The 72,089-nt window shown below is 34.8% G+C and overlaps 1 protein-coding gene across 1 annotated transcript; it reads right to left on the bottom strand.

Annotated features, from left to right (window-relative positions):
- Nucleotides 1-30,157: 30,157 nt before the first annotated feature.
- On the bottom strand, nucleotides 30,158-58,415 carry LOC143910741 (Ig-like and fibronectin type-III domain-containing protein 1). Its single transcript, XM_077429339.1, is given in 28 exon segments — nucleotides 30,158-30,308; nucleotides 30,392-30,642; nucleotides 30,710-30,793; nucleotides 30,902-31,083; nucleotides 31,154-31,326; nucleotides 31,404-31,608; nucleotides 31,689-31,980; nucleotides 32,691-32,869; nucleotides 33,183-33,323; nucleotides 34,538-34,643; nucleotides 34,722-34,914; nucleotides 35,377-35,497; nucleotides 35,576-35,711; nucleotides 35,778-35,953; nucleotides 36,036-36,182; nucleotides 36,806-36,986; nucleotides 37,068-37,193; nucleotides 37,264-37,480; nucleotides 39,621-39,781; nucleotides 42,606-42,759; nucleotides 42,830-43,157; nucleotides 43,232-43,404; nucleotides 45,154-45,290; nucleotides 45,382-45,599; nucleotides 54,526-54,655; nucleotides 56,185-56,306; nucleotides 58,036-58,245; nucleotides 58,400-58,415. Coding segments are annotated over 28 exon segments (4,710 nt in total).
- Between the last annotated feature and the right edge of the window lie 13,674 nt (nucleotides 58,416-72,089).

Below are 72,089 nucleotides of genomic sequence, written 5' to 3'. Positions count from 1 at the left end.
TATCAAAAGTCTTCAGACTGATTCGATCGATAAACGTTCGTTTCTGTATCTCAAAAGACCGGAAAGGGTTCGAGTCAAAATGATTGCTTGGCAGTATACATTGTTAAAAGTATATACATACATATGTTATTTGATATTTATGGAGTGAAACAAGACTTATTCTTTGGATTTCATAAATAAATACAATCACGATTACATACCGTTTGAAGACAATAATATGAAATGATTTTATGTAAGTTCACCCATAATATTCAAAGGATAATTTTAACTCAAAAGTGAAACACCCTTGCATTTCAATATAAACTTGAAAACTGTCAACTTTATACCCATGTTAACTGATTTTTTTACCTTTACATGCTGTATTAGCCAAATCCCCTTCTTACCTTCTTCAATTAAATTATTGGACTTGTGCTATTATGTAAATATATTTTTCGTTTTTTGTGACGCGTACAGTCACGGTTTATTCCAAGAGTTTTATTATATTTTCCAGTAATATAATTTCACTTTATCACATTATATAATAACTAATTAATAACATAATTAATAATATAATTAACTATGAAACCACTGCTTTATATATTTCACTCAACATTTAGATTAAATTTAGTATCGTCCTTGATTGGGTAAAGGTTATTTATATTTTTTTTAACAGTTATAAACTACATATGTGTATTGTAACCATTGGCGACTCGTGGATAAGATATCTGGGGGTGCTGCGGTTGATTAAAAATAAAAAAAATGTTTATTTGGATTATATTTTACTATTAACAATAAAATTATCAAAAGTAAACATTATATGTATTTTATTTCATTAAAAAATTGATTCTCCTGTATTTTTTCCTTGAAAAAAGGTCTATCACCTTTTCATTAAATTTTTCACTGTTCATAATCTTTTTTTTTCAATTGACAGCATAGACAAAGCCGTCAATCTTTCTTGAACCATTGTGTTTCTTATATATGTATGTCTTTATTCTATTTATTTATGAAAAACACCGTTCTGGCTCAGAGGTAGTTTTTAACTTTTTAAGTTTTCTTTAATTGAAAATGAATCGATATTACTAGATTGCAGCTTCTCTTGATTTTGATACCATCTTAAATAGTGACGTGTAGAAGGAAGTGTAGAATCGTAGAAAGTGTAAGAGTTGTAGAAGGAAAGACAAAAGGTGCAGAAGAAATGAGAAAAAATGAGGAGCTTGTCGAGCGCGCGGCGCGCACACGAACGCAAAAAGAAATGTGTACTGTTGGGAGTGCAGTACGGACCAAGCTTCTCGCTGCCCCCGCGCCCCTCCTTCGCCCACTCGGCATATTCCATCGAAAACCGTACTGCACAAAATCATACATGGTGCCTCACTTTCTGATATTAGTACCGCGATGTATGATCATTATTGGATGTATCGGTGTGCGGGCGAGCTTAATACACGCTTAAATAATATTGATATTTTCATATAATATACATACATTTATGTATATAATAATATTAAATTTTTCTCAATTTCCTTGGGGGTGCTGCAGTACCGCAGTGCGTATGGACGAGCCGCTATTGATTGTAACATTAAATCATTTTAAAATAAAAAGTTTCAAATTAATTTCGGTCCATCAACTATGCCGCCTTTCCCAAGTGTTCTTAAATAAATGATCACAAAGTACATATGTACATTTAGCCTTCGAACAACTTTGTAATTTGATAATTTTATATTTTCAGTTAAAATTACAACATTAAAATTTCGAATTCAGTATCTATGTACGTCAGATACGAGCATTGTTTATTTGTAAAAAAATAAATTTACTAAAATATATATACCTATACATCCACATCTTACTATTTACATATACATATGTCATACATACATACATAAGCTGTTATATTTGAAAGTGGCGGAAGTTCAATTTTCAATTCCAAAAACACTATTTCTGTTTGACTTAATTCGCCAAATGTTGTCACTTCCTTTAATTCGATATGTCCAGAATCTCGTAAAAGTAGAATAAACGTACAGGCCACCAGTATTTATAAATATTGTTAAACGCAAAATATTATATTTAATGTTTTGCGAGATATTTCTCGAAATGAATAAATGTGGACTTTTGCCACTTCCAAATATAACGACTTATATATTTTTATATTTTTTAAACTATTAACTAGGGTTAATACACAATCTATGGGTTCTAAATTAACCTGTTTTTTATAAATCTAGTAAATTCGTGGACCTGATGAATCGTGATTTGTTTTCTCCTCCTGTGACTTGCACAAATATGTTGGCAACGTCTCCAATCTCTAGAACGATTAATCTGCTCCACCGGGTTGCTAGTGATATTGACTTGTTTAATGAAGGCTGTGCTGAACTGGTTCAGTGGTTATTGAACAACGCTCGTGGTTGATTTCATCAAATATAAATGTTGTTGAGCTCGGCTTTTTGACATACACATGTATGTATGTATATTGTAATATGCATACTTTGTAGTTATATACAAATCAACCAATCTACAATATATTCGAATTAATGATCTTCGAAACATCATTTCTGGTGGCAGTAAATATTTACATCTTTCTCAATTATTTGTGGCATGAAAATAGGTGGAAGTAGAGAGATGATTATTTTTTTATCCGAGTATATGGATCCTTCTACCTCATCTTTCGACGTGCATACCACAGTATTATGCATTAAATATTAATATTTAAGCGATCGGAAAAACATACGAATTTTAATATATTTTGGGCAAAGTCGTTTTCACGTTTCAAGTAAACATTAAATGTACGAATTTCATATTCTGCGACGACGCTATCCGTGAAAGAGATATCTTTGAAAGCTGCGCTAATGATGAGCTTTTGGAAAAAGCTTGTTAGGAGAGTTTTTCTAACGTTACTCATTAGTGAGCGTTTCAACGTTAATGTATGGCTTTTACCAAAGAGTGTGATACTACTGCATGTTCCCAGCTGAAACTACACACATTTTCAGCCAAATGTTCAAAAAATCCCAGGCAGTCATTCAAACGGCTCTTAATTAATCAGGATAGTTTACAATTCAATCTCTCCTCATTTATTGGCAAATATTTCACAATAATTAGTTCACATTTCATGCGAATATTGTAATACGCCATTCTGTATTAAACACGATTAACCATAATTGCGTTTCAATTCAAGCGTCAGTCGGCACTAATAGCGTTTGCATTATTTCGAATTTGAAAGTTCGAGTGTATTATAAAACTAATAAATCAATTTAAAAGTGGAAACGGTTTATCGTCGCAGTGCTATTGAATTTTATTGGATTTTACGAATTAAACGTTCGCCGGGGCTGTGTGTTCGAATCGTGCCGTGCTTTGCGAAAATTTCGCGTGTAATTTTTCAGCCATTATCCGTAAATCGACGGTCGTTTTGGGTCAGTATAATGACGTTGCTTTTAATTATGCCAAATCGATAACGGTTAATATGCGTATATGTGCTTATGTATATTTTTCATATTTACATGGCGTAAAATTGATAAATAGGTTAAGGGGGTTGAAGTCCGCTTTGCGAATAAAAATTTTAACGTTGAAATTTATTTGAATTTTTGATCCGCTCAAAATGAAATTGAGTCTAGAATAAAATAGCATTAATTTCGTATCTGATTTTTAAAACGTAAAGTTTCCGAAATATATTCAAGAATTATCCCGACGAGTCTGGTAGCGTAGCGGAAAATTGCATTGGCTTAAGTTAATTCGGCAGCCAAATCTTTGCGGAAAACTCTGCCGTATTGGAATATAATAAGCAAGCCATACATTATTTATATAATCGTGTATATATGTATGTGCGTATTATCCATTCGCAATTTAATTTGTAAACGATTTTGGCGAGGCATGAGTGAATTAATTTTTTTTTCTGTTCGTGATTGATCATCTCCGATCGCTCAAATGTTTTGATAATTTCGTCGAGGGATTTCAACGAACGATTTTGATTTATGTATTGTATATATGATATCTATAGGTTTTGATATGAAATTGCCTAATTCAATATGCAGGATTTGCCAAGCTCCTTATGCACAAAGAGAAAGGAACATTTCCATGATGCCATTTTAATTATACCATAAGTTTACAGCTTAAATTATATAATATCGGTTGAGAGCTTTCCGTATACGCAATAATCCCTTCCCTCCTTCTTCATTCATCATTTTTTTATTATAATTATATTTCTCGTTTTTAATATCCTTTGTATATAATATTTATTTTAACTAATCAGGAACAAACTTTGAAAACGAACTGTATTAGAATTTAATACTTGAATGGAAATCATACGGGTTGTCATCATAAATTAACGTTTTGAACAATTCTTGGTAAGTTATTTACATATTAGATAAATATAATTAAATTGGAAGTTTTTTTTTGGTTGGTGTAGATCAGTGGTTCTTAACGGGGGCGCCAGCGCCCCCTTGTGGGCGTTTTAAAGGTCTGGGGGGGCGTTTTTAAATTTTTAACATTTGGGGGGCGTTACACGATACAGAAGTAAGATGGCTATCGAAATGAAATTGTTTAAAAAGATTTTATGCACTATTTGATATATTCGGAAAGATAAATGAAAATCTCCTGAAGCTTCAAGGAAGCAATTAAAGCCAAAGGCGTTATACTGAGCTTTATCAACAAACTCAAATTATTTAAAAATAATCTTCGTCGGTGAGAACTTCATCTATTTTCTTCTTTACAATAATTAAAAGAAGATATGCTCAAAGATTCTGATTTGGAAACATACTGTAGCCACATTGACGCCCTTATCGAAGATATGTATGATAATACGATTCAAAGACTTGTATGAACTTTTAATACCAGATTGGATAATTAATCCATTTTAATCAGATGTAGAAAGTGTTAGTAAAAATTTAAAAGAGCAGTTTATTGAGCTACAAAATTACTGTGCAGCTAAAATAGTATTCTAACAATGTGATTATGTTTTTTGGGTCCGTCTTCGCCATCGATACCCTCTTCTGTGGAAAGAGGTAAAATTACCCATCGTAGCATTTCCTTCATCATATTTAGTAGAAAAGGAGATTTGAGACTGTATTTAACTAAACTTGAACCTAATATTACGAAAATAGCGCAGTCACATGAGGCTCAAGGATCTCATTATTTTTTTTTATTTTTTAATAAAAAATTCACATTTCCATTGAATTATTTACTTTTAAAATTGAAATAACATTACAATGTATGTAATGTTAATATGACATAAATGGCAATTAATACATAATGTTTATAAAAATAATCATGTTTTTTATTTGTTTTTCTTATAATTTTTTATTTGTAAAGAAAATCATTGCATGAAATACATACATAGAAAATAGAGTAATTTTTTGTGGGGGGAAGGGGGGAGGGGGGGGGAGGGGGGTCGCTGGCTAATTTTATTGTGGTAAAGGGGGCGATTCTCTCAATATGGTTAAGAAACACTGGTGTAGATTATGTATGTATAATGTACAAATTTAAAAATGAATAGTAAATAGTTCTTACTATATTTTATCTCAAAATTTTAAATAAAGGATAGAATGCAGATAACTTATATATGTACAATGTCGAAATTAAACTTCAAACTAAAATATAACCAGAAAACAAATTATTTGCTACTTATACGAGCCGTTATATTTGAAAGTGGCGGAAGTCCAATTTTCGGTTCCAAAATCACTATTTCAGTTTGACTTAATTCACAAATTGTTATCAATACTTTTAATTTAATATGTCCAGAATTTCAGAAAAGCAGAATAAACCTATTAGAAGCCACCAATATTTTTAAATATTGTATAATGCAAAACATTATGTTTAATGTTTTGCGATATATTTCTAATTTAAAATCCTTTTAAATGAAAGCATTTGAAAAATGTATTTAAAATAAATTTTAACGTATAATGTATGTATTGTAGGGTACAAAATAAAAATTTGTATATTAATTTTAAATGAAAATCGTTCAATTTTGAATAACATTTAATTTTGAATGAAAATCGTCTGGCTGGTCATTTTCAAATAATATATCTGACTCAATTTAGAAAAGATTCGTCGTCCCTTACCAAAATGTCACGAGTCAATTACAGTTCTCTCAAGAACGTATTTTAAATTTAACAATTATAAAATAATTAATATTAATAGAGCCCTAGTGAAAATAGACACCTAATAAACTTAATTAGTAGTGGCAATTTTTTCTGAATCTTTCGTTTTGATGTTTTTTTGTTTTTTATATTACTAGACAAATTTTAATTAACTCAAAATAATTATCAACGCCATTTGCACAACATATTTTGCAATTTCATCTCAGGTGGAACGTAGTGTGCTATTGGCGAGATCTTTTCCGTCTATAAGAATACGAAAACGTTAATGGTTCCTGGGAACTTTCGTAAAAAAAATTGTCATCGTCCATATCGCGGTTTCAAGTTGTTGTTTGACCTACTTTCGTCCAATTTCGTCCCTATGTGGGAATAAGAGGAAACGGGCGAAAGAGCAAAGGAAGGGAACGACATAAGAAGGGGGGAGGAGGGGGGGGGGTAAAAATGGACTCATTCAGTCGAAGAATAAAATAAACAACGGACGAAACTAGCGGATGTCACCTAATCTCCGGAGAACTATCCGGAACCGAATCTCGGGTCCCGCAGCGATTTATATTAATTTCAGTCCCCGCCCGACCGATTGTTATCCTCACCGAATTGCGACAAAGTTGGTCTTTCGACACACAATGGCGCAATTTGCCCGTCATTAGGGCTGGCCCATGAAAATCTAAGAAGCGGGACAGAGACGTTTAAGGCACAAGGGACCCCTCCCCGAAGGGTCAAATGTGACATCAAACAAATCCAACAACCAGGTATACGTTGTACATATGTATATCGAACGAAATTTCCGATACGATACTGGGTTATATTAGACGTGTGTCGAAGTGCAAAACACTCACTACAACCCTGGCTTAATTTCTATGGATGCGTAACCACACTAGTGGCACACTACAATATCCACTCTAACGTCCATTATCATCTAGAAAGAAAGATACACAAAAGGGGACGTGATTCGATACCAATGAGAGAGCGTTCGCTTCTTTCGGCGTTTCTTTGAGTTTAGCTCGCAAATCAAATAACATATTTTGTACACGTTTCATCAGGTCTGATTTGAATTTTATGCGAAAGAAAGTCGTATGAACGCTGGGCAATAAAAATATATACGGAAATAATACTGTGACGAGTGCTTTTTTCTTACTCATACCTTTTGCTTGATTTCGCTATTCCCTGGGCTTTCAATTCGGGCCTCGCTTCGACCTGGGGATCCGCGTTATAAGATTTAAGAGTGCTTCCAAGCAACATGCAAAATATCAAATAAGCTCTTATTATAAGTTACAGTAAAGTTGCCGGTACACTGTTGTGGAAGCGATTTGAAAAGTTCAAGGCTTGAATTTACCTCAAACTACATACAAACTTCACACATCAGCTTTGACTCCAGATCCAACCTCGATATTACTAGAAATGAAACTTAATTTGTGTAGAAATTTTTATTTATACAAGTATACACCCTTTTTTAATTAACACGACATCTATTGTCAACACTGTACATAATTATTATTCAAAATGAATTACAAATATTGATCGTCAAACATTGCAATCATCATAGAGACATCTATGGACAAATTTTTGCAGTAATTTAAATATCAACAAATTGTGAAATGCTGTAAACGCGAATTTTGCGAGAAATAAGACAGGATTGACAATTTGTTGCAACCGTTTCCTATAAAACCAGATAAATTGGCAAACTTTGAGAGGACACGATCGACCAGGGATAGAACTCGTGACCACACAATCGAAAGCATTACAAACTAACCATCTAATAACAATCTAATATTTAATTTGGAAAGAGACTTTGTATGTATGTAACGTTCGTTCGTTGGTTCGTAGACGACAAATTCAATTTTTTTTCCGATTCATAGGCGTTGATTCGATTTTTTCTATTCAAAGGATTTGAAGTCCCCGGTGGCGCAGACGCCAGTGGCGCAGCTGCCGGGTGCGCAGCCGCCGGGGGCGCAGGGCGAAGCCTCTGGGGGGCAAAACCCTAGGGAGCGCAGCCACCGAGGGTGAAACCCTAGGGGGTGAAGCCTCTGAGGGCGAAGGCCCCGAGGGCGCAGGCACCGGATTCTGGTATACATATAATTTCGAAAGAGACACTATATATGTTTGTTTATTCGTGACAGTCAATTTAATAAAAAAAAACAAATGAGTATTCAAATAAATTTATATAAAATAAAACTATTCAAATAAATTTATATAAAATAAAACTATTCAAATAAATTTAATAAAATCTTTACTATTAGATTAGTCATGTTTAAGTGGTTTATATTACAAATGCCGAGCGAAGCCGGGTAAAACCGCTAGTAAACAATAAAATAACAAAAGAAATAATACCTTTCATAATTTTTTCGAATTACTTTGACGTAATAGTGCAAAGTTCAATAGCCAACAAAAATCATTGTCATTGTATTGTTTTTAACATAGCATCTCAAATGTAGATATGTATATTTGGACTTCGTAGATATGTATAGTTCATTTTTGGACAATATTGTATAGGGATAATTTATTTTTTCTTGCTGTTTTAAATAAGGTTTTTACTTATTAAAAATAACTACAAAAATTCCCTGTCAAGCAATCATGTTTTAAAATAATAATATATTATATAAAGGGCGGCAAAAATGTTTTTTGCCCAGGGCGGCGAAAACGTTGGATCGGGGCCCGATATGCTAGAGTTAATTTTAGATATATTTAAAAGACGATATTTTTTCATCACGCAGATTACTGCAAATATGCATGCATACATAGTGCTACACCAAAAATCCATCAACTAGTTTACTTTTTTTGTCGAATATCCCAACGAACCTCTCCCAAAAGACGTAATATATATTTTTTCCATATTAGAACTGATTAGCGAGTGGTATTACCGGTCTTGGAGTCGAGTGGAATGGAGTGGCTTGGAGTGGAATGGAGGTGAGTGGCCGCGGCTAAAATTGAAGAAGCGGAAAGGAACGCTATTCCCCAGATTACCAAACACAATTTTCGTTACGTGAGTGAGCTGAGGGGCAATTTATTGCCCGTAATAAATCTTCCGCAACAATTGGCACTACCCCCGGCATACAAACAAGGCTTTATTGCATTTTTACCTCCGCGCTCTCTCCCACCCCTCCGGTTATGATTATCCGATGATAATTCGGCGCATCTCCAATTCGACACCGGGAAAATTTACAACCGTGGTAAAATATTCGCGACACGTTGAATATGTACGTATGTGTGTATATACATATATGTACAGCGATGACACGTGCGCAAGGGTGTGTGCTTTGGTTTTGGCAGCGACCACTTTAGCTTTTTGAGCACATCACGCTCGCAAATCTGATGCGTGTTGTGTCCAGTTGAAATTTAAGCGGACAACCTTTTTCAGACATCGTATATATGCAAAAGGGTGTTTCGCCGAGATGGCACACGTGCTCAGCCGCACTCGCATTACGTTTAGAATTATGTCAAATGAGATTCATATGCATGCTTAGTAAAGAGATTGTTTTATATTGATTAAAAGGCTGATGTGGTTTGAGCCCCTATAAAGAAACGTATTTGTATGTCTGCCAAAGTTTTAGCCTCGTTGGCAGTTACATACATATATGGATTGTTTAATTTGAGTCATTTGTATTTTCTTGTAAATTTATATGAGTATTTTGTATCAATAATCTTCAGATTCTTTCCAGCCTAGATTTTGTAGACCATTATCAAAGCCGGCATCATATCATCAGTTGATTTCCTAAATAAGGAAGTTGTCTATCAAAATAGTGGCTAAAAGGTTTGTTATTGTTATCTGCTTATAATTGTTAGCCAGCGGTATATGTAGCTCAGTGGTTGCTAACGTTGCTTAGTGCCAAATACCGAAAGGTTCCCGGGTTCAAGCCCCTGGGTTGATCTCGATTGAAAATAATTTATTCAGAATTATTTCTGCAATGCCACTGGTCAGTAGTGATCCCAAATCCGAATATTCGAATACTTTTTATACGAACTTATTTTTTTATTTTCAATCAATAGCACATTTAGTTCTATTTGATGTACCGGATAATGATTCTCTTAAACTTTTAATAATATCTTGACTTCTTAAAACTACAAATAAATCATTTAAACCTAGTGTTCAATATTTGATATTCGAATATATCAGTCAGGTTTGGATATTTGCGACTCCAATTCGATCGTTTACTATCAAAGTTTGCCAATTTTTCTGATTTCATTGTTGAAACTTCTTCTCATCAAAATTGGCAAAACTATTCTACCCACTATATCGCCATTATTCGAATATGATTTTAAAATTTATATATGCACAAGTTTTAAACCATCGGTATCACTCAGGGGCAACCAGTAATGGCATCATGGGAAAATATAAATTTATTATTTATTTAAAATCTCTATCATCTTATACATGCATATGTATGTATGTACATATGTACATCGGATTATATTAAATTTACTTTAAAAAACCTTCTCTTTTCCTATGAGATATGTAAAACGTTTACATATCTTCTGCTAGTTTTATTTCTAGAATACCCCTCTTAAATATTGGCTATATTATAAATCCCTCATTGTATTCCAGAATCCATTTCTTGGTGACATTAAAATCTTTCACCTTATATCTTCTAATTTGTTTTTCATTTAATAATTAATTTAATTCTTTGATATCAATAACTATAGGTACTATATTAAGATATGTACATATGTTCATACTGGTACAGCACAGACCGACAGGTGAGGGTAAACAGCAGTACAAATTATTCGTTAGCACATTATATATGGACACATTCATATGTTACCTAATATTTTACTTTTTTTACATAGATATATATCTATGTAAAAAAACCAGGAAGGCTCGACAGGAAGACAATGCCCCTTTTTAATTACAAACAATGCAGTATTGTTATTACATAAATCTTTCGAAAGACTGAAGAACACGAAATTAACAATTAATTAATTAATTAATCCATTGAGACATCTATGGATTTTGACTTATAAAACTTGTACATACATTAAATACAGAAAATTTGTGACAACAGGTAGGATAATTGTTTTTTTGCCAATTTTAGGAACCGTTTCAACAATGATCAGATAAAATTGACAAATTCTGATAAAAAACAAGTCTAACCAACAGTTTTAAGATAAGCCCGGGATCAAACCCAATAATCACTTGGTGCTAAACATAAACGCAACCACTGAGCCATACTGCTGTCTAATATATACATATGTACGTGGCGTAGACGCAACAGCGGTAACCGACACAAGCTATTAATATTATGCAGTAGTAGGAACATGTCACCGTAACGTATCAAGCAAACCCGGTTTTCTTTGGACACCGTGGAAATATTCACGCACGACGTGACGTCATAGTAGAAAGTGCACGCATACTAACGAAAGTACGCATGCACTTATCAATATTTTCTAAAACGTCATATTGTGACAATTTTGACTCGACGATACGACGCAAGCAATATTGCGCCATTTTGTCGCGTTCTGTAATATATAAGTAAGGCAATTTTACCTTGTCTTAACGGGCTGAGACGTGCTTTATTATATGTATGAATAGAAACTGTCGTTTACGTGCGCAACTGTGCTTTAGCCTATGTACATATATGTAGGTTATGTGTACGAAGTAATGTATTGAATGATAACTTATAACTAAAAATAAAACTATCACTGTTTGATCTGTGTACATATATTAAGCCTGTATTGGTTAGAAAGTTTGTTTTGATTTGAGATTATGGGTTAAACGTCATTCTGTCAAACTCAATGAATAGTGTTGCCACCCATAAAGGCCGGTGTGACAAAACCCAAGACCGTTGGCTCAGCAAACCTCCACAAAACTATAAATATTTATATATTAGAGATAACGAGAACCTATAAAGCAAATTTTATAAAATATAGAGTGAAAAAAGAAAAAGTTATAGGCGTTTAAATAATTAAAATTTGACAGCGAGATGGCAGGGCGAAAAGTAATGAAACTACCGATGTGAATAATGAATGTGACAGATAAACGTCACCGTGTAATACGATGCAGTGTTTTCAAACGTGTCTAATACGATATTTTTTCACCGTCGTAATTGTGGATGATACCTTAACTTATATTGATGACCAAAATGAGCAATATGGCAAAGTATGAAAACGATCGGATAAGAGATAAGGGATATAAAAAATAACCGCTTACACGAAAACCATGTGAAACGTACAAGAGGTTAGTAAAAATATAGAACATTTCGATGTGTAATAATTGCTTCTCCTCTTTATATGATTACTAGTGAATAGCCCGATGAAATATCATCGCATGGGTATAAAATTATTATATACCATATAAAACTAAAAAAAAAATCCGGAACCGGAACCGTTATTTTCGTAGACTCTCATAGATAGTTTTCAATTCTTTATTTTTAATAATTTTCAATTCTTAAAGTTAACGTTAACAAAATGTTAATTAAAGTTAATAAAATGTAATATTTTCCGATTATACACAAACGGTCATTGGCCTCGTAACGTTGAATGTTATTATTACACATAACAAATTACGTGCGTATACACACATATGATGTGTATTTACAACACGTATTCTGGGCGAGGATATGGCGTGTGGTGCGGGCTTGTGAGGACATTTCGTTTGGATCGGAGGGTCCGAGGTTCGATTCCCGGCGCCCGCGGTGAATGAAATCATTTTGTTTCTCGAATATCGTCAAAATATAAATAATTTAAATTTAATTAAAAATAAATCTATAAAAAAAATGGTTCAAAACCTCGCTAAATGAAATTATTAAAATTACGTATTTTTATATGGCGAGAAGGAATATTTCAATTAATGTTTAAAAAAAAAGGCGAAATGAAGAATTGGATTTGGCGTGATGTACGTGACCATTAGCTCAATTTAGACCTATATTCCGGCTATTTGGGGTGATCGGTTCGAGTCGCGACAAAGTCGTCTCGTCGAAAAATGAATTTATCGATTTTTATCGATTCGTTCATTATGTTCGGCGAGAGTTAGGACACACACACACACACACAGATTACCGTCTTTATATATATGATTTTATTTTCCATTTTTGATTCCGACGTTGTTTTCGCTGATCATAACAAACCATGCATACTACCGAAAGGCCAGGCGTAAAAATATGCTTACGCTTTTTCATCTTGATGATATGCTGATTGAAAAAAATGAAAAATAAATAAATAGATGTAAATTGTGGGTATGAACGTCCGCCGGTCAGCCGGTTGGTGTGTTTCCGGACTATCCGGCTATATTGGGGTGAATATATTTCCATATTGAGGGGGATGGTTGCGTACAACGTATGTATTGTTGGCGAGGGTTGCCGTGGAATTTCAATTAATTTCGTTTGCGAAGAGTCGGGAAGCCCTTATTCAGCGGCAAATAAGAATGGCGGCGAGGTGAGGTGAGGTGAGTGACGATATAAGTTTTTGTGCGCCAAAAACGACCCAAAACTCGTTAATTCCAGAAACGCATATATATATATATATATATATATATATATATATATACATACATATATACACATCCATATTACTATATTGAAGTCTGCACAAAGGGCGATAATAATTCTGATCATATTATATAATATTATGTACAGCGTAATGTAATATCAGAATTATTATTACACAACAATAACAACCCGTACACATGGTAATACTCTGTAGATCGGATTTCACAATAGAATTGTGAAATTCGTTGAACGTGGTTGTGTTATGGAAATATAATTTAATTATTATATGAATTTCGTTAGGTTGTTTTATGTATATTACTAAGTCGGATGCTTTATATTGCTTATTGATTTGTTTTTTTTATTATTAATGACAGTATTCGTTCAATACGAAGAATTGTAGACGATTTTCAATTCATATAGTAAATATAGAATCAATTTTCAATGTTCCAAAATAAGTCACAATTTCCATCACGACTTGTATTTCGGTCGCATCAATTATTCACACTTTAAATTTATAGCGATCGATGAGTGAGGTTTGTCTGAGCTGATTGTGAATTCAACAAAATTTTTATGTGCTTTCTGTGGCGATTTTCACATTGAACATTTTCGAATTTATTTTATTATTAAATATTGAAACGAATGATGTTGATTTTATTTATTACTATTCTACCCACGTATGTAGTTCTACGAGCACTTACAATAAAACCTACACATACTACTTATATTTATAATTTTCATTTCAAGCTTTGCTTTCGAGTGTATATACAATAGTGAAGTGCCTTGGGAGGGGTATATCTACTTCACTTATTTTACCGTTTCCTTCTGTAAATAGCAGAAGGGATGAAAAATAGGGACAATACATATGGTGGGGAAAATATATCACTACTCTCATCTTAAAGAGAATTTTAAGACACATTGTTATTACTCCGATGTTCATGAATTTAATCAATTTAGGTATAATTACATTGTTACTGTTGTATGTACCTATGTATCTAATCTATAATTTGGAAAGAGACTTTGTATGTATGTAAATATCCTTGGTCGTCTTCGTCGTCTTCGTCGTCGTCTTCGTCGTCGTCCGTAGATCGGTGACGTCATCGAACACGTGATTCGATTTTTTTTTTTTTCGATCCATGGGCGCCGATTTGTTTTTTTCGATTCAATGGATTCACCCCCGCGGGGGCGCAAAGCGAGTAGTTTCATGGGGCCCCGCCAGGGGCGCCACAAGGGGCGCAGCCCCGAAGGGGGCCCGGGGGGCGCAGCCCCGTGGGGCCCCAGCCTCATGGGGCGCAGCCCCATGGGGCTCAAAAGGGGGCGCCACAAGGGGCGCAGCCCCGTGGGGCCCCGAAGGGGGCCCGGGAGGCCCAGCCTCATGGGGCGCAGCCCCATGGGGCTCAAAAGGGGGCGCCACAAGGGGCACAGCCCCGTGGGGCCCCAGCCTCATGGGGCGCAGCCCCATGGGGCTCAAAAGGGGGCGCCAACAGGGGCACAGCCCCGTGGGGCCCCGAAGGGGGCCCGGGGGGCCGAGCCTCATGGGGCGCAGCCCCATGGGGCTCAAAAGGGGGCGCCACAAGGGGCGCAGCCCCTTGGGGCCCCGAAGGGGGCCCGGGGGGCCCAGCCTCATGGGGCGCAAGCCCTAATAGGCATTAACTAAGGGGGGCGAAGCCCTAGACGGCAATTAATCATGGGGGCGCGGAGGGGCGAAGCCCTAAAAGGCAACTGATCATGGGGGCGAAGCCTTAGACGGCATTTAATCATGGGGGCGCGGAGGGGCGAAGCCCTTAAAGGCATTAGCTAAGGGGGGCGAAGCCCTAAACGGCAATTAATCTTGGGGGCGCGGGGGGCGAAGCCCTAAAAGGCATTAACTAAGGGGGGCGAAGCCCTAGACGGCATTTAATCATGGGGGCGCGGAGGGGCGAAGCCCTAAAAGGCATTAACTAAGGGGGGCGAAGCCCTAAACGGCAATTAATCTTGGGGGCGCGGGGGGCGAAGCCCTAAAAGGCATTAACTAGGGGGGGCGAAGCCCTAGACGGCATTTAATCATGGGGGTGCGGAGGGGCGAAGCCCTAAAAGGCATTAACTAAGGGGGGCGAAGCCCGAAACGGCAATTAATCTTGGGGGCGCGGGGGGCGAAGCCCTAAAAGGCATTAACTAAGGGGGGCGAAGCCCTAGACGGCTTTGAATCATGGGGGCGCGGAGGGGCGAAGCCCTAAAAGGCAACTGATCATGGGGGCGAAGCCCTAAACGGCAATTGCTCATGGGGCGTGGAGGGGCGAAGCCCTAGAAGGCAAAGGCTCAGGGGGGTGCCGAGGGCGAAGCCCTAGAAGGCAAAAAAAAAAAATTGATTTTTTTTTTTATTTTTTAAAAAATTTTTTTTGATTTTTTTTTTGATTTTTTTTTTGATTTTTTTTTATTTTTTTTTTAATTTTTTTTTAAAATTTTTTTTTAAAATTTTAAAATTTTTTAATTTTTTTTAATTAATTTTTTTTCATGAGGGCGCAGCCTCATGGGGCGCAGCCCCATGGGGCTCAAAAGGGGGCGCAGCTTTATGGGGCACAGCCTTATCGGCCGCAGCCTTATGGGGCGCTGTCTTATGGGGCGCAGCCTTAGGGGCGCAGTCTTATGGGGCGCAGCCTTAGGGGCGCAGTCTTATGGGGCGCCGCCCTAGGGGCGGGGGGGCGAAGCCCTAAAAGGCATTAACTAAGGGGGGCGAAGCCCTAAACGGCAATTAATCTTGGGGGCGCGGGGGGCGAAGCCCTAAAAGGCATTAACTAAGGGGGGCGAAGCCCTAGACGGCATTTAATCATGGGGGTGCGGAGGGGCGAAGCCCTAAAAGGCATTAACTAAGGGGGGCGAAGCCCTAAACGGCAATTAATCTTGGGGGCGCGGGGGGCGAAGCCCTAAAAGGCATTAACTAAGGGGGGCGAAGCCCTAGACGGCTTTGAATCATGGGGGCGCGGAGGGGCGAAGCCCTAAAAGGCAACTGATCATGGGGGCGAAGCCCTAAACGGCAATTGCTCATGGGGCGTGGAGGGGCGAAGCCCTAGAAGGCAAAGGCTCAGGGGGGTGCCGAGGGCGAAGCCCTAGAAGGCAAAAAAAAAAAATGATTTTTTTTTTTGATTTTTTAAAATTTTTTTTTTATTTTTTTTTTGATTTTTTTTTTGATTTTTTTTTAATTTTTTTTTTTATTTTTTTTTTTAATTTTTTAATTTTTTTTTTTTTTTTAATTAAATTAGCTTAGTCATGTTTAAGCGGTTTATATTATAAACACTGAGCGAAGCCGGGTAATACAGCTAGTATATATATAACAGTCGAATGGTATCTTCCAGTCGTAATATACATATATATCGTCTAACCCACGTAAATCGATTCATATAGTCAACCAGCGGCGTGGATTACTTACTGGTTAGCATATTATGCTTTCAAACAGAGTGGTCATGGGTTCGAGTCCCACTAGAGTCGGTGAATGTGAGTTTGTGATTCCAAGTCGATCATTTCTTATCAGAGTTTGCCAATTTTCCTGATTTTCATTGAAACCGTTCCTTTAAAAATTGGCATATCCTTCCCTATCTCTCTTGCTGATCTCAAGTTATTCAACGCCTTGAGGTTCATCAATTTGGTTATAAAATATTGCTAAAATTTCTCCATAGATGTCGCTGTGGATGTTTGTATGAATTCGCATTGTATGAAATGCTTATGTATGTACATACATATATTGATTGTATGTACATACATATCTTTATAGGTGAACTTGTCACTTTAGAGCGATCTGTAAAGGCGAGTGAGTGTTCATGGTCTATGAAATAAAATAAAATATACATATATAATGAACATATATATTCATATATTCCAACTGGTCAAAATATATAATAACAGAAAATACAGTTCAACTATAATTTGGTAGTAGGTTAGATGGAGAGATTACGTTTTCGAGAAAACTAGTAAATTGAGTTGGAAAGTCACATTTTTGTTTTGAACACATTTTTAGAATTTTCAGAATACGAAACTCGTTACCATAATTCGTAATACCCAGTAAATACTAACGTATTGTTGAATTGCTTATTTTTTATATAAGTACTTACAATTTTTCAAATTTGCTAGAAATACATTATGTATGTATATACCTACATACGTTTATAAAATTTGAAAATTTCAACAAATTTGAGATGCTAATAATTCGAATTTGCGAGAAACTGAGTGGGAAGATAAAGATTTATCTTCCTTCTCGTCACAATTTAAGTTTACTCTTAACACTTTTCTATGATTGGATTGGATTTTATGTAACATATTAGCATTCAATGTCCAAGATTTATTTCTACGCGGCTTTATTCACAAAATGCAAGATAAAAACTCTCTTCTTTAGACAGGGTGAAATTTTTATTAAAAAACAGCATTTATTCACACAAATATCTCATCCATATAAATCATCCTATGTAAATTTATTCTTCCATACTTCTTGACTCATCGATAGTTTTTCCTGAATAAATATGAACATTTATTCATCCACTTGGTTATAATATATTGTAAATTTGTCAGAAACTTTGCAACGGTTTGAATATATGTATATTATTATGGCGGTTTCAACCTATCTCCGACTGATTTGTAACCCCGCATTATTATTCGTTAGCATTATATTTAATTTAAATTTGGAGGTAATAAAGTCTAGTTAAATTCAAGCGTGATTCATTTTCATTGTTAAGGCGCCTTCGCTACATCCCGACCTCGACCTTTGAAAGGGTTGTAAATTTTTTTCGAGCATTTAGTTAACGACAACAGTTTGGAATTGAGTGGTCAGCGTTAGGTCGAGCCTTCTAGCACGCTAACGACATTTTTTCCTATCGCAAATTGTCGTGTCGTACTTGGCTGGAAAATACGAGCAAAGGTCGTCTCCGTAATATATTTAGCCCCCGCTTTGAGGGGGTGCGAATGCGCCAGTACTGTCACAATGGCTCGTTTAAAAGGCAACATTCCACTCGTTAAGTCGCCTCATTTGACCCGGTGACCCTTTTCAACACCGGTTGACAATCCCTGTTTATGTACCGCGGATACAATAGCCGAGTGGAGGATTTTCGCATTGACCTTGCATTTTAATTTAGACGCTGCTGTGGCTACTTCACAACCCCGAAACAGCACGTATGCGTGTTTATACAGTATATTTGAGCTAGTTTTTAATATTGTTAATTCGAATTTTAATTGAAATGTTCGCGGAAGCGTTTCGAGGTATTCGCCGGTGGAGGAAAACGCGTGAAAACAAAGTTGTGATTGCTGAGGGTTGGATTAACCCCTTCGCAGTTAATTTTATGTGGCACACACGGGTCGCAGTGAATTCGGTAAATAAACAGAAGGGTCTATCGGCGAACTAAGTTGAGCCCTGAAAATGGGGAGGTGGATAGTTTTTATGGGTGGGGGTGTAGGGGGTTCATCCTCAGGTACGTGCGTTCATCGTCAGCCTTTGATGTATAATTTCAGGACCACGTTCAAAGCGTTAAACATATGTACATATGTGTGTTGTATAGGATGCGGCACAAAAATGAGTGATTATGAAACTAATATTTTGTCATTTCTTTCCTTAGGAATTTTATTGTTTTTATCATTATGTTATTATTCATAAAAAAGCCACTGGGAATATTTCATAAATTGAATTAATTTTACTATACAAATACATATACGGCTTATGTACATTTCCAATTGATAAACTCTACGTAATAAATTTTCCAGACGGCGAGATTTGCGTTTCAAATATAAAGTAAATTGATATTGTAGATATACATAATTGTTTTGAACAATCAAAGGTTTAAATTTATCACAGCGATATACATATACCGAGTCTGAGTCTCATATTATAAGTACTTTTTGATATTGTTGGAAAAATTTACCATTTCTTAATAAAATGATGAAATTTTGCTCTAATATGTGACATAAAATCATTGTTTTATTACACAAATTTTATGTAACCAAATTAATATTCTTACCTAATCTTCCGTTATTCATTTGCCTCCTACCTCCTCTTATATACATAAATCATATCAGTAAATAAAAATGGACCATTTCTAATAAATTTTTACATCATGTATAAATGCCAATATATGCTAACCACCAGCAGCATGGACTAGTGGTTAGCGTATCTTGCTATGAACAGTGTGGTTACGGGTTCGAGTAGCACTGGTTGCTGCTGGTTAGACCTTGGTTTGTGACTCCAGGTCGATCGTTTCCTATTAGAATTTGCCTATTTTTCTGATTTTCATTGAAACGGTTTCTGCAAAATTGGCTTTCTCTCCCATATTTCCCTAGCAAATATTGAGTTATTCAGCGTATCAAGGTTCGCCAGGTTGTATATAAATTGCTGCAAAAATTTCTCTCCATAGATGGATGGTTATCGTATAAAAAATCATAGTGTATAAATGCTTATTGATCGTATTATATACAATGTTTGCAATTTTTGACCATAGATGTCATGCATTATAATGTAAAAATATATAATAATTATATATTAATATATAATTTGTTTTGTTTCTTGATCTATCTAGTACACTCGTCGCATTGGAGCTATCTTTAAGACGAGTGTACATGATTAATTGAATAAATAAAATAAAAAAAATGATGTAGAGATTTCTACATACATATAAACAGCAAATACAATAAAAATCAATCTTATTTTTGTACTCACTTTGATACAATGAGGTGATACTCACCTCCAGCAGTGCCTCGATACCTCGTTAGATATGTATTCCTTTTGCCAACATGAAAATTCCGAATATATATTACGTAATAATATGTTGTGACAAGTATAAATATTAATTGCAAATCATATTTCAAGAAAAGATGGTCCAGACATAAGACGAATATAATGAAACTTCTATTCATATGAACAGAACACAAAAAGCTAGCAGCGTAGCTTGGTGTTTGGGTTAATGCAAACCACCGAGAGGTTGCCGGGTTCGATCGGACTCAAAAAAAAAATATATTCCGAGTATTATTTGTATTGCTGCTGGTTAGACTTGGATTTTTGTGACTCCAAGTCAGTTGTTTCCTATTATAGTTTGCCAATTTATCTGATTTCATTGTTGAAACGGTTTCTCATAAAATTGTTAAAACAATAGATGTCGTTCAGAAGCAAACCGATAACGGCATCTCGGGAAAATATAAAATTGGGTCCATCGGCCATGCCGCCATTTCCAATTATAAATAAATAAATGACCACCAGCATCCCCGTATATCTCTCTATTTCTTCCACAGGAAATATCATTGAAAAATAATGGCTTATGTGAATTTATACTCAAACGTATGGACCAATAAAGCAATTCAAATAAATAAAATTTAAATTATTATACTCGTATTACACTGTTTTTCGTCCCATCCATTACAGCGAACTCGCAAAGTCATAAAAAAGCACGTCAAACATTTGGCACGATAATTGAAAAGCAACCCGTATGAATGTACATATGTACATATGTATGCACACTTTTTACAACGGAATGTTTGAACGAAAGCACGTCTCTTTAACGATCGGTTTAAATATCTGGAGTGAAATTTCATTGAGTGGCGAATTTTGATTAATGGTCGAGAGCGGCCAGTCTGCGATCGTTAGACGCAACTTTTGACCGAACTTGGTCAAGACAGTGTTAAGACTTTGACCGGCCCACAGCCAAACTTCGACGGCCGATTGTTGTCGGTGAATAACAGCGCGTAATTACTCATCAAAACTTTCCTGGCGATTAGTTCCAGCTTGTCATCGCCATTGCTCAAATGTGTCAACCAAAATCGCAACGTGTCATTTGTCCAGAGTAGCTGAGATTCATCATCACCCCCTTTATCATTAACATTTGAATATATCTCTCTTATATCGAGTCTTATTTGTGCTTTCCTAGAATATTTTCTTTCGGATTAAGAACGCAGAATGTTATTGGAATTAAACTACACTCATAATTGAGAAGAAGTCTTTTTAAACCAGTGGATAGAGACCGGCGGCTTTGGAGCCGCATGCGGCTCTTTGCATGACAAAGTGCTGCTCTCAACCTCGTCGTAATGTTGAAAATTTGAAACGATCCTCAAACGTAATTTTGTTTTAGCTTTTAAATGTAAATATATATATGTATGTATATTCGTATTAAGTATGTACATACATATTTGATATAGCTGTCGTAAATTCCTGTTAGAATTTCTAAATTTCATTATTTTTTTCTAGATTTTCAAGTGGTTTTATGAATTATTAGTAGTGATCAGATACATTTTTAAGTTACAAAACTCACGTTAAAGGTATCAGGTTATTTGGAATATATTACAACTAGAAGATACACTTCAGCTGTAACAAATATACAAAACACACATACGAAAATGTTTCAGATTGTGAAATATGTACTTATTTTACGAGATAAACATTAACTATTAAAAATATAGTAAGAATTGATTATTAAACGTTTTCAAATATTGTAAAGGTGTGCTAATAGTTTTAAAATCTATGAATGATCACAATATGTCTCGTATATTAACCATATTTACAGACATGTATACAAAAAAGCATTTTTGTATGCAGTATACAAACTCCTATTCAAGAAGAAACTAGTCAGTTAAATTAGAGCGTACCGGTAAGTACACATACATACATACATATGTATAATATATGTATGTATCGAGTTTCTAGTACTGTTAATCTTATCTAAATTTTAAATATATACGATATATCTACCTTAGTCAATATCAATTTTTAACGTTCATTTATTATTTTATTTTTATTTTTATTTTATTTATAGAAAAATCATAGACAAAGGGATGTACATAGATATGTATAAAAAAACAAATAGTAAATGTATAATATATGTAACATCCGAGTCCAATTACAGATTTTTACAAAAATTATAAAAAAAATGAAAAAGATTAATATAAGGAAAACAAATGAAAAAGAAAAGAATAAAGGCTATAAAATGAAAAAATATGTAGAACATTGCATAATGAAATTATAGTATTAAAATATTGGAAAAAGGTTATAAAATAGAATATAAGAAGAAATTGAAATTTACAAATATAAAACAAATGAAAAAGGTAAATACAAAATAAACAAATGAAAAGGAAAAGAATGAAAGCTATAATATAATTAAATAGCACATTACATAACTAAACTAAAGTATAAAAATATTGGATATATTGGAAAAAGGTTATAAAATAGAATAGGAGAAGAAATGAATCAATCGGTCAAGATTCTTTTGATGTTAGACCTGAATTTATGTAGGGAGATACCAAATAGATCAACCTCATTCAGCTCTCCGTTAAACATACGATAAACGCGCTGCAGATAAGAATATTTTTGGGAATTAGTATTGAAAGGATCAAGTGAAAAGAGTGCAACGCATCTAGAGTACCGAACTGGGGTTCTGAAATTAACCTTATTCAGAACAAACAAGGAAACCATTTATGAGCTTAAAGAAGAATATAGCATCAGTATGTCGTCGCCTGACAGAAAGATTGTTAAAAGAAAGGATTTATAAAATGTCGGAAACAGTAGAATGGATATAGGTAGGAAAAAGGTAGCGTAAGGATTTAATAAATTTAAGTTGAACTTTCTCAATACAATTAATATGGGATAAATAAAAAGGTGACCAGATAATTAATTATATTGCACACTTGCTCTTTAATTAATCATCACTATTGCTGTCTTTTACAATTGTATTAAACTTCCTTTGTTCCATAATTCTATACATTTTTATGAACACATTATATGTACATATTTCAGTTAACTTACTCTGTAATATTTGGCTCCCACGCATGAGCACTTTTTTCACTTTATTTCTCTACTCACAGTGAGGGTAGAAAATTCAATATTTTACAAAAGCTATTACTTTTTATCGCAGTGAAGGCTTGTTGATTAAAGTGTTTTATTATAAAAACACCACATTCCAAATATATTCGTCGTCTGATTTCCTCTTCTTTACATCCATGTTGCTCATTCATAGTGGTGTTATTTATGACCGTAATTACATTATATTATGCAATATGCAAACGTATGACAATAGTTTTCCAGTGTTTCGCTGTGCGTATTTTTGTTTTCCGGATAGTCTTCTTTTTCCGGGAGATGTCTCAATCCGTCTTCCGGTCGGATGCTTCCCGTAGTCTCAGACGTAAAATATTGCGCAGAAGACACGTTCGCCCGCTACTCTAATCCTGCCCTGTGTTACGCTTTTGTCGGGCGTAAACGAGCACCAGTGGCCCCCAAACGTTCTCGCAAAATCCATTTGCATTATATTATTACTTTTGGTATGAAAGAGCCCTCGTGAAAATAGCCTCCTTGATTACACTTGGTTCTGGAATGAGTTGAAAATTTGAATTCATCCTATATGCATTGCTTATATTATAAGAGTAGTAACCTTTCAGAATGTGCAAATACAGACTCTTCGGGGAATAGCGAGCGTGCTTTATAATTACAAAAATAATGACAGAACTACATTTATATGCTATATGTATATTTGTGATCGAGAAATTCTAAAATTGATTCAGAAAATGGGATGCATTGAAAATTTGTGAATAGTAGTGGATATTGACTGAAAATATTTAGGATTTCATGTCAACAGCAATGTTTTGTTGGTAATAATATACACATATGTGAAATTCAAAGCGAAAGTCTTTTTAATAACTGCCAACTCTCGATAGACGGTAGTATTTCAAGAAAAATTTCGAGAATATAAACAATTTATAAAAAGGAGTTTATACAAGATGACAGATTGTCTTTTCCTGTCGTGTCGTGTCTTTTCACTGTGTACCCAACCTTATTCACCTTGAAAATATGTATACTCGTTTACTGAAATAGTAATTTTATAAGACAAAAACTGTTAAATATAGTAATTTTATAAGTCAAAGCCGTTACAAGATCATTTAAGTGAGGCCACACATATTTGCTTCGCCACATTTATCAATAAATTTCGTCCGAAAAACGTTTATTGATAATATTATACTAAGGTAATATAACAAAACTCCAAATAGTCTTTCATTTTGTCGAATTTCGAGCAGCAAAGAATGAACATGTTCAACGGTCTATTTACATATATATTGGCACAACACAGACCAGCAACAGTTGTACGAAAAATATTCTTTAGTACATCCTATATGGATACATTCATATGTTCCGTGATACGTACGTAGACATAACAGCAGTAACCGGCAATATCTATTCATATTATACTGCAGTACGTCACCGTAACGTATCAAGCAAAACAGGTTTTCTTTGGCCACTGTGGAAATATTCACGCATGACATGACGAGCGCACGCGTAACGTCATATTATGACAATATTGACTCGACGATAGGACGCAAGCAATATTGCACCGTATCGTCGCGCTCTATATTGTATATGTAAGCCGATTTTACCATGCGCTCGGCCAAAACACGTCTGAGCGTGCCGAAACATGCACTGCTGTATAGTATGAATAGAACTAGTATTTTCCGTGAAGTTCTGTGCCAGGATGTTTCTGTGCGTGCTGGATAATATGAATAGACCTCAATACTGTAAACGTACATCTTGCCGGAAATGCATTTCCAGTGTGCGTGGATACATTCAGATGTACATATTTATGTCTGGAATCTGTGTATCTTAATTCATTTTTTTTATTAGTTCTCGGTCTAAAGAGCATTTTATTCTATATTCTAAAAATATTTTTACTAAAAATTTTGACCTTTCTTAGTCATTTAAAGCTTACTGTTCGCTATTTTTATTCGAATAATTCCAATATTTGGTAGCCCTAGTCATGAAGCATTTGTTCTAAGGGCGAAAGCACACAGAGAGATACGCGGCACTTGATTTTTTTTCTAGTTTTGCACATATAAAAAAACGCTAACATACATAATCTCTTCTACGGCACCCAGACTTAAATCTTTTTATTCAAATAGGTTTGACGGTGATTAATAACGGTGATTTTCTTATATGAAGAAATGGAAAAATGGAGAAACTTATCGAAAATTCTTAGCGCTATCTTAATTAATACGTGCTCATTTAATTTATTCGTAATACCGAGTAAATAATTATGCATTAGTGAATTCTAAAGCATTCGTAAAAACATCAGAGCTTTCGAAACTCGACTGATACAGTACAACATTGTTGAACTTTTATTTGCGTTTGTAGACATTCATTTTACTAGTTGAATTGTATTCGAATATGAATACACTTAGTTGGAATATATTACAACTGAATACGCTAGTTGGAATATATTACAACTGAAAATACACTTCGACTGTAACATATGTATATATTTATTTACGATCTGTAACATATTAATTAATTCTTAGAATACTTGAGGCGATCCCTGAAAGATTTTCCTCGGCAGGATTCGCAACCGCAGCGTTTTAATATCAACATAAGAGTAGATATCGGTTTGCAAATCAGGAAAGTTTTCAATATTTCCCCCGAAGCTTATATCGCGCAGCGTCAAAACTTTTCTAATAACGGTCTTTAATAATAGCAAACGGATGGTACATACATAAGTACATATTCGCACACGACCAAGGCAATATGATGTAAGTACTCGAGATGTATGTACATATGTACGTCAATTTTAGTCAGACTTTTAGTCAGAAATTAAATAGCACGTCTGGCGGGAATGAGAATCACCACGCAAATTCGATTCGAGAATTTTCCTCCCCCTACAGTCAAAGCTTTTCCGATAAGACGCTTTCTGGCCGGAATCGGGAAGTGTCGTTCTTTTGAGGCTTCGGCGGCTGGCGGCTAATGCGGCGTAAAGTTGACTTCGCTTTCAGCCTCTGGAATGGATTTTCAATCTTCCGGTGCAGCTGCAATTACGGCCTTCGTCAGTTCGGTCTCTCTGCACACCATTATATTTCCATATTTCCATGGCTGAAGTTTGCGGATAAAATTCAGACGGCGCCAAGTTGCCATAACTCGGTTACAGGTTGTCGACAACTACGCGCCGCCACGCTCGCAACTTGCTTCGTTTCGCGAATGTATTTATTAATTGCGAAACTTTGCCTAGACTGTAATTATAAGCAACACGTTCAAAATATTCGACTGAGCCAGTATAAATTTACCCCCCAAAACGCTAACCTTTTCTTAGTTAACACGGTCGCTGTTATTGCGCGACACGTCGAACGACAGCTGGGATGTAAGGTTAAATAAATAATTTACAGTCATTTATATCCTTCACAATAAGCTATGGAACAAAAATAAATGGATAATTTGATATGTAACTGAAAAATTTGGATAACGTGCCTATTAATATAGTCACCATGTGGTTGTTTATCATTTTTTGATTGTAGGTTGATATCTCGGTTGAAATCGAAAATATATTCAACTGTCTTTATAATTACGAGTATATTTATCATAATTTGTCAGTTTTCATCTGATTGCATGGTTGAAACGGTTTCTTACCAAACTGGCCAACTTTTTTCATAATGTGATTATTTGTAAAGGGTGTTTTTTTAGAGGTTTGTTTTCTAAACTGGCAACACTTTTTTCAACGACAGCCAATTTAACAGTAGATCGCTTTAATTTTCCATTTTATTATAAACTAGCTGAAACCGGCATGCGTTGCAATGCCACAATAACGCATTCCCGTTTCCGTTCCCGTTCCCATATGTCCGAAAAACGCTCATGCACTCATTCCCGTTTTTCCCGTTTCCGTTTTTTCCCGTTTTTTTTTCACAGTAATCATATGTACATATGTACATGCATACAACAAATCCTGAAAGTTCCATCGTAATCGGTTCAGTGATTTAGGAGTCTATTCGAAACGTACAGACAGACATTCATTTTTATATATTATATATAGATAATTTTTTGCCAGAAAAACGATCGTAAATTGTGCAAATTTACTTCCAAAATGGTGCTTAAGTTCGCGAAACTTACCGTACGTGCATTTTACGGTCGAAAATTGGCCTCCTAGATCGTGTGATTTAACAAGAAGATTATTTTCTGTGAGGATATGTGAAGTCACTAGTCTACGCTGATAAACCAAAGACGATGGACGAATTGGAAGCCTTCGCAGCATTATTGCCGATATACAGCTGCTCGAAAAAGTGGTTGAAAATTGGAATTCCAGATCGCGTTTTTCCTTACTAGCCGCGGCATCCATATGCCCTATATCATATTATATTTAAACACAAATGGCATAACATTATCTGCCAAAAAATCTCTAAAAAAAAAAAAAAAACAGTCTTGAGTCTTGTTGGTGACTCAAGAATCAACAAATGTTTATTTTTCCGGTTCGTACTACAGTTCGCGGCAGTCGTTTATCTGCCGTAGTACCGTGGTCAACAGCTTCAGTGTATCTGCTACTCTTGCGAGTGGTACTGTGTGTAGAGTGTTAGCATTCAGTCGAGGCAAAGAAAAAAGATTTATTTATATTTTCCGTATTTCCGTATACGAAGGTCGCTTTTAGTTGGCTGCGTAGAGGTCTCTTTGTCTCTTTGTCTTTTTGACACCGTCAACGTTTTTCAACATTTCAACAATATTTTGCAGGCTATGCTTAAATTGTCAATTAGAATATGTAAATTCTTTAGTTTTTATCATTAAATATTGTTTATTAATCACATTTTTGCTTTTTTTGAACACGCAATGAGCGAAGTCGATAATTTGCTAAAAAAAAAGTCATATATCATACGACTTTTATATAAAATATATAAAAAATATTTAACGGGGGGCGATTTAACCTCCTCGTGCCCTACCTGTTTATGTCACGAGCCGCTCCTGTATGTACCTATGTATGTGTGTAATTTGAATGTACCTACATATGTACATCTATACTCACAAAATTAGCTATAGCGACGCTCTGGAGAAAATCGGTTGTCACTATAGCAAAATTGTTATAAATAAATTTATATTATCATTTAATTTATTAAAAATTAAATGATAATATCAAATAATATATTAATTATTATTATTATCCGCTATTATATAGCTTATTATTTTTATGATTGTGTTAAATTTGTTGTTTGTGTATATATGTTTTGTTTTTGTCATGTCTAATTTCTTTAGTTATTATTTTGTTTCTTTTCTGTTATATTTTTGACCATTGTGGCGCATTATGAATTCCTGTAATGCTACAATGGTCCAAACTTTAAATAAATAAATAAAAAGGCGTTAGAATATTAATATTCAGTAAATTTGGATTTGAATAAAAAAAAAATGATGATTGAATCAAACATTAGTGGCTAAAATATTTCATAGATATACGAAATAAAAAGACGATATAGAGAAAATCAGATTTGACTTTTCAAGGTCCTCAATATAAGGCCAACATCTTAACATTTCCCTTTCGATTTCAGAATGAAGTAGTTTGGTGACTTGCGTAATCGAGAAGGAGAAAGGAATACGTAAATCAAAAGTAAATATTTAATTTAGATATACATAGAATATCTGGATGTGTTCAGGTGGACGATTTGTAAGTCTACTCTAAAAGTATAAAAACATGAAAAATACATGATAGGGAGACTTGGATTGCTATATAAAATTGGATTGCAATGATTGAAAAAAGAAGAAGGTATCTCGCGTACGATAGCGAAGGTTCGTAGTTAGTTGTCTTTATTTACTGTAAAATAATACTGTTTGGATATATTTATGTATGTGTACATATATACGTCGCTATGATGTTTTCACATGAACGCTGTAACAAGTGCGGATATTTACGTTTGGCATCAGCGCGTTCACGTATTGGCTTTATGTGTACATTTACGCTATTTTTTTTTCCACTTTGATACCCTTGCTATCGTATGCAGACATTATACTATTTCTGTTAAAAAATATTTATTTTTCAAATTCATATTTACATTTTTAAATGATGAACGCAATTTTCAAAGTATGTACAAATTGCAAAAAAATAGTCAATATTTTTTTTTATTTCAATCTAAACATTCATAAAATCTTTATTGTGAGCTTTCGAAATACTTAGTTTCAACTACGAATATTTACAATGAATATTGTTTTATTTATTTATTAATTCTTAGTGCCTTTAGCGCATGTTTAAACCTATACAAAAGTTTTGATCAACAGTTTGATTGTATTACAGAATCAATTAATTATATATTTACAACTAAACTAACGCTTAAAATTAATTATTCAGACTATATTCAGACTTTTGAACATCGCGCTAATCGAAACGTCCATGCGCTGATCGTTTCGATTCGCACGATTGTGAAATGTAAAAAAATAATGTTAGAGTACAATGAAAATATTACACTTATGTCTACGAGTTTGCAGTAAATCAATACTATTTACAAATAAATTATATACACGTTACAGTTTAGATCTTTGATCTGGTGGAAGCCCAGAAGTGTCAGACGTATGCACGCGGCCCTGATTCATCAAACGGGCACGGTGTGAATACGCCTTTATAATCACATACTCTCGCTAAAATTCTGCTCTCGAATTTTTTCCCCCGTATTTTAAAACGGAAACGATGAAAATTATCTCTCTTGGCAGAAATTGCTTTAAAATTTAATTTGTCGTTTCGTATTTCATATAAATTTCAGGCAGCGACATTAATATTCGGAAAGAACTTAATCACAATTCAGTTTGGGGACGAAAATAAAATGGATTCGAGTTTCGGGGGCGGGTTCACGCCGCGACAATTATATATTTTGATTGGAATTAATTTAATTTCCGCGAAATTCCTCGCAAGTTTCCGGTCTGGATTTATTTTGAATATTAAAACGTAATTGTTTTCGGTGGGGAAAATTGATTCCTCCAACTCTTCAGCTTCTAAACTTCCGTCGAGGTATAAAGCCTACTTCGGCACGCTTTGCAAAGTTATCATATAAAAACCGGCTAACTTCATATCTAAATCCTGAGAACTTCTTCCCAAATATGACATTATATAATATATACCTTATTGAGATAGTCAAACTGGCGAAAAACAATTTGAGTATTAATTGTAATTAACTAATCGATTCAATACGCACTCGAATGAGTAAATATTGATCTAATACGTATCCTTGCGGGAGACTTCCTCCAGGGGTTGTTTCTCCTGGGGCAACTTGGTAAAACTCTCCTCTCCCGTATTCCTGGATAAAAGTTTGAGTCTCTTGAACCCAGCACCATCTTGCCCCAGTTTTAACTCTTCGTACAGCGACGGGTTGACTTCTTGTTGCACTTGCAACAGCTCTTGGCGCAGGATCGTACCTCCAGATACCGACGGCAAATTCTTCATTACACCATTAGCAGTTTCCGCAATAGCACCCTTTATAAAAAAATAAAATAATTTGTAAATGCTCAAACTATTCACAAAAAAAGCCTAAATTACTTACATTTTGCATAACATCCGTGTTGATTTCTTTCAAGTAGCTCGGATTCTCGAAAGCAACTCCACTCAATGATTTGATCCCGAATATCTATATCAAAATTAAATTTTATCAAAGCTGAATAAAAACTACTACTACTGATTTTTTCATGGGTTTGCAATTTCTTTGTGGAACATATAAATTGTAAAAAATCAATACAATTACCTTTCTATTTCTGAGGAACCACGCCAGTCCGATAAGCAACGTGGCCAAAACTACGCAGACCAACACGATACCCACAAGTAGCCCTTTACGTGAGAGGCTGTCGTTGACAGAAGCTGCTGCCACCACGTACTTATCACCCACAGTGAACTGAATAGGTTCAGTTAACGCTGACGTACCTACAATTTCACCACCATTTAGACGCATGCGATCACCTTCACCATCAAATCCATTTATATTTCCAATTACCGAAATGATTCCCTGCTTTGATGACGCACTCATAAGTCACCCCTTCTTTGAGAGCAGCTATGCGCAAGCTCATCTCTTTCGTATCCAACTTTTCGGGTGATCGAACACCGATCGGTCTCCAAAATACTCTATAAATTTCAACCGTGTGTGGATTCTTCATAGGCCTGTCCCACCTTATAACAAAGAAAAGTAATACTCATAAATATACCCTTCGCAGTTTCGTCGCTGTAAGATAAAGGCAGACACTCACTTGATTCTGACTGAGCTCCCTTCGAGGGAAACGACCCTCACGTTTTGCGGTGGACCCGGAAGCTTGTCCCTCCCTTCGTGGAAGCATCCGGCTATTTGTTTAGTATGAGATAGAACGCACAGTCTGGCACTCAATAGAGGTTCTCCTCTGCACCAATCCAGACAACGTTTCGGCACTCCCCAAGCAGCACAACAACTTCTGTGATCTTGAACGCGATGAATCACAATTCACACAAAACGAATCTTTGCGTATTAATAGGAAACAAACTAAAATGGTGATAAATACCTGATCCGTCGGCGGCACACTTCATCAGTTTGTCAAAATCTGCAATGCATTCCGGTTTTTCTATTACTGAATCTATGTCCAAATAAAAGTTACAAGCTTCCATGCAACCAGCTGTTACGTTCTGCTCCAAGCAACACTGGGTGACGTTATGTGAGGATGCCACGTTATGTATCCTAACAGCCACCGGTTGCACAACTGACCCGAATGCATTTTCCGCATGGCAGAAATAATCGCCTTCGTCCACTTCGCTTATTTCATGTATGACCAATTTCATTATGAATTTACTCTTTTCCTTAAAATAAAATTCGTAAGTAATTACAGTGAATCAAACTGTAATGCTACTACATACGAATATATAGGTAAGAGTGTTTCTTATGTATATAAATACGTAAAACAATGTGCTTCATATGAACATGCATCGGACAAAAAATTAACACATTGAAAGAAAAAATCCATTCAAAATATATAGATATGTACATACTATGCTTAAAAAATGACACAAAATTAAAAAAAAAATGTTCTTATTGAAAAACAAAAAAAAAAATGAAATTCCCGGCATAGTGGGACCACTCTGACGTATACCCAAAACCAAAATGAAAATGTACTGTTATATATTTTTTGTTTCAATCGTAATATTTTATAGCTCAAATGTTTGGTTATATAGGATTTGAATATTTTATAGCTTTCAAAGTTGGTTGTAAAGGTGAACGTATACCCGTTTTACGATAATAACATCTCAGGAGACCTAACTTTACTCAGCTTAAGTAACGGTCGATGGGGGTAAAGTTGCAATTGATGGAAGATCACATCAGTGATTTATACAAAAAAAAATAAAGTAAAAAAAAGGAAGAGTAAGCCGAATGTATGAGTTACTCAGAGTTCATCAATATTAAATTTTGAACGCAAACAGAAGTTTAAAAACAATGAAGCGAATACACACAAAGCACACGCTACATATGTATGTACAAGTAGTTCAACGTTAATACATTTTTAAAAGTATACCTCGTTGTCAGCTTGTATACCAATGTCATACTTCGGTCCTTGTATAACCGGAACCCTTCCCAAAGGATCTCTCCAGAAGGCCATCTGAGATTGTGGCACCGAAGTAACGTTGCATTCGAAAACTGCAGCCCCGCCCAAAACAGCCATGGTCATACCGCTAGCTTGGATGATGGGTACATCTGTATATCAAAATTCGCGACTCTTTTTATTCATTATTAAAAGCTCACACCTGGAGTTTCTTCGAGAATTATTATTACAGCATTCAAAGCTGTGTCGTAAATAGGCGCCCGGGGCAAAAGTGTGTGTACGCGCAAATTATGCGCATAATTTGAAACAAGTTAATAGAATCACCGCCAAGGGAATACAAGTGTATGAACTTCCCCTCGGTGTAAAGCGATTCTCGTTATATGCGACATTTAGGAATAATCCAAAGAGCCATCGTTTCAAACGTTTCCTCGCGAGAACGTGCGGTGTATGAGCGAATAAACTTACGCGAAATGGTGATCTTCTTAGATGCCTGCATGGGAGTTCCGTATCCGTTGTCGGCGTAGCAAGATATCTGATCCATATCCCTGGTTACGTTGTGGATCTTCGTCACCATGTGGCGGGTTATCTCTTGTCTGATGAGGCGACCTATGAGTGGTAAATCGAATTTCTTATTCATTCTTGATCATTATTCACATGTATAGGTGCATACCATACCAACAGATGTACATATTAGAGTCGATGGGAAAGTAATTTCAATTTTGGTACAACATTCCACGTGGTTTCTTGGACTGCAAATAGCCAGCAGGATGGCTCGGTAGTTGCGTTTATGTTTAGCACCGAGAGATTACTGGGTTCGATCCCGTGATAATCTTTAATACTGTTGGTTGGACTTGGATATTTGTGACTCCAAGTCGATCGTTTCTTATCAGAGTTTGCCAGGCAAATGTGTGGCCAGCAACAAGTGGGACTCGAACCCTTATCCACTTTATTCGAAAGCATTATATGTCCATGCTGCTGGTTGGAGAAATTAAAAGTATAGAAAAAATAGTGGCAACTTTAAGTCGACGCTTCGGACTTTTGGAAATACCCGGTTGCTGAAATAACCGGTTTCTGAAAATGTTTGTGTCGATAATAATGCTGCATACCAAAGATAAACGCAATTTGCATCAAACCGGTCTATTAAAATCTCAATAGTCTAGTTTGACTGGATATTTTGTCAATAACTGTTATCTTGTATTCTTCCTCCCACATGATCCACCAAACACCAAACAGCGACTATCATAGATCAGCTATACGTTTAATTTGACGGGATATTAATAAAAAAAAAAAATTCATATGTATTATTCAAAATATACATGCTATATATGTACATATGTATAGGTTGCCCTAAGCGACACCTGGTTTTAAACTGGTACATAAATAAATTTAAAATTGTATTCAAATAGTGGGCAAGCTGGTTTGTCAATTTGGTGAGGGATCGTTTCAACAATGAAATCAGATAAATGGGAAGCTTTTATAGGAAACGAATGACTTGGAGTCACAAATATCCAAGTCTGACCAGCAGTACTGCAGAAATACTCAGAATAAATTACTTTCAATCAATGTCAAACCAAGACTCAAACTCAGTACCTCCTGGTACCTCAGTACCTAACCACCGAGCTCTACTGCCGCCAATGTACCTACATATATGATGAAATTCCATATGGGAAAACTCTGAAAGAATCCCCTTTAATATTCCGTTACACGGCAGAAATGTTTAATGACAATTTTATCGTGTGTGTGTGTGTGTGTGTGTATTTTTTAATTCAAAAACCGAAATTACTTTCACATCAACCCAAAATGTACGTGCAAACATTTACCGGAAACGTAGAGTGAAATCGTAGGCATCGGTGTTCCCATAGCGATACAAAGGACAGTCATACTGGAACCCTCCATAATTAGGTTAACAGGGTGAACGGTCGGCGGCTAAAAAGTGCGACAGCTCGTTGAAATCGGATATACGCAGGTACTCACAGATGTAATTTAATTTTCCGGATATTATACCTCTACGAACGCCGGATAAGCGGGATCTGTCCAAGCGATGAGTGTTTCTGAGGGTTGGCTGCTCCCCTGTGGTATATGTGCCGTCACGTATGTCTCGTACTGCTTGTTGGGACTCAACTTATCCATTGTGTGACTAGTGACACTAGTCACTGAGGCAGTGTAGGCTTCTTCGTCAGAAGACTTAAAGTGAAACCTGGCAAGCAAGTGAATAATAACGGAATTAATTTTCCCGTCGATAAGAGAACGTGAAAGTTCAAAGTTGGCATCGATTTGATTTTGCACATTCTGCCCAACCTGAGAGCCGCCTCTCGGCGAACGTGACGATTCTGCGCGATAAGGACCGTTCAATGGATCACTTTGCCATTTTGCACGAGTGGAAAAAAGGAAATGTTTATATTTACTCTGGCTGAGATGTTTGCTCCGTATCCCCGGCGAGGACTTGGAAAAGGTAAGCAAATTGAACCAAAGTGGCTGTGATCTATTTTCAGAAATTATCCCATCGTTGGCTTCCAATGAATAAAGCGAACGAAGGGTTGGACCTGCTACGAGCGGCGGAAAAGGAAAAGGAAACATTTTCGCACTGGTTCGAATCAACATTAATTTTCAAACGCAAATAAAAGTCACATCGTATACAGTATTGAATAATTTAACAAACTTGTAGGATATGATGTCGGACGGATGGCTGAAGATGGGAGGCTGCCAGCTGATTGTGATCCACGTGGCAGAATGACCGGAAACAGCGAGAGAATGAGGCGCTGACGTAACTCCGAAGATATCTTCATTAGGTCCTTAAAAAACCAAATTATTTCAAAACAAATTCAAATAAAAACAGTTCATAAATAATCTGTACCTACTTTCTTTGGAGCAATTGATGATCAAAATGCTAGAAGGCAGAGATGATCCGTGCATATTGTGAGCAGTGACATACATAGAATATATACTGTAATCCTCCAAATTCAGTTCAACAGAAGATGAAGTCGAGTTGATTTCCTGAAATTTTTCCATCATTGGTATTCGTTCAGAATATAAAGTAAAATATTGAAAAATGTTGATTACCTGATTATCGTTAATGGGGAGTTCCTCGAGAGTTTCGTTTGTAATTTTTTTGTAACGTGTCACGTAATACTGGGGATGAGGACCTGCTCTGGAAGTGGCCCACTTCAATCTAAGACTTGTCCTGTTCAGACAAAGAGCGTAAAGCTCCTCGACAGGTGCCGGTAGAAGATCGGTGCCTAGGCAAAGCGCATAATATAAGTCTAGTGGCAATTTGGCGTGAAATTCGACATCGCATTGTGAAAATAATTTCATTATTACCTTCTTCGAAGCATTGCACTATATTGCCAATGTAAGAGACACAATTCTTGGTAAGGTTGAGAGCCGAATCGAGGATTACACCGCTACAAAGGGGCGAGCACGTCTCCGGAACTCCACGTCTTTTGCAGCATTTTGCGTGATTTCTCCCTTTGAGAACAATATTAAAATTAAACTTTCGTTCAAAACGAACGTTCTATGCAATCTGTCTGTACTTCAAAATAAAATAAAATCATTCAACAAACGCAAATTATGACATATAAACAAAAATAATAGGTTATTCTGTATTAACTCCAACCGAATAATTATGTAAGAGAACTATGTACATAGTACATATGTATTAAAAGTAGTAAGTAATAAAATTACTCAATATTGCCAGTCTTCAAATCTGGCAATATTATAAGAAGTATCTCAAATAGCAAAAATCGTGATACCTTATCAATATCAAAGTATTAACAACACTCATCAAAAAGTACATACATAAGCACTTCCGTAACTTATGTACATATATTGGCAAACTACTCTCAGACTCCATAGTTAAACTAAGTATTTATATACATACATATTTACGTGAAAGATAATTGGAAAGGGTTGGCCATTTTTTGAATAGAAGGCATCAGCAAAAAAAATAATTAAAAAGTATGCATGTACATAAACATAATTGTTCTTGATTCTCTGCAATTCCACAAAATTAGTCCGCACTTATTAAGAACAAGTAGAATATACGTACATATACATCCATGGTTAATAATAAATAACAAAAAAAAACTCACCACCAACGCCACAGCGTATCAGCTTGTGGAACTCCTGACTGCAAAGATTGGCCAACGACTTCAGATCAGACATCTTAGCTTCGTAAGTACACAGAGGCATACACACTTCAGATAAAGAAACGACGACACAGCAACCACTCACATTATACGACAAGGACTTCTTTACTTCTTCTTCGAACAGCTAACAATTCAAAACTTTAATTTAATAAAAATACAAAGAAAAATAAAATAATTTTGATAAAATACTATCGCGTGTACGCACCATACTTTGCGTCTTAAAAACGATTCTTGCCGAAGGCTCACCAACACCGTGAGCATTTACAGAATTAATATACACTTCATATTCAGTATTGGAACTCAAATACTCCAAAATATAAGGCGAATGAATCTGTGAAAATAAATTTATATATATTTAAAAGAAAATGTCATAATTTAAATTTGCAGGCGTCGATGCGAACCTTTTTAATGATGGTATACGTGCTATCATCAATGGTGATTTTCCTGTAGTATACGTTGTAATATTGAACGGTATCACCCAAAGTGGTAGGAGACGACCAGTGTAAGATGGCGAAATATGGCGCAATATCAGTTACGTGTACTTTAGAGGGCGGTCCTGGCAGGACACCGTATCCTTGCAGGAGACAGTTTATGTAATCCGACATGAACTCCAAGCACCTACAAAAAACGACCCATATTTCAATTTTTATGTTGACATTCATATGTAGTTGCCCAAATTAGATATTTTTCCGGATGAGCCGCGTTCACTGGGCTAAACAGTCAAATCCGATTTATCCGGAGCGCGTTAGTAGAGTCAATTAAAATTTTAGCCCCGACCGCGTTAAATTGTCAGTTAAAAAGCAATTTCGGGCCGTGTCCGTTGAATTGTCACTTTTGGGGTTTCAGCTTTGCCCCGTCGAGTTCTATTATGACGCGAAAATAACATTTGCAACGTTCATTATTCCGGATATGAACGGGAAAAGCTCCCAGAAGACTCGACGACGACGCACAAAACTGGACCATCACATATGTGTGTATGTTTAGGTACATTCATACATACTGTTTTGGAACACATCCATCTCTCGAACCAAAATTGCACATAATATGACTGAAACACAATTGTCAAATTTTCAAAGGACACATTCATATAATATACACTTGCGAATTCAAAGCAGAGCTGTTTTCTTTATCGCATTGCAAAATGTGTTCATGTCTAGGGGAGACGAACGGAAATGCACTTATTAAATTTGCTTTGAAGTTTTCAAAACAATAGAATGTAGTTTTAACTGTCGTGAATTTATCTCTATAATAATTAAGAACAAATGAATAATTTAAATGCTTCAAATATTCATTTTAAGTGCATTATCGGGTACATTTTACGTACAAATGTATATAGTCTGGAATGGTTTAATTTCATCCCATAGTACATCTTTCGCTTTTACATATTTTGGAACAAATAGTTCAAAAGAATATATGTACATATGTTATTCAATTTAAACGTGTCAATATTTAGTAAGCGACACGTGTTTTTTTTAGATAGTTTTGCACATGTAAAAAAACCGCTAGCACGCCTAATCTATGCCGGACCAAAACGCACTCCCTGGAGTGTTTTCGGTGATATTTTATACTTAGTTTGACAGTGATCGATAACAGTGATTTCTGAAACTAATGACGCTACACATTTTTTTTACCAATGTGTCATCACGGGCGACACCTATGGTCAACTTTGTACGTACATACATACATTACTTTATCTATGTTTTTTCTTCTTTTTTTTATGATTTTATGATTTTAATGATGTTGTGTTAATATTGTTATTATTATAAGTTATTATTACTGTTATCATGTTATTATTACTGAATGACCGGCCACAGCGACGCGTTGGAGATCTTTGTAATGTCACTGTGGCTAATATGTTAAATAAATAAATAAATAAATATATACTGTATATAAATTTATATTATAATTATAAATTTGAAATTAAATTCAAAAAACGGTCACAAATGAGGGTAAGTGGCCGATTTGGTAAGAACCATTTCAGCAATGAAATCAGATAAATTGGCAAAATCTGATTTGGTAGGAAATGATCAATCTGGAGTCTGGCCAGCAACATTGGATCTGGGCTTGGACTCGTTGTTGACGCCTTAGTTGTTAGAATTATACGCAAACCACTCTATAATTTTGGAAAAACACACACATACATATATCACTGCAAATAAATTACAATAAAGAAGTAATTAAAAAGGATGCATTATGTAGCTATGAACTTAATCTGGACCTGTTTGAATCGGTTCGGTGACTATTTCGCACGTGGCGATCTTGCACACCGTATTCGCGATTTTCGTGGCAACGATTTTTATGTGCGAAATAGTCCGTTTACCATTTGAACCAGAGTAATGGTATATGTACGGTGCCAGAAATCTTCCTTATATTCTAAATATATTAAACTATGTTAGTAGAATTGTAGCTACTCAAGAGTATCTTACATATCGATAGACGAAACTTGTAAACCTCATTTTCAATAATCATACATCGATAGACATGACGTTACTGATTCCATTTACGATACACAACTAGTAATTGAAACTATAATACTGATGAAAAAATAAATAAAGTTTAAGTTTCAACACATATCCTTCACTGTAGTGTATAAATACATCCCTCATCCCTTCACACCCACAAGAGCAGATCATTATATTATACATACGTACATCGCCCCACCTGTATCCTCACAACACCCTGTCTGAAAATATCACACGGAAACACAAGATCGCTCTTTGCATATTGTCTAGCGAATTCTACCATTGGTGTCACATACTTCAAGTGCCAGTGGTGAAGAGTGGTAACGTTCCCAGTGCACAGGTCTTGGCACGGTTCTGGTAATCCGCGACTTCTGCAGCACGGTGTGTGGTCGTGCCCATTAGCGAGACAAGAGAATGCATCTGAAGCTTTGGAAGCGCAATGCAGCAGGTCGTTCTCCTGAAATGCAAGCAAACAAGTAAACTCTCTAATTTATAGTATTAAAGTACGTACAGAGTCACTGCTGCGATCATACAATACACGGCCGAATTAGCGCTTCACAAATGCTTCCAAACTAATATTCAATTACACGTCAAATGAATATGTTTAATCCTTAGATTCTAAGCTCAGAGTCTGCAGACTGTTAAATGCAGATTTACGTAAAAAAAATGCTTCAAAATTCAGTGTCAATTACCAGCGAATTTAATTTCGACCGGTCGTTTTAAGTTTAAATAGCCGTCTTTCAAAAGAAAAAGTCTCAAAGTATTCAATTGCATTTCTGTGAAAAGTTTTCCTTTTTTAAACTGACAAGAAAATTTCTTCCTGGAAATTTGATGATGAAAAGTTTATTCATGGCTTCGTTATATTTTATTTTATTAAATAAACATATTTTCCTTAACAAAACGAACTCACTTGGAGCACCATCGAGTTGTGACCCGACCCTATTAGTATAAATCTTATAATACAGGGGATAGTATTATATAAATAAAAAAGTGATTTTCCGATGAGTGCGTCAATTGACATGATTGTTGACCTTTTCTATTTGATACCATTGTCAAAAAAGGTGTGTAAACAATAAATTTAAAAAAAATCAATCCACGAATATGGGGTGCAAATCTAAGATACATTTGGCACGGCGTAAAATACAGAGCATTTTTAGTACTCACCGTAATAATCCCCTTCTACAGACGATAAATTTTGAATAGATAAAAAAATCAATATTTCGAATAAGCTGGTTTCGTTTGATTATTGAAATTCTGATTATGAAAGTTACTTTAAAAATTTTATTGCATGTAAAATAAATTTAGAAAGGTTTCTGTTAGGAAGCCATCTGACAGGTGAAGTCTGGACGGAAAAAAAATTCGAATTAAAATGACGTCCCTGCAAGATGCAAACAATGGTGTTCCAATTATAATTTAATATCCCGGGAGTCCTCTCACCACTCTATGTACTTTGAGAACAATGACAGGATGAGTCTACGCTCCCGGTTAGTCCCCCAACACCCAAAACTATAAAAATAGCAAACACATTTCTTGTATACCTACCTATAGTTATGTGTATTAATCATTAAACATTAAATTTAAGAGGATTCATCATATATCATTATCAAAAGATATTTTATTACATTTTCTGTTTTTAACCATCAACCGAGGAGATCTTCCGCTTTTGATTTTCTACCATTTTATCCTTCAAAACGGCCATTTTTTGTTCATTACACGAAGACATTTTTCCTACTCCTTAAAACTGATCTTTTACTCCAGGTAAATATCTAACCACCTTAAAAGCACGTTTCCTACTTCACCCAGATTTTTTTCATTTTGGTAGGTGCCAACCAATAGAATGAGTAAGTAAGATAAGTCGAAAATAAAAAAAAAATACTATAATGATTTTTAAACCCAAGTACGGATACTACAATTTTCTAACACATACGGATACGTTGGATCCGTTACGTACGCTAAAATTGCGTAATTAAAATAACCAAACTTCATTCCATACTTGTTTTGATAACATATTATTGAAATGGGCATTCAAAAACTCGTTAAGACTCATAATTAAATGAATGGAATGAATTTATGATTGAATCGATAGTAATGTTTGAATATAAAATATTATTTTACATTATCGTTTATTTTATTCTCAATTTATTCTTCATTTACATTTATTATTTTAATCATTAAATGTAATAAAATACAGAACTTTGAAAATGCATAATCCCATAGTAATTATCTCAGTGGGTCCAATGGACCGCACCGTTATATCCAGTTGCATTGCAAAAAATCTCAAAAACATAAGTTTTTTTACACGGTTTTTATAAGTTGACACCGTTATATCATATCATCCTTACGTAATCCAAGGATTTAAATAATACATTTAATTACATTAATTTAAGCCAGGAATCATAATTATGAAATCTTAACCAAATCGTATTTCTTCTTTTCAAACCATGAAATAAGAGATTAAACTCAAAATTACCACCACGGAAGTGAGACAAAGGACTCTAACATGCATTAGAAATCGGCATTTGAACATAAAAAACAAATAATTTTAACAAAATATTTGTTATATTTGATATTACAAGTTAAAATAAGAGCCGGTTTTGAATGGCGGCCTTTGTTCGGCTCACTCTCTCAATTTGGTTTTTACACCCTAATTTTGATAATTGGCAAGGCATCTCCATGAGTGATATCTTAAAAGAAACGGAAATAATCAGGCATGTCTTTAAAAACGAAATTTAAAGAAAATTTCGTTATTAAAGAAAATTTAATTATTTTTTTAAAAACAAAAAATATATCAGTTTTTTCCTACTTGACAAATTTTAGAAAAATTATTGTCATAAGACATTGGACTCAAAATTTTCTAAATTATATGAGCACTCAGTTTCATAACAACCTGTTTATACATATGTATGTATGTATAGATATACATTTTTTATATATTGTTTTTCTGACAAAAGTATAAGTCTTAAAATGTTTTATTATGATAAAAAAATAATCAATAAATGAAGTACGTATAACCTTTTTTTCTATAATTGAGTTATTGAAACTTCAATGTGGTGGGTCCGTTGAACCCACCTTATCCGAATTGGGTTTAAGAAAAACCACAAATGAAACAAATTTTTGTGATATTTGATGGTTGATTGTCAATCGAACTATCAAGACCCATAACTTCGTTGAGACGTATCAAAAAACGAATGGCTTAGATTCAAAACTTTAAACCAATCCACAACCATAAGTATACTAAAAAGTACACGCATGTAATTATCGAAACAAAAGCAAACACCCACCTTGGCCGATTTCGCGTTTCTAGCATCGCAGAACGCGTGCATGCAATCCTCATCCGTGATGCCTCTATTGATGCAGCACTGCCTCACGTTGGGCAACCGCGGAGGCTCGGCCACTTTCAGCGGTTTCATAATACCCGGAGTCATTGTCAGCGATCTGAAAAGAACATAATTACCGTCGCATTCACGTCTCCGAGATAGTCACGTGAGATAAACGCTCGGAATACCTGACTGCATAGCTTGGCAAGCTGGTGCCGTGCACATTGACCGCCGTGACCGTGATCTCGTACAATGTGAACGGGGTCAGGTTGTTCAGAACCGTGGCCCACCTGTCAGGTGGTACCCTCACCAACGTGGAGCGATCTTCAACATCGTCAGACAATGTCGTGATTGCGTAATTCTCCAGAGGATAATCGAAACTCCTCAACCTGGTCACGTTTACTACGTATTCGGTGAGGCTCGCTGTGTTGATCGATGGTTTCGACCATGATACCTTCAGGGACTTTTCAGTGAGCGGTTCCACTTCGACGTCTCCAGGAGTTGTCGGCAGCAGTTCTGAATGTGGAAATTAAATTAGTGAACATGTTCGTTTATTATGTTGTGTAAATTGTGAAAAAGTGTTTACGAACCTATTCCGCCGACTATGCAACCGAGCGTTTCTTTCGTGAAGGCTGAACACGACACGTGCGTTTTTATATGATCCGTAATCGGTGTAAACTCTCCCCTACACGCGTCCATACATATGTCAGGGATTTTCTCTTCTATGCAACAAGGCACGTGATTCCGTCCGTCAGTCATGCATCTAATAAAAAGTGTTGATTTTTAAATATTTCGTATATAGAATATTTTACAAAACATCACAATATCAGTGCAAGTGAATATATTATTTAAAATATATTTTCTGGTAATGATTTTTCCACCTTCATATTAACAAATAGCAGTAATTTAAAGTGTTGAAAATTTCCGGTACACATTTTTTTAAGCACTAGCTGAACCCGGCATGCATTACAATGTCACAATAAGGGCGCGATCACACAGCGAGGGAGCGGTATGCTGTACGCGTGATATTTTTTTTAGATAGTTTTAAACACACAAAAAAAACACGCTTATACCCCGTATGATACGCCGTATATTGCGGGATCGTGCGGGATCGGAGCGGTCTCATTGAAATTCTATAGTATTGTTTATACTTACTTGACGGTGATATATACCAATTCGTCGACCCTCGGACGACGAATTTTTTTAACCCATTTATATAGTCACAGGTACCATTCTAGCACTAATTTCATCCATCTTTCGTCTATTCTTCTAGTTGCGTGACCCACCAATTACCATTTCAATCTCTTCACGCTATCTCCTATATCCACTACCCTTGTCATACTTCTCACCCACGTATTCCATTTTCTATCTCACCTCGTTATTCCGAGCATACAACGGTCTACACTTCTTTGAATTCATTGGAATCAAGATTCTACTTTTGTAGAATCTTGGCGTAAAATTTCTAAGCTAAACATCGATACATCATCACTGACAGAACACATTGAACGAAGATCTTTTTCTTCAAACAGTAGCATTTTTTATTTAAGAACGGCGTTCATTTGCTGCTGCACTTCATATACATACAAATGTAGGATCTGGTTTTTAGAAGATATGCATTTCAATATTTACATGCTTCAAATTTCATTCTTTTAAATATCGGAAAAAATTTAAATAATCTCGAAACTTATGATTCATATATTCTTTTAGTCTATAAAATTAAAATCCATACATATATGGAGCAAAAATGGAAAAAAAATATACTCTTCTTTCCAGTTATGTGGATATGTATTGTTTAATTTGAGTAATATCATATATGCTATACAATAACTAAAGAACAATGCTTTTCGTACAAAAAACGGTTCAGTATTGTCAAATTCCTTATTCTAAGGAAAAACCATTACTTTTTCTCTATTGCTTTGAACACATGGGCGGTCCATTGTTATTTGAAAAGCATCCAGCCAACGCCCACCTCTGATAATAACAATATAAAACCTGAGATTCAATAATTAACAAAGTACTGAGCATATACATATATGTTGATAAAAATTAAGCTTGTCCATTGGGTAATGTAATTTTTTTTTAATATTTTATACGGTTTGTTTGTGAAAAATAAGCCTCCTCCAGCACCATCGCTTTTTTCCAATCCTTTCAAAAATTTTCTCAAACCAAAACTTTCACGCTTACAAAAGGTATACAACACCAACACTCGAAATTATTTAACTATGTAGTCTAAAACGAAGCTCTCTTGAAAGCGAAGCCGAAGACAAAAGGACCAGCTGGCCCCACTGTGATAGGCCTTGCCTATCTCATTTTCAGTACAAGCTTTCTTGCTTAAGCACTTTAACCTTTTAAGCCTCAGAAATTTTAAACATTAAAATACCCCAACGCACATAATAGACGAATTCTGTATATATTTAAATAGTATACATACATTCCGTATTTTTCGATTTAAAATAAAACCTACTAAAATTGCACTGATAATATGAAGCATAACTAATATAAAAAAATAAACCTTCTTATAGTGGGCAAGTCCACCTGGCAACTTTCTGGATTCGGCACCGAAGTGCCCTCAATGATTTTCAGCACACTACAATATCCCAAGCAGGACTTGGACACGTTATTGGCCTCACAGCAATCTGTGAAATCGTACTGTATTGCCAGATTGCGATCGTGTAAATTGTCCCAGTAGATTCGCCTCAGCGTTTTGTTCCTCGTTACGTCTAAAACTGTACACACACACACACACGTTACATCACAATGGTGACAACTTACCATATTTACCGTAAGCTGTTGATCCACTAATCTGTAAAAGCTTCAAACCTTCTAATCTGTGGAAGCTGCGAACGAAGGGGTCCGTGTTGAGCTCACAAACGTATACTCCGGTGTCGGAATGCCTGACAGCCTTTATCGCTAGCACCCACACGTCGTCCTTCTGCTCCGAGGATTTACTCTCAGGACCTGTGCTCAAACGTGACATTATCAATATTAGCACACCTAATAAGTCGACATTCAGGATATAAATTTTAACATAAATGGACTGACAAAAACAACTACTTAATACCAAAATTGACAGTATTCTCCATGTGTCATATGTACATATGTATGTACGTATATAATTCACACACATGCGTACGTAATTCCCATTAAATAACACAATATTTACATTCTTTGAAAAATATTTACCAGGTTATATCATATTATCTGATAAATATTTTCCAATTTTTTTATTATTTTTTTCATTGAAACAGACTTCGATCTGTCAAAAATTTGTTCTATTTTCCTTGTAATGAATTTTATAACAAAAATTTGTTAGTGCTCAATGGTTTTCGGTTTATTTTTTTGAAGTGAAGAGATTGGAAAGTAAGAATAGATTATGATTTTGGTAGATACGTTGAATTTTTAGTGGTGCCAATTTTGTGTGAAACCATCTCAACAATTATTGTGAAATGTAACCCTCAAAAATTGATAGGAGACGGTGTATCTGGATGTTGTAATCATCAAAAAATTTCATTATACTACTGGGCATACTCATAATTACACTGTTCGACACGAAAAATGTTTCAGAGACGAGATATGACTTTTCTTATATATCTATGCCCAGTGAACACGAATCTGGTAATAAAAAGTGTTGATTGGCTCGAGATTCGGAGATATATGTGTTTTTTAAATCGCGCGATTTTTCTATATCTTGGTGTTGTTTGGTCGATTTCTCAAAATCTGTTAATTTTCTGTTCAAAATGAATATTGGAATCTACAGTCGGGTATTTTATCTTTCATTTGTAGTACTTTTCAGCTTTCAAATCTCTCTAAGTAGTCGTCCAGTTCAAATCAAAAGTCAAAATTACGTATTTTCACTTGAGATTTTTCCCCACTGTTAATACTATTTTATATTGAGATTTTTCTATTGAAACATGTTTATTGGGATAATGTTCTAGCCACATTATTTTTTGTTTTCGTTTAAAAGGGTTAACTGGAAGTGTGCTGAACTTTAAATCGGTAAAATTGCGAGCAAAAAGCTCGTACTAGTGTTTACTCGTATTTACACGAATCTGAATTGAATTAATAGGGATAATATATTAAATTATCTTTATATGAGAATTAAATAAAATTCCAGTTAGAATAATCATATTTCGACTATTCTTGTGGATTAATAACAAAAATTCGTTTATTTTATCGAGGTAAGCCAGTTATCAATAGAATTTTTGTTATTAATCCACAAGAATAGTCGAAATATGATTATTCTAACTGGAATTTTATTTAATTCTCATATAAAGATAATTTAATATATTATCCCTATTAATTCAATTCAGATTCGTGTAAATACGAGTAAACACTAGTACGAGCTTTTTGCTCGCAATTTTACCGATTTAAAGTTCAGCACACTTCCAGTTAACCCTTTTAAACGAAAACAAAAAATAATGTGGCTAGAACATTATCCCAATAAACATGTTTCAATAGAAAAATCTCAATATAAAATAGTATTATCAGTGGGGAAAAATCTCAAGTGAAAATACGTAATTTTGACTTTTGATTTGAACTGGACGACTACTTAGAGAGATTTGAAAGCTGAAAAGTACTACAAATGAAAGATAAAATACCCGACTGTAGATTCCAATATTCATTTTGAACAGAAAATTAACAGATTTTGAGAAATCGACCGAACAACACCAAGATATAGAAAAATCGCGTGATTTAAAAAACACATATATCTCCGAATCTCGAGCTAATCAACACTTTATATTACCAGATTCGTGTTCACTGGGCATAGATCTATAAGAAAAGTCATATCCCGTCTCTGTAACATTTTAAAAGTCGTCATTTGTCGAACAGTGTTATCAATTAAGTCGTTTAAAAATCTCGATTTCATCTGAAATTCAGAACCACTATCCTTTTATTAGAAAATAATATCTTAACTGATAACTTTGTTATAGTTCTTCTAATAAAAGGTGATAGACAAATTTTGTATTTCAAACATACTATTATAACAGAATTTTATAATGATCAAATAATTGTGTTCTGAAGTTACAGCTATTCTTTTTCTAAGATATAATTGTACGTACATATGTATGTACCTATAGATGTGTATGTCAGAACATTAGTTGGTTAGAAGAAGCGAATAACGGAGAGAAATAATCTCCCAGAACCATTCTTACATCGTTACTTTAATGGTCGTACAGTAGGGAGAGTTTTGTAATTTGAGATATGCACTGCATTCAACTGTTATTCGATAGAAAATGGTGCATTCGATGGTGCATGCTTATTGGTCTAATGGGGCGAGAATTGTAGAAGAGCAAGTCCCTTAACCCTTCATAAAATATAATATTAAAAGCATAAATTCAAACTACTCTGGTTTTAAAATAAGAATACCTCAACTACATACATACATATGTATCTATTTTTTTCTTTAGTCAAAACAATAGTGAAGAAAATTAAAAATAATTCAACTCGGCATCAGTTGTATAGGTTGTAGTTATTCGTATTTTGAATTGAAAATTGCGGCTAAGTCCGCACTTAAATTAATCAAAAATCAAGTAAAATATGAAAACCGTATTTATAACTGTAAATCTTACCCTCCGTATAAATTTTATATATAATCTAAAAATACAATGTACATCGGAAGTCGTGAAGGACAATTATAAAGGATACACCACTTAAATTTGTTATGGAGTGTGGCCGCACCCGGATATGACCTTGAAGCGTTCAAGCCCTTGTGCCAACCCTGCACTGAATATTAAATAAAACCCGTTGCCGTTGAATAAATAAATACGCCAACTTCCCCCAACCCTAACCCGACCGAGTCTCGCCAATGGGAAATTCACAAAAGCCCATTTCCTCGTTGATATTTACAGTCGCGAGTACATTATACAAGCGTATTATATATTACAAAGTACATACGTATTGCAAAAACTCGGCTACATTTTAAAAGTTTTGACGACAGCAAAATTTGAAACCGAATACATATCGCAGGACAAATATGAATTCGAAAAAAAATTAAATAAAAAGCTTCTGAATAATTATCTGAAAGCGGTGGTTCAAAATGAGAAAATTATTTTTATAATTCCGTGTTAATTAAAAAAATACATAAAAAAAGATTTTTAGTGTCCATAATATTATATATATATATATATATATATATATATATATATATATATATATATATATATATATATATATATATATATATATATATATATATATATATATATCATCATCATCATCATTTACAGCCATTCACCATCCACTGCTGGATGAAGGCCTCTCCAACACGCTTCCACTCGTCTCTGTTTTGCGCAACACTTATCCATCTCATTCCGCACATTTTCCTAATTTCGTTCACCCATCTTCCTTGCGGTCTTCCTTTTACTCTTTTGCCTTCTCTCGGGTACCATTCAAGCACTTATTTTGTCCACCTTTCGTCCATCCTCCTAGCTACGTGACCCGCCCATTGCCATTTCAATCTCTTCACTCTATCCACTATGTCCACTACCCTTGTCATATTTCTCACCCACGTGTTCCGCTTCCTGTCTTTCCTCGTTATGCCAAGCATACAGCGTTCCATACTTCTTTGAGTGCATTGGATTTTATTTTGCATCTTGGCGTTCAGTGTCCAAGTTTCACATCCATACGTCATCACTGGCAAAACGCATTGATCAAAGATCCTTTTCTTCAGGCAGAGTGGCATTTTTGATTTAAAAACAGCATTCATCCGTCCAAATGCACTCCACCCTAATTTCATATGTCTCTTTATCTCTTCATTTTTACTACCAGACATGTCAATTATTTGACCTAAATATAAATAATTATTTACTACTTCTACTGGTTTATCATCTAAGGGGATGCTATCAGGCATGCAATAACTATTAAACATTAGTTTGGTCTTATCTAAGTTAATTTTTAATCCTACTTTTCTACTTTCCCTGTCCAGCTGTGTTAGTCTGTTAAGTAGGTCAGCTGAATCACGAGCTATTAAAACTCTATCGTCTGAGAACCGAAGGTGACTCAAGAAGCGACCGTTGATGCTTACTCCGGCTTTGTCCCATTCCGAGTTCCTGATAACTCCCTCAAGCACCGCATTGAATAACTTGGGGGAGATAGTATCTCCTTGTCTTACTCCTTTTCCTATGCTAAATCTATCTGTACTTGACAAAAATTTAACCGAACCTGTGGCATTCTTATATATTGCAGCTAACAGCCTCACATAGGGTTCCGGCACTCCCTGTGTTTTTGGAGCGTTAAGTACTGCATTATGACTAACTGTATCGAAGGCTTTCTCATAATCGACGAAACCTAGGCACAATGGCCGTTGATATTCGTTGGCGCGCTCGATTAGTTCGCCAACTACTTGGAGGTGGTCCATTGTGCTGAAATTTGCCCTAAACCCTGCCTGTTCTATAGGTTGGTTCTCGTCGAGGATATTCTTCAGCCTTTCTGTAATAACCTTCGTGAAGAGCTTGTAGACCGTTGAAAGTAGACTAATGGGTCGGTAGTTCTTGATATCGCTTTTGTCGCCTTTTTTGTGTATTAAAATGATAGTTGCGTTATTCCATCCTTCTGGTATAGCTTGGTTCTGGATGCATTTGCTGAAAAGCCTAGCTAAGATATTAATTAGGGGGGGGCCGCCACATTTTAGTAAGTCAATGGGAATATTATCTTCCCCTGGGGTTTTACCGTTCTTTGCAGTTTTTAGCGCGGCCTCTACTTCGCTAGGCAATACTGCAGGAACCCTTTGGCCGTGTGTCGATTCTGGAGCGGGAAATTGACCGTTGTTGTTCTCGTAAAGTTTTGCATAGAACGTATAAACTCTGTCTATGATCTCTTCTCTATTCTTAATTATTACTCCGCTCTCTGATCTGATTGCGATCATTTGGTTTTTGCCTAAGAAAAGATCTTGTTTGCACTTTTTCAGGCTACGGTTATTCTTAATGGTATTTTCTATTAGCTTGCTGTTAAAATCCCTGACATCCCTGACTATTCTCTTTTTAATTTCCTTATTTACTAGATTGTATTCTTGCTTATTATTATCCCTATCTAAATTCCTTTTGTGCTTAATTAGGTTTTTTGTTTCCGCTGAAATTTTGCTTAATTTAATCTGATTCCTGAATCCACCTAATTTCTTACCTGTTGAGGTTAGAACCGAACTAATTACAGTGTTCAATTCCTCGATGTCTGCTTCTGGGTTTAATTTCCCGTATCGATTTCCAAGTTCGAGTTCGAATTCCTTTTTCCTAGACCTTAGTTGAGCGAAATCTGGAGAGTTACTGCATCCTTTTATTATTTTCCTACGTTCTCAAGTTATATTAATGGCCATCTTGGCACGGACTAATCTGTGATCGCTACCTATATCTACTTTACTTAAAACACTAACGTCTTTAACGGAGTGCAGGGCATTTGTTAGGATGAAATCGATCTCGTTTCTGTCTCCTTTAGGACTCTCCCAAGTCCACTTATTGTTGGTGTTTTTCCTGAAAAATGAATTAGTGATAAAGAGCCTGTTGTGTTCTGCGAATTCTATGAGGCGATCGCCTCTGTCGTTTCTTTGGCCGGTACCAAAATTGCCTACTGCTCTTTCTGTATTTGCCTTTTGTCCTATTTTTGCGTTAAAGTCGCCCATGATTATTTTAAAGTGGTGACGGCTATTATCGTATGCGCCCTGTATTTTTTCGTAGAAGTCTTCTATTTCCTCGTCTGGGTGGCTAGATGTGGGGGCGTACACTTGGAAGATTTGACAAGTGTACCTGCTCGAGATTCTTAATACTATATAGCATATACGTTCCGATATGTCGCTTATTTCTATAATATTTCTTTCTATTCTCTTATTGATAAGAAACCCTACTCCTCCTATTCTACCATTTGGTAGCCCTCTCCAGTAGAGACAGTTACCACTTTTGAGGATTATTTGGTTTTGCTGTTTTCGTCTTACTTCACTAAGTCCTACTATATCCCATTTGATATTTTCTAATTCATTCTCTAATGCAAGCACACTTCCTTCACTCGATAACGTTCTTACATTGTACGTGGCTAAATACAGGTTTCTATTAGCTAAGCTATCATCCATCGTCACTCTTACCTTGTTGGAGGTTTGGATATTATTTTTCTCGCATTTATCCAAGATGTGTTGAGAAAAAGGCGGTACTTGAGAGAGATTTCCATTCAAGGAGTGAGTTCTTACCGCCATAGACTCTTCTCTGTGGTCAGCTTTGACAGATAGTCATCCTAGGTATCACTTGGATCACTTATGAGTTATTACATGCCATTTAACAGGGTTACTTTGTAAGTGAAAGTAGTTAGTTATGATAATAATAGATTAGCAATTGTTATACTACTTTTTTACAGATCTTTATCGTGAGACGCCTCTTTGGAGACAACGGATTTATATATGTGAGTGCGGTTTGCAATTTAATATTTTAATAATAACTTTAGTAAAGAATATAAAATTACACGAATTACTTTAATATAATTTAAATATGAAAAGAACTGATAGACAGTTGGGAAACACCGTTTCTGTTTGCTATTATTCTATTAAGTAAAGTTCGTTAAAGATTTTTTGGCTGGAAGCAATTATGTGGAAGATTTATTGCTTCTGTGGGACCGAACCTTGGCTGACGAAGGACCCTTTTTTTGTATTCAGGTAAGGAGATGTATCTCGTTCGTATATGCTTTTGTTCAGATTCGACACAAAAATTAGCACAAAATTTTTCGAAATAACTGATATAAAACCGCTTTTTACGACCGATTTGCTGTTTATTTTTACACTTAAATTATACTAGGATGCAATTAGTAAAATAAGTGAGTAGATGGTTAAGATTTTAGATTAAATTTCGTGCAATAGCCGGGTTTAAGCGAGTAATAGCGGGGAGAACGCGGAAGCACGTCTTCCCCGCATGACACGAAAGACCGAACTCATATATATATATATATATATATATATATATATATATATATATATATATATATATATATATATATATATATATATATATATATATATATATATATATATATATATATAGAACGCGGAAGCACGTCTTCCCCGCATGACACGAAAGACCGAACTCATATATATATATATATATATATATATATATATATATATATATATATATATATATATATATATATATATATATATATATATATGTATATGTAGATACATTATTAGCATTTATGATGTTTACCTTGCATATTTCTAGTGTCTGAGGTATGATGGGAAAAAAAGGCTCAAAAATGTATATATGTATGTTGCAGTTGAAGTGCATCTTCCAGTTGTAATATATTTTGATTAGTTGGAATATATTCCGTCTTACCTGGTACGAACTACCGTTATAGTTGAAGTGTATTTTCAGTTGTAATATATTTTGACTATTTGGAATATATTCCGTCTAACTGACGTAAGTTAAGTTAAGTCGAATTATATTCCAATAGGTCAATATATATTACAACTGAAAATAAAGTTCAACTATAAGTTAGTACCAGGTTAGATGTAGAGGTTTGGTTTTCGTGAAAACGGCACTCGACTAGTAAATTGAAAGTCACATTTTTGTTTTGAACACATTCTTAGAGTTTTATTTATCTATTTATTTATATATTATCTTAGCTATCAAGCTAATTTTAAAAAATGCATCTTAATTACTTAACTCTAAAATTTATAATTATTTTATTTGTACTGTCCCTCACAGAGGTGTCTCTTCGCACCTCAGTTATACGAGACTCATTACTTTTATTCATAATACCTAACTAATATTATATAACGCATAATTGAATTGAAAATAATTCGTAAAAGCATATGAGCTGTCAAAACTCAACTGTTATATTACAACTGGCTCACATTGTTATAAATGTATTTGCACTTGTAGAGATATAATTTACTAGTTGAATTGTATTCGAATATGAATGACTTGAAACGCCAGTTGGAATACATTAACACTAACGGAATATATTAAATATATTACACTTCGAATTTAACATATACAATTCTTATAATGAATGAAATGCAAATTTAAGCCTCCAATTATTATTTTTATCACAAACATTTTTACTGTCTACAATCTATTGAGATTTTTTGTCCCTCAATCTGTTCTACATATACTATTTTACAGAATACATACATATAATGAAACATTTCGGTATAAAAATTGGCGAAATTTATTTATAATTCAAGTAATACCATTCAACCCATAAGGAAAATCGGGCACATTTGATTTTGACTGGTATTTGACGCTGATTTTAAATGTCTTAAGAAATATCTTTTTGAATAGTCCAATGTCTGAATTTATTTTTTATCTAATTTAAAAACATAATAATTTTTATGAATTATGTATTTTCGAACGATTTTCCGGCTTCGAAAATATATGAGTTAGTCTTCTATAACTCAAACATCGTATGGTGAAGCGACCAATTAATTTGACTTATGGATAGGCCTGTGCTTTATGCTTTCGCATGATGACAAGAGGCCGTATATTTTCCTGCTTTGATTTATAGCTTCCGCGAAAAATACCGCAGAGGAAAACGGTTGCATTGCTGTATGGAGGGAAAACTCAATAATAAGAGGCTGCGTTGGAGCGCGATTCGTTTTCGGGAATCTGATCACAAAACATCCCACTTTTATTGCCTCAATCAAGACTCGCTCACTCGAAAACGCTTTACCTCACAAAAAAATGTCAAAATCGATCAATCGGAAATGAGAGCCATCCGAGAGACATGTACATACATATATTCTGTATTGTACAGTTATTATTTATTGTCACAAACGGTAGTAACAGTGCACGTGATTCAAAGTGCACGATTCGAGGAATGCAATACCAATTTATTATCGAGTGCGTATAATTGGCACGATCGAACCGGTTTTGAAAAATATACGATATATTCCACGTGTAGTTGAGTTTACAATATGCTTCACGAGCGTCCTGGGGAACGACGCCATACATTTTTCCAGGGGATGAAATATACGGGAAGCGCGTGACTTTCGCGTCCTTTTTCCAGGACGAGGGGGTTAAAAGCCCCAAATTTGTTCCGGGCTGAAAACGAAACGCTCATTCATAGTTTAGTAGGCGTTTGCAAAGCGGACTTTTTGGCTGCCAATGATACGGCAAAGGGTACGAATAATATTCAAACTGTGATTATATAAGCCACAGCGTTGCTGCTTCGGTAGGGAATTGTATATATGTATATATATATATACGGAAAAGTCATCTTTTAGAACCCCCACATGTTTGGAAGGCCTCACGCGATAGAAGCGTTAACGTTTAAGTTGTAAATGTATAAAAATAGATATTGTATACAATATATTTCTATAGCGATACATAATCTGACAAGCGTAGATACATCTAGGGATGCCAAATTACTTAACTTTTCAGTACCCGAGTAGTACGAGTACCTAATTAGATTAAGATGGATAAATGCAAGACTAATAAGTAATAAAAGAAATATAAAAAAACTAGCTTTCAAGTCCAACAAAAAATCACAAATACTTAAAAAACCGAGTTATTTGGCATCCCTAAATAAAACAAGAAAATTAACATATCTCGCCCCTAGTATTTCATACAATGCTCTTTCTAGAGGCACATCTTTCGCTCCTAATACTAAATATTTCCGTTCTAGAAGCACTTCTCACTCTTCACACATACGAATAGCAAATGCGCAATGAAACGTCAGAGATCAAGCTCAAGCGAACTTTTCAGAACAAGCGAATGTTGCGATACGCTAGATTAAAGCGTATAAAGTGTCTCACATCCGATTTAGGCTTAATTCGACTAAAAGGATAGACATTTTTTTAAGACGCAATGAAACAATACAGGATGTAAAAGACATCAAAAATGCCATTGATATTATCTTGATGACAGTTAAACTAATGAGACTAGTATGATATCCTAGTCGCATTCAATCATATCGCATCACTTTGCGTTACCTATTTTGCACAGTCTTTGTGTAGATATCAATTCATAATGGTACTAAAGTTTGATTTAAAATTGCGCAAAAAGTATTAAAGCACTTGTGGTTTGTTTTTTGTTTTTTTGTTATTTTGGATTGAATCCTTTTAGCAGAACGATGTTCAATTAACATTCATTACTGTTGAAAGCTCAATTCTTTCAACAATCCCCATAGCCAATATAAAGAATTTAAAATTTTCTTGCTGTTTGTGTAATAATTTTTTTTAGATATGTATTAAAAATATGGATAAGAATGATTCATAAAATAGTGTAAAATGATTCAAAAAATGACGCAAGTAACATGGGTAGGCCAAGTAAGGAGAATGTGTGGGGATTGAGTGGATGAGTGTTACTCAGAATACTCGGAACAAAAGTGAATTGAAGCACGTTGGAGAGGCTTTCATACAGTAGTGGATGAAGAGCGTCTGCAAATGATTATGATTAAAAAAAAAAGTAGGACAGGAAATTTCAAAACCCACTTCACAGTAAGATTGTGTTTTGAATCAGTAGTAAATTAAGTTCAATGAGCCTCACCCCTTTGAAAAATGAGTTTTGGAATCTTTAATTTAGAAAAATAAATTTATTGCAAGCTTTTTTTTCTTAGCGCACAGATATACCACTTGATCGGACACTTTTAACAAGGGCTTTTGAATTGTTGCGCCACATAATTTTGTGATTGTACCACTGGCATCAAATCGAGCCTTCTTTGAATTCAAGATGTTCAGACTATGACCTGCACCTTCACCACCATGCAGATTGTTGAATTTTTCTAACAACTTTGATGGTTTAAGATTGGAGTTTGAAAACATCTTGGAACATATTTAAGATGCATTGAGGTCCTTGTGTACCTTCTTTTTCTATTGTACATACAAGTGTATCCGTAACCTACATAATCGTCTTTCCACTAGCGTTTTTTGACATGACGGGGTTTACTACGGTCAAATAATAATGAATAAATAATAATTAGAAAGAACGTATAAAATTATAATAATACATATATACTTCAAAATTTGGCGAGAAAAGTTCTTACGTTTGTGTGATCGTTATATCCTATTCGGGCTTTAATCACTGAACAATTAAGTATGTACATATTTATTTTTGCTTTAAAATAGTAGATAACGTTTGCAATCCAACTTTAGTGTGTGTACACATGCTAGTCTCAAGAAGTTTTTTGCTATCTATCTACATACCTATCTATTTATAGTTTTTTGCTATCTGCCACTATCGCAAAAACAATTGTAAACAGTATACCAGTGGAGACGACGGTATGCAAATTCTGAGAAAACTGTCGTTATTATTTGCGAGAAATGAGGAGAGAGCTTGGCGCGATATTATAAATTTTATTATTTTATATTATATTATTTTAGTTATAGCTACCGAAGCGCTTTCGTCTCGAAAAAAATTGGCCGATGTCATCGAATATTAAAATAGTTTTTAAATATCACAAAACTAAATTTAAAATAGAAACGACTGCTGCACCCCCTGATATGCCTTCTCGCACCTCATGGGGTGCGCGCACACCCAGTTAAGAACCACTGCTCTACATAGAGGTAACCTAAAACTATTCATAAGAATTTCCCTCCAAAAACTATTTGAAAGGGTTTTAAATCCGAGCTAGTCCATAAATACTAACAATTTATACTTACTTCCTTTACGTTTCACATGGCTTTCGTGTTAGTGGTCATTTTTTATATCTCTTATCTCTTAACCGATCGTTTTCATACTTTGCCATATTGCTCATTTTGGTCATCAATATACGTTAATGTATCGTCTGCCATTACGATGGAGATAAAATATCGTATATAACGGATTTCAAATTTCGAGCTCATCGAGTTGCCTGACGTCTACAACGCCGACGTCAACCGCGTTATACTGTCTTCTAACCTTTTCGCCGTGATATGCCCATTACAGATTTTAATTGTTTAAACGCCTATAATTCACTCTATATTTTATAAAATTTGCTCTATAGGTTCTCGTTATCTCTAATATTTAAATATTTATAGTTTTAACTCTCATATGTATATATAAATTTCAAATTTGACGCCTAGCTTCATATAATGTAATACACGATATATATTGTTTTATGGCCAAATATGTCAAATCTGACATTTCACGGCAAAAAATATATCTCTTCACGGAGTTTTATCTGCGAGATAAGTATTCAATAAGAAGTTATATTGTATTTAATTGTTAATATGATTTACAATAAGCTTACATACATTTAGTTTTTTACAATAAGCTTACATACATACATCACATACAATTATTTTTAGTTATCAGCTGATTTAATTTATCTGATGATTGAAAAGTTCATTTCTGTAAATACATAAACTCATTTATGGACAATCATACATTGATAAACTATTCTTAAAGCAAATCATTATTAGTTATCAGCTGATTTAATTTTGAGTTTAAATATTGTTCGATGTTTTTATTTACTATGTGAACGAAATGTATAACAAATTTACCTCTATCGTGCAGCACTGAGAAGCGAGTATCCGACGTGGTGCGAACATCAGCCGCGGCAATGACATCTGTGGGTGGCTCTCCCGTGGATGGGTCTCTCCTCCAGATGACGGAGCCACCGTTGTTGCCACGCACTATGCATTTGAGCATTGCATCCTCACCTGGCACAGCTCGCACCGGCAAGGAAACTGGCACGGGCATCCACCTCAACACTGAAACAAACGATTCAATTTAATCCGACAGTCCGTCTGTGTGCTTGTTTGGTTTGTTCGCATTTAATACATTCGAATGATCACAACGTTCCGACCGACCGCGAAGCTAGAAATTCTCCGACCAAATGGAAACCGCAACTGACGAACCGCTAACTAATAGGATTGTACATTTCTCGCCAGCTATCGATGCTAACTCAATCCTCAAAATTAATTTCCATCATCTAGATTAGTACGAGCAATTTAAATTATTCTAATTTGAAGATTTGCAGAATGGTTCATCATTCTTGTCATTTTAAATTTCCGTTATTGCGACTGTATTCGTATATTGTATTGTAAACCGATTCTGACGCTCTATACGACACTTGCCAAACTGTGATGGATAGCGTATATTGTAAAAATAATCACAAGGAGAATCTGTAAAAGTTGATTCTTAGGAGAAACTCATGGACGACATAGAAAAATTGTAAAAAAAAATACTGTAGAAAAATTGTTGGAAAATGAATATTAAACAGTTGCAGTACCAGAAAATGTCGAAAATCAAACGGTTGATGAAATACAACCACAACATCAAGATGAAATCCAAGAAATTAAAACTGAAATATAGAATCTTCAGCAAACGAGAAGGAGGTGAAGTTGTATGTATTAGTTTCTAACGTTTCAGCAGAGTTACAAAGAGATTCAAATACATCTGAACCATAAGACCCACAAAATCCAAATAAACCTCATATTTTTATGTTTGATGTTGAAGAGTTTTTCATAAAGCATCGTAATTTTTCTCATTTGCATTGTGAATGGAAAACTGGTGAAGAATTATATAAAGAAGATACATAAAGGGATATATTCGAAAATAAAAAGATTCAAACAGAAACAATCTCAGCAAGTCAATATTTTTGAATATTTTGACGAGAAATCATTCAATCCTGATAATGTGGAAATAGAGTGTTTTCTGGATGTATCTGAACATGTATGTAGATCCAGCCACTTACGAGTGTGCAAAATATTACCTAGTTAAATGGAAAATACTTCAATATGAATATAGTACCTGGGAATTATAGAAAGATATCAATCCTTTAATTTCTTTAATAATGTCTTCATATTTTATGATATGATTCGAATGATGTCATTACGAAATAAAAATATTGATCAATATCAACAGAAATAATTATTTTCGCGGGAAGTCCCTTGTACGCGCCTCACAGATGAGAAGAAAGGGAAGAATTCAGTATTCCGCGCTCAATGATCAGTGTGAGAATGACATTCGCTTTGGAATGACAGCCCTGCTTCAGCAGTTATTTTTTTCATTACTTGCACGTATTTTATATTATTCGACGGTTAATACGTGATAATATGATTTTTATGGCTAACTACAATAGTTAACCGCGCAGATTTTGTGCTATTTTAACTTAAAACACACATTTTTAAATAGACGCTTCACGTCCAGCACAATGGATAGCGGATTTTTTTACCACAGTAAAGCAGGTAATAAAAACTAAAGTGAGATACGAGCAACTGAATTTACCGTGCAGTTAATTTGTAATTAAAGCTACTGGAAATTAAATTGTAAGCTTCGAAACACAAAATAGCAATAATGTTTTGAACATTTAATTCCGGATATTGAAAAATGTATGCAACTATGTACATATATGTATTCTAACATATGCTTACAATACATTGAAGCCACGTGATCTTACAATATTAATCATTATCATCATCATTGTCAACTATTCAGTTACACATCTTTCTGACTTGTGGTCCACCTTTTTTTTCAATATTCCCTTGGGTACCATTTGAAATCATTTTCTTCATATTTTTCTCGTTCCCTTAACATCATGTATAAAAAAAAAAAAAATAATATATATATATATATATATATATATATATATATATATATATATATGTGTGTGTGTATATATATATATATATATATATATATATATATATATATATATATATATATATATATATATATATACATAAAAATGTGGGACATTCATAAATAAATAATGGTAATTGGATTATTAGCCATATTGCGTTCGCCCAAAAGACAATTTTTGCCATGAAAATCGCAAATACAGAATATATTTGGCACTGGAGTTCTCGTTAGTATGATGGACTTTTCGGCTGCCAGATGTTCCATTATAGAGATTTTAGTGACTTTTGCGCGAGCGCTTTGTGATCAATAATCACCGAACCCAATAAATTAACTGAAATTTATGTTATTTTTAAAAAAATAATATGTAGTAAAAATATGCTATGCAAATTCAATATAATATGTATGTAATTGCAATATATTAATGAGCAATATCCTTTAGGTTTTTTTTCATAGCGGAGATCCACTCACATACATATGTATGTATTCAATTTTAAAATAATCACTCGTTAAATTAAACTGAAGCTTTATCGCGAAATTTTATTCTTTTCATATTAAGCACTTCAATGATTTGTCCTCGAATATTGTTTCCCAAAGTGTCTAAACAAATTTTCCAGCCTAAAAGTAAATTCGGAAAAGTTTTTATAAGAATAATATTAATGCGGTTCTTTATATTCAACATTATTTCTTATATAATATAAAAGGAAAGAGGAAGCCGAAGTTTCTACGATGGCGGGCACATCCCGACAAGGTTTTCATGAAAATTTCAACACTTTTCGAGTGAGCGGGAGGAACGCTCTTCCCAAGTTTCCTCTTCTTGAAGAAGACGACCCGCTTTTCAGATACGACGTGGAGTGGCGCGCACTCTAAATTTTCCAACACAAACGTTTTGTTCCGTTCGCTTGCCTTCGATATACATACATACATACATACATACATACATATATACACCCACACATAATACTTATACCCCATTTCCATCGACAACTAAATATTCAATCTGCACGAACGAGGTGATTTTCCAGCTCCCCCGTCAAACGGAATTTCGGCGACATAAAGGCGGTGTAAGTTTACATCCCCCACGTTTGAAAATTACGTTTCGTTTCGAAAGTGTAGTAATACGAGTGGTAGCAAAACGTTATCGATTACAGACTTATGTACGCGTCTCGTCAGATCTTCATTTGATTAATGGCGGCGTTTACACGGAAGCTTTGAGACGTGAAGGGGATCTGGATGGGAAGCTCGCGTAGATTCCACATCTCGACATCAACTGACAAATATTTGTCCCACTCGCCGGTGACTGACAAGTCGGCCTCGTTTGAATAATGGTTGCATCGCCAACTAACGTATTAATCACCGCGCTAGCAGCCAGCTAACTTCATCTTGATTCAAGCCGAACGTTATACACCCTTCCAGCTAAAGTGATTCGCCAATAACCCGTCGATTATTGGCAAACTCGACGTCTAAGTCAATCAATCTTATATCTCGTCTGCGAAAACAAAATTGAATGTCTTGTTTATTCATTCCTTGAGTGCTGGGGGATGCAATTAAATGTGATGATTTTTAAAATAAAGCTAAACAATCAAGAGAGTTTGCTTCTCATGTACTTAGTAAATGTGTTTTATAAGTACATAGGTTGACCATATTTCCCAGGAATCAAAATGAGAAATTCCCCAAAAATATTGAGTAAATATTTTACAATTTTTTACAAGAATTGTATATTTTTTTCAGAATGTACAATTCTTGTGAACAAGAAAAATAAAAACAAAAAGTTACATATAGGTAATATTCGATGAGCCGCAGGATGATAGTTTTCTGAGACGTCTAAAATTAGTGAAAAATATTATCGATTAATTTTATTTGCAAAAATTATCTGAAAATGAAAGTTTTGATTTTTTTTTTTTTTTTGTTAAGAAATATAATTTTTACCAGAAAGTACATTTCTTTGAAAGATGAAAATGAAACAAGATAAAAAATTAAATATAATGTTGTATTTTACTGTTGATTAAAAACAATTTTGTTGAAAATTTCTGTAGGTACAAAGCAATTTTTTCAGAAACATGTGAAATAATAAATAATAAATAATAAATAATCACGTAACAAAATATTTAAATGTTACTTTAAAATAAATATATTGTATGTACATAAATGTATATTTATATAGTATTTTTTTTTTGGGAAATAAACACATTTGGAAAATTTTTGAAATAAAACAATATTGTAAAAATAAAACAATTCTTCTGTGCATCAATGGACGGACAAAACGGGACAAATCATAACATTTTATGAAAACGATGGGACGAACGCAAAGCTCGTAAAAACGGGACTGTCCCGGCCAATACGGGACGGTTAGTCACTCTGAGATTTTTTCTTATCAACATGTTGAAATAATTATGTTGTTATATTTTGTGTTAAATTCCATATCAAAGCACTATCAGGAGTGCTTAATTTTTTACAATAATTGAGAATCGAAATAATTTCATTTCTACATAAAAAATACTCCACTGTTTATCAACAATTTTTGAAACTGTGATCAAAAAATTTAATACTTATCTCCTCCTCTCTATGTATCCCTACCTGCCAATGCAATACAGACATTGATTTATCACGATCACTTAATAGGATTACTAGCAACGATTAGTGACAACAGCAGTCAATATTTAAACTCTTTCAAAGATCACTAATCTGTAAAGCTATAGATTGATGAGCCACTTAAATGACTGTTGACAATCCTTGAGACTGGTGAGTTCTATCATTTGCTAGCAGTTTTAAAAATATTAGATCGATCGCTATAATAATTGTGTCCAATTAGTACTACATAAATAATCACTTGTGATCGAACTGCCTAGCTCTCGTAACTCTACTCTAAGGCGGACCGATAAAATCGCTATGCATTAAAATTTTATACACATCAATGGAACCAATGGAATTAATTCATCAATAAAGATAATCATTCGCATGAAATTTATCTATCAGTATATCGTAGTGGTGTCTCAAAAACCAGCAACTTCTCGGCCAAAAGATAGGGCTTTCGCTCACAACACCATACAATCGGCTTAGTCATCCTACATACATATTTAGTTGTGTTGTGTACTACTGTCTGTCAAAGATTATGATAGGAAAAGTGGACGTGGTCCAAATTTAGTTTGCAAATATCCGACATTCAGGAATTTCATTTAATTAACAAAGTGAAGTTAATATAAAGCTCTGACCGCACTATGCGACAGCCGAACGATCCGACACTTCACAACATTACCAGACCAAATATTGTTTGTATGAAATTGTATGAGACATAACGCACTGCGCGACAGTCGCATGACGTAGAACGACACCTTGCGTCAAATTTGACATTTCGACCAACTTCGACGCAAGGTGTCGTTTGCGACGTGACGCAGTGTCGTTGAGTGGGGGTTGCCATGCGACAATTATTATCCTTCTTCATATCGTGACTTTGAAATAGCATGTAGCCATAATCTTTTGGTTTTTCTCGATTGTTCTTCTTCCTCGCGTATCAAAGATACTATAATAGTGTCCGTTTCGTCCATTTTGCTCCGAGGTACCGAACGAATGATTGACATAATTTGTCGTTCAAGTGCGGTTTACCTAATGTTGTCGCACACTGCTGTGAAGTGTCGCATCGTTCGGTTGTCGTATAGTGCGGTCAGACCCTAAAGCTTGTATTAATCAGACATTTGTCTTTCAAAGCATCTCTATAAATGTGATGTATGAGTGGAATCTTGACCTACTCTCTTCCATTTGGGCCTCGCTATGATTTTATTTTTATTTATATATTGTTTTATTTTATGTTACTTTTTCTTTTTATTTCTCATTATGTACATTTTTATGTACTATATTTCGTTTGTTAATATGAAACTAAGAATGTGATTTTTGAATTTCATTTTTGATTTTTACACTTTTGTACATTTTTTTCTTTTGTTTTCTGTTTTTTTTTTTTGTAATTTTTATTTTTTCATTTTATCATGTTTTTCTGTTTTTGCATTTTTCCTTTTTATTTTATGTATTTTATTTTTCTGTTTTTCTTAATGAAGTGTAGGCCATTGTGACACATTAGGTTCTTCCTGTAAAGCCACAATGGTCCAAAACTACTATAAATAAATAAATAAATATGTACTTACATATGTATGTAGCAACGACAAATCTTTTCGCAAATATGGCTATAAATAGAAGAGAATAGAAGCAATTTAAACTCCAAACACATCCCGTTATAAGGTATTATAATACAATAGGTATATTCTATTTATACCGAATAAGAAGATTAGCATCTGCATTGTATAGGTACATATGTTCATATGAAATGCTTGAAATTAAATGTATCCCTATACGAGAACTCCCACCGCCGAAAAAAAAAAGGTAATCGGCAGACGACACCTGCTACCGCTATTATTGTAAACCGGGCGACAAAACCGATTTTTGTCCCGGCGGTAATCGATCAGCATCAAGGTGTGGAGGGGCGCACGTGAGGCTTATTCTCGCACGTGGCGGGCAAAAAGTCCCGGAAACACAATGACAAAGCGAAACGGCACCCAGCTGATGAGGAGAGCATCTGCCCTTCCTCCCACCCACACCCACCCACAGCAAGCACCTCTAATGATATCCTGGGAGCGTGCCCAACCATACCTGACACTCCTACCCTTCTCAAAGTGTGGGTAATCAATTCGCTTTACGGTGACCCGGACACGCCCCGCGCTCGTTACACCCACTTCACAGCTTCATTATCGCCACACGCACGCTTTTATTCCTCGCGAATGCTACGCCAAATTCTACGGCGAATTGTCAATTTCAATCAGCGGGGAAAAACCGGTGGGGATTTATCGACGGCAATATAACCGGCGCTGAGAAATGACGCGGAAGTTGGTTGTAATGTTTGCGAGGGCTTTTATGAAAGTCGTCGTCCTCCTCTCGTCAATATCGAGCGGCCATTTTCGTTGATTAATGGCCAATTTCGGCCTAATGACACTTGAAAATTTACTGAAGATGAAACGTCAGACGTCATTTTATCGCTGGCATAAATTACTGAAAGCACACTCCGACACTGTCCAATCCAATGGTACGGATTTGTCTCCATTGGACTTTTCGCCAAGGAAAGATAAATAATTTTCACTCCTTGATTAAAAATAAGACGGAAGCTTTTATTTTATTAAGAAACGAAGCAAAGGGATTTTAGGGACAAAGGCAATATTTTGCATAATTTAGTCTTCGCGAGTGGGTTTTCAAACTGTGGTACCTTAGCTTGAATTTACGCAGACGGGTTTTGAAATTGATGTTAAATTCGATTTTAGCAATGCAAGTACTCAGGGCCGTGCCGTGCTATGATACAGTGATGCGGCCGCATCAGGTGACACCTTTAAGAGGAGCAAAATTAAAATACATATGTATGTATATACAAACAAAATTTGAACCATTCAATAATTAAAAATATTTACGCAACGCTTTTCTATTTTGGTGTATGTTATTTCAATATTGTTGTATACGATTTATAATTTATCGCACGCCTAAGTGCTTTCAGTACCTTTTGATTTCGACCAAAATTTCAGAAAAATGTACAGACAGATTCAGTCAAAACGGCAAAATTCTCCTAAAATTTTTATATGACATTTTAAAACTCAAACAATTTAAAACTCATTTTAAACTCAAACATAAAAAAGGATATATTATAGATGACCAAACGTTAGAAAATTATTGTACCAGTCTCCAAACAATACTTTCAGTCGAAAATTAATCAGATAATGATGCAAATGATCTTCAAGAAGAATTACGTGATGTATCCCGGAAGTTAACATATTCTATGAAAATTTTGGATGTTTTAAATTATTTGTGCCAAAACAAATTAGTTACTTTGTATCCAAATACTGTTGTAGATGTCTGATAATTTTATTAACACTCCCTGTCTCTAGCTAGTGGTGAAAGAAGTTCTAAATTAAAATTAATAAAACACCACTTAAGAAGTTCAATTAGCCAAACAAAACTTAGAATTCTGACATTAATTTTTATTAAATCTACATACAACACATCTAGACAACACATCCTTGATTAACGAATTTGCTAAATTTAAAGTTGGAAGGGTAAAAATGTAGTAGATTGTTGTAGTTGATTGTCATAGTTGATATCATTATTTTAAAGTTGATTATATATTTTCGAAATAAAAATATTCATACATTTTGTGCAGTTTTTTTTAAGATCACAATCTAAAACTAGAAAAGATATTTTGGGGGCGACATTTCGAAGATCACATCATACTGAGAAAATCTAGCACACGGTCCAGCAAGTACTCGTATGTAAAATTAAAATCATTTATTGTTTATACAATAGTAAAAACTTATATTTAACTACACCCAAAAGTATGAAAGTATATTTATGTATATACATACTAATACAACTGCAATTAATTAATAATATAAAAACACTGATCGTCATAGCATATACATATTTAAATTTTTTATTCAAACATACATATACATTACATTATAATACAATTTATTCGGTTGTAATTTTGACACTTGCAAGGTTGTTAGCATAAATTCAATCCCAGAAATAAAATTTTTCTTCAGTCTTTTTGTACCCGATCTGAATATTCTGACCTGTTTAGCCCCCGGATCTTTTCTTTTTATAGTGTCACAACTCAAAGACACGTTTTATACAACTCACCATCAGAGGAAGTACCCTGTAGGGAGGCTAAAGGACTAACCCCCCTAAAAGTTGACCATTTTTTTACTCAAACTTTTTATAGCGCCACTCAACCTCTGAATTCCTTGAGCCATCACATTTACATATATTGTAACATATGTATGTATGTATGTATGTATGTACATCCTACATTGATTCAAGGAAAAACCTTTAAAACAAATAATCAAATTTATAAATAAACGCACTCTGGGTAAACTTAACACTTCGGGGTGCTAATTATACTTATAAAATTCCTTTACGTATGTATATGAATTTAAATTTAATTACTTATTCTGTACGTGCTTAGAATATATTTTCTTCCCTTTTTACATTTTAAGAGTTAACGGTATGTACATATGTATATCAGAAGCTGCATATAATATAATCCTATGCATGCTTTGGATTTTTGCAAAACAAAATATGAAATTATATCTCTTTTTTCATTATTAGCAATTTTGTGGTAAGAAGCAATAAAGCGCTTCCTTATTTTACAGGAAAATTATAAAAAGATTTTTTGTCAAAGAGTAAGTAGAAAGTCTTAAAAGTTTTAGGACAAGTTTGATTTGGAGACTTAGAAATCTGAAGACCGTTCAAGTTGGAAGGGTCAAAGCGGTGAACAAGTCACACTGAAAAGCCGAAAATACTTTATACGGCAATTATACCGATATTTTGAATTAAAAAAAAAAAAATATATATATATATATATATATATATATATATATATATATATATATATATATATATATATATATATATATATTTATATATATATATATATATATATATATATATATATATATATATATATATATATATATATATATATATATATATATATATATATATATAATATCGCTATTTTGTCTGTCTGTCTGTCTGAGATAACGATCGCCGTACTTTAATAGTCGTTTCGATTCGACACATATATTCGTCACAGCTAAACCACTACCAAAACGTATATACGAATACTATAAAAAAAGAAAATAACTTATATTTATACTATTTGCTACCAATGTTTCCTCTTGGCAAATAATTTACCGCCATCCATTGAAAATTTATTTAATAATTTAATTAATTTTTCTATCGGTGTTTTATATTGTTTATATGAAAGTAGGTAAGTAATTTTTCCCATTTTTTTATATCAAACAATTAAATATAAATATTTTTTTATTTTATTTAATAACTTATTATGCCAACACCCATGCGATGATATGTCATCGGGTACAACACTATGTAGTGTAGCGTATGCCAAAAGGAGCCGCAGTTATAATTGGTTTTCGAGGATTATCTCCAGGCTTAAGTGCTGTAGGCTAACAATGGAGACCCCCGAATGGACTTTATGGTCGGTAACGGCACCCAGCCACTTCCCGCTAGTTCTCAGAACTGACAACGCGAGACCGTGGGACTTCGTATATACATAGTACGTGACTATAACAATAGGTAAACAAACGCGTTGAGGAAGATGCCGTGAGTAACCTGCCCTTTATAAGCAGGTACTTAGGCCATATGAAGGCATTCTGGACGGAGCACTGGCAGTGCATGGATCTCCTTAATCACCCAATGAATGCTGTGAAGCGACTTTGGCTATTTATTTGGATCCTCCCCCCAGCCCTACGCAACACTAGTATAAAATAATACTTAAACGTGGCTCCACGAATATAAATATATGCATAGTACTACGTCAAATTAAATTAACCTTTATGATTAACCAACGTAATCCGAAAAGTCAACGGACGAAAATTTCAATAGACCGCATGTATTCCATTTACAAAGATATATAATACATATAAATAATGTCGAGTAGAGGCCCAAACGGAAGGGGTTAATATAGGAGTTGTAGGAACAATAATGCGACCCGAGTCGAGGTGGCGGCATTCACAGCCGCCGGCATCCTTCCTGAACGGGACAAAAAGGTTATGATATGTACTGAAGTTGGTGGGCCAATGGGAAGAGTGGGAAGGTTCGGGAAGGAGGAGGGCACATTCCAGGAATAGGGGGCGCTAGCGTCGCTTTATTGGGACGCCTAACGACGACGCCGACATTAGCCGAGCGCAACTCATTGTCACCCCCGCTGGCGGAGATTATTTGACAAGTTCCCGGCTCGAGTCGTTCGGATATTGTTCTGGTCGCGGCGCATTACGCAGATTAAGCGGTGGCTGCCGGTTAACGAATCACGCGCGCCACGGCCGTTAATGTGTTAACCCACCTTGCTTAACCGACCCCCCCACCCCCTCCCACTTGCGTCTTTCACACATCCTCCCAATTCCCCTCCCCTTATCTGACACATTATGCGAAACGCGCTCTCGCCAAAGTGAGCATAGCAACTACATACACGACATACGTGCAATGATCGGGTATACCGCGAGTGCCGCAAACGCACTCTGGAATAATTAAATACACCAGTTTGCGACAGTCTTACGTAACATTGAATTTAAACTCGTGCGTATAAAACGCATTGAATTATAAAATTAGACCTATTGCTGGATTTTAGCCAAAAGATTTGCTTGTTCGAAAGAAAATATATGGATACATTGAAGGATCGCTTAAGATTTAAGGTCTGTTCATACCTATCCAGCACGAACCGGCAACAGCAGGTATCCTGCAAGTATGGACAGTATTCTTTGGTAAATTATACATCCTCCATTCGCGCATGCGCATTCACGCATTCATACGCGTCCATATATAATGTACCAAAGAATACTGTCCGTACTTACAGGATACCTGCTGCTACCGGTTCATGCTGGATAGGTATGAACAGACCTCGACTCGGCGGAAAATCGTTGGAAAACTTTTCTAAAAATATCAATATTAATATTATTATTAAATTCAATAAAAAAAATCTGAGAAAACTTCGGAGAAACTTGTTATTAATTCGTTTTGTTCTCCAGCTTCTACGTGGTAATACGTCATGCCCGTCGTTACTGGAACAGTTGGAAATTTTTGTCCCTAGTAATTATGTGCGTCGTATACATCATCATTAGATGAAATTTTGATGAATGTATGTAACTTCTGTCCACACAGCTATCCGACTTCTGAATAAAATCGTTGCTGTGGTGCCTGAATGTGATATTTTCCAACTCAGTGAGCGTAGGTTATCGGAGACTATTTTAACCTCTAATCTGTCTGGTAGCCTGCGCTTATCAATATTTAAAATAATTGAATGTAATGTATAAGTGGAATTTTGATCTTCTCTCTTCCATTTGGACCTCGATGTTTTGTATTTACGGCTGGTTCTTATATATTGGTGCTCGCTGTATATGCAAGACATTCCATACTATGTATTCTGTTTATTTAATATTTTTACTTTATTATTAATTACTATTATTAATATTTCGTTTTTTATGATAACTTATTAATCTATTTTTGTATGTATTTATTATGTTATATTTTTTTCTCTTTGTTATATTTTCGACCATTGCGGCGCATTAGGGATTCCTGTAATACCACAATGGTCCAAACTTTAATAAAATAAAATAAATACGTAATTATATTTTTGTACATTTCTTGTTCGATTTGAAAAAGCTATTAAAATTGTATTAAAACGGGTAGATTTTGATATCTGCTGAAATTTTAGCGTTTATCTCATCACAATAGATAAGCAGAAGGACGTCGTGTATGAAAAAACTTACGCCAGTGGTTTTTTCAGATTGTCACATGTCTATTCAAGGTTGCTAACGAGCTGAAATGGGTTATCAAAAAAATAAAAGAAATGCTAGATACCTACATAATCTTACCAACCAGACAAATCATCACAATGTTTTTGTTACGAAATATATAGCCGTACGTATCTACGTACGAAATATGTTTATCCGAACTTCCACTCCTCCAAGAATAACGGAATGTAATTTCACATAATATAGTCAATTTTGCACCAATATATAGATACATGTGTGCGTACATACGTGCAACTAAGTGTTTTTCGATTCCCTATACCGCTCAATAGAATCTAAACGTGAGTAACGAAGTATTCCGAGAATTTAACTGAGCGCATGTGCTCTACTAACTATGTGCTAAACACCATTCCGAACGAACAACGAGATCGCTTATTCAATCGGTTAAACGGGTTGAATTTAATCAGAGATTTAATTAAAATATCAAAGGAGAGAGGAATTCAAAGCTTTGCCTAATCTTTGTGAAAGTGAGAACGTGGCGTAAATTAGTACTATTGCCAACTTGCATTCATGCGACGATCGAATCCCTATCACTATCATCTAAATTGCACGCTTACAGCCGTATCACATTCATACTGGGATATACACAGAGGATATACAAAAGCGATACATGTATTCCAAAGTTCTCTATTACATATATATGTATAACTAAGTAATTAAATTACCAACATAACAAAGATCATACGATTTCCTATAAAATAACGACTCCGCAGTAATTGAGATTTATGCAAAATATCGACGCTGGATTTACCGAGAAACTTTAAACCAAACCTAACTTATAATACCACGTTTATAACTCAAAGCTTCTATGAGCTTCGGAAGGCTTTACGTGTTGCTCTACAGAATGGAACCGACGACTCTCACGGAAGCATTCTCGAAAATATGAAAGCATTTAATATATACATATTTAGGTGTACCATATGTAGGATTTTGCGTTTCAGCTATGTACATAAGTAGAAGAGTAAGAAACGTCCTGGAAAGAATGAAAAAGGTGGAAGCTATCGCATAAGGAGCTATGATATCTGGGACACATCATTCGCTAAGCAAAATACTGTAAACGAAATCTACTGTCACTCATCATGCAAAGCAAGATAATGGAAACAAATTACTAGGTAGAAAATCGCTGCAGGACATTTTGAGGTAATGGTATGTATTATATTTAGCAGAGTTATTCCTTCAATTAAATAATAATAACCAGAATGATCTCTGAACAAATAGATGTACATACATATATATCAATAGAAGAAGACCAAGTTTTAGAATTGACCTAAACGCCTGATTAAAATAGATTTTTTTTTTGTTTTTCAGTCATTTTGTTTATATTACAAGGTTTATTTGATACGATACGTGGATAAATTACAGTTATCATTTTTTCCATGAAAAACACTGATTTTAAATGATTTTCTAGATTAACAATAAGCAATTCATAAAAATAGTAATTTTAACCATCCACTGCTTACAATGTTTGTAATGGCACCCTGACCAAGGCGCACACGACAATGCCGCGCCAACATAGCCGCACAGTATAAAATTTAATTCCTATATATTATATTTTACATCCAATCAAAATTAAAACATACTCACAATTAGACATCGGAGGCACGTGAGTGCAACATTAA

Source organism: Arctopsyche grandis, chromosome 4, assembly GCF_051622035.1.
Source record: "Arctopsyche grandis isolate Sample6627 chromosome 4, ASM5162203v2, whole genome shotgun sequence".
NCBI classification, from domain to species: domain Eukaryota; kingdom Metazoa; phylum Arthropoda; class Insecta; order Trichoptera; family Hydropsychidae; genus Arctopsyche; species Arctopsyche grandis.
This window is presented reverse-complemented; position numbering and strand designations above follow the sequence as displayed.